Below are 72,089 nucleotides of genomic sequence, written 5' to 3'. Positions count from 1 at the left end.
TTTCTAAATGAATGCTTAAATAGTGCATATTTTTTATCTTGTTGTTTATGAATGTTAAAATTGTTGGCTCTTGAAAGAATGATGAACAAGAGAAATGTTATTGATGATCTAAAAAATCATAAAATTGATTCTTGAAGCAAGACAAAGCAGTGAAGAACAAAAGCTTGCGGAAAAAAAAGTGGCAAAAAAAATTATAAAAGAAAAAAAGAAAAAGCAAGAAGAAAAAGCCAGTAGCCCTTAAAACCAAAAGGCAAGGGTAAAAAGGATCCAAGGCTTTGAGCATCAATGGATAGGAGGGCCCAAGAAAATAAAATCCAGGCCTAAGCAGCTAAATCAAGCTGTCCCTAACCATGTGCTTGTGGCATGCAGGTCCAAGTGAAAAGCCTGAGACTGAGTGGTTAAAGTCGTGATCCAAAGCAAAAAGAGTGTGCTTAAGAGCTTTGGACACCTCTAACTGGGGACTTTAGCAAAGCTGAGTCACAATCTGAAAAGGTTCACCCAGTCATGTGTCTGTGACATTTATGTATCCAGTGGTAATACTGGAAAACAAAGTGCTTAGGGCCACGGGCAAGACTCATAAGAGTAGCTGTGTTCACGAATCAACATACTTAACTAGGAGAATTAATAACACTATCTGAATTCTGAGTTCCTATAGATGCCAATCATTCTAAACTTCAAAGGATAAAGTGAGATGCCAAAACTGTTCAGAAGCAAAAAGCTACAAGTCCCGCTCATCTAATTAGAACTAATATTCATTGATATTTTGAGATTTATAGTATATTCTCTTCTTTTTATCCTAATTGATTTTCAGTTGCTTGGGGACAAGCAACAAATTAAGTTTGGTGTTGTGATGAGCGGATAATTTATACGCTTTTTGGCACTGTTTTTAGGTAGTTTCTAGTAGGATCTAGCTACTTTTAGGGATGTTTTCATTAGTTTTTATGCAAAATTTACATTTCTGGTCTTTACTATGAGTTTGTGTGTTTTTTTGTGATTTCAGATATTTTCTGGCTAAAATTGAGGGACCTGAGCAAAATCTGATTCAGGCTGACAAAGGACTGCTAATGCTGTTGGATTGTGACTTTCCTGCACTCGAAATGGATTTTCTGGAGCTACAGAACTCCAAATGGCACGCTCTCAACTGCGTTGGAAAGTAGACATCCATGGATTTCCAGCAATATATAATGGTCCATACTTTGTTCGAGCTTAGACGACGCAAACTGGCGCTCAACGCCAGTTCCATGTTGCATTCTGGAGTAAAACGCCAGAAACACGTCACAAACCAGAGTTAAACGCCAAAAACACGTTACAACTTGGCGTTGAACTCCAAAAGAAGCCTCTGCACATGTAAAGCTCAAGCTCAGCCTAAGCACAGACCAAAGTGGGCCTTAGAAGTGGATTTATGCATTTAGGCTTATTTTTGTAAACCCTAGTAACTAGTCTAGTATAAATAGGACATTTTACTATTGTATTAGACATCTTGGTATCTATCTTTGAACATTTAGTTCTTAGACTTTGGAGGGCTGGCCATTCGGCCATGCCTGAACCTTGATCACTTATGTATTTTCAACAGTGGAGTTTCTACACACCATAGATTAAGGTGTGGAGCTCTGCTGTACCTCGAGAATTAATGCAATTACTGTTCTTCTATTCGATTCAAGCTTAGTCTTATTCTAAGATATTCACTGCACTTAAACCTGATGGATGTGATGATCCGTGACACTCATCATCGTCCATCCTTATGAACACGTGCTTGACAACTACTTCCGTTTTACCTTAGACCGAGCGTGTATCTCTTGGATTCCTTAATCAGAATCTTCGTGGTATAAGCTAGAACCCCTTTGGCAGCCATTCTTGAGGATTCGGAAAGTTTAAACCTTGTCTGTGACATTTTGAGTAGGATTCAGGGATTGAATGACTGTGATGAGCTTCAAACTCGCGATTGTTGGGTGTAGTGACAGACGCAAAAGAATCAATAGATTCTATTCCGACATGTTCGAGAACCGACAGATGATTAGCCGTGTTGTGACAAAGCATTTGGAAAATTTTCACTGAGAGGATGGGAAGTAGCCATTGACAACGGTGATGCCCTACATACAGCTTGCCATAGAAAGGAGTAAGAATGATTGGAGGAAGGCAGTAGGAAAGCAGAGATTCAAAAGGAACACAGCATCTTCATGCTCTTATCTGAAATTTCCACCAATGAATTACATAAGTATCTCTATCTTTATTTTATGCTTTATTTGTCTTTATATTCGAAAACCATTATAACCATTAGAATCCGCCTAACTGAGATTACAAGATGACCATAGCTTGCTTCATACCAACAATCTCCGTGGGATCGACCCTTACTCACGTAAGGTATTACTTGGACGACCTAGTGCACTTGTTGGTTAGTTGTGCGAAGTTGTGACAAAGCGTGATTCACGTTTGAGAGCTCCAGGTTTATTGGTGCCATTGTTGATGATCACAATTTACGCGCACCACACTGCATGTTAAGGCTCATGTTGATGGAAGGATAGTCAATAAGATTTTGGTTGACGGGGGAGCTACTGTCAATCTCATGCATGAAAGAATGATGGGAAGGCTTGGAAAGACTGAAAAAGATCTGATTAAAAGTAGTATTGGGGTAACAGATTTTAATGGAAGGACTTCTTCTGTTAAAGGTGTGGTTCTGCTGTCAATTGAGATTGGTTTTGCTGTCAATTGAGGTTGGTTCTGTCAATAGGCCAACTCTATTTGTTGTTGTTCCTTCTAAGGCTGGTTTTAACTTGCTTTTGGGACGTGATTGGATTCATGGAATGAGTGCTATTCCATCCACTTTACATCAAAAGTTGATTTTTTGGAATGAAGATGAAGGAGTGGAAGAAGTTCTTGCTGATAATAGTACATGTTACTATGATGAGATGCATGTGGAGTTCAGAATGTATAATCCTGGAGTCAAGCCACTGACGGTTGACACCAAGGCATTTAATCCTGAAAGTATTGAGATGTGCAAAATAGATATGAATGGTTTTATTTTGGTCCCTAAGGTCGGGGCAGATACGGCCTTAAGAGAAACTTAGATGATGAGTTTGACGAGCCAACTGACTCGGCTGTTAGCCTATATGGCAAGCAGAGAAGGATGCATTGAGAGTGTACCTTATGATTATATATATGATAATGGTCCTTTAGGTTTTGAAAAAAATAACACTGACACTGTAAAAAAGGTTGAGGTGCAGGATCCTTTGGAGGAAGTAGATATTGATAATGGTGACTATCCTAGACCAACATATGTGAGCAAGATACTGTATGATGATTTCAAACAAGAAATGGTGGAGATTTTGAAGGAATATTGTGACTGTTTTGCATGGGATTATGCAGAGATGCCAGGCTTGAATCGTGAATTAGTAGAACATAAATTTCCATTGAAAGCCAATGTCAAACCTGTCAAGCAGCCACCAAGGAGATTTTCTCATGAAGTCGTAAAGAAGATACAAGGAAAAGATACTAATAATCAGGCTAAATGATATGTCATACCTTATTGGCATTGGCTTTAGGTGTAGGCTTATCAGATGTGGCAGCCATCATATTTTTAGTACTAGGCACAATCAAAGAAATGGTAGGAGTCATAGTGACCTAAAACAAGAAGTGAAATGAGGACAAAGGAAATTAACGAAAAAAAATCAGCAAGAGAGATATCATCATCATGTAAGTTCTTTAAGATAATGCTATTTTAATATGGAGGATGTGAAAATATATAAAAATACCTAAGAAGCAAGTTGACCACTGGGGCTAAGAGCATCGATATCATCTTCCGAAGAGAACTTACTTACTGATTTAATACTAGACGAGGTGTTCTCGTTTTCTCCTTCATTGTGCTGAGAGATTACCAGTCCATCAAGATTGTCATTGGATGTATTTGATGTGTCATCTTTATCATCACTATTTGAAGATGTTGACACTTCAATTGGCTCAAGTCTTCTTTTTACCCGGTGATTTGAGTAATTAAAATTGAATTTCTTTTTTCCTACAAGCCTACTAGAAGACTTTCTCAAAGGAGGATTGGCAGCAGGTGAGGTAGTTATTTTCTCTGTAACAAAAATAATAATAATAAAATAATTAAAATAGGTGCCATTGTGATATTCTTAGAAAGCATTATGCATGAAGAAAATAACATTAATAACGACAACACAGAGAGGACCATAATTTTTTAAACCAAAATGAGCAAATGATTTAATTGTAATTACCCTTTTTGATGATTGGTGCTCTTCTCACTTGTTGCATTACAAAAATAGTGGTCATCCTTTGATAACAAGTACCGAAAGCAACTTTAATGAAGGAGTAATAATTTTTCCACCAAGAAAAGAATGAATATGTGGTCAACAGACAAAGTTTAAAATGGATAGGTGGAATTTATTTCTCTGCGAAGCATTATCTTTTTGAATGTGCAACAGATCTTCTAGTGAAGTAGCTTTGACATGCAAAGATTGTGGCTCTTGAAGATGGTAAGGAGATGGAATGGCCTGAGCTAACCCTAATTGTCTAGAAACGACGTTTGGCATATAGACCACTGTTCTTAGGTCATCTTCACCTGGAAATCCAGCAAAAAAATAATTGGGGAGTCAAGAACTGTGACCAAATAGTGATGCTTTCCTTTTGTGTAATGGTGCAGAATTTATAACCACAAACTAACCGGCAAGTGCACCGGGTCGTACCAAGTAATACCTCAGGTGGGTGAGGGTCGATCCCACGAGAATTGATGGACTAAGCAATAATGGTTAAGTGATTTACTTTGTTAGACAAACAGAAAATGGTATTTGAGATTTCAAAAAGCATTAAACAATAAACTCAGAATATCAGAAGACAGGCAAATAAATAAGTTGGGAATAAAATATGGAGAAATAATTAAGGCTTCAAAGTTATCTATTTTCCGGATTGACTTTTCTTACTATTTTAATCATGCAAGATTTAATTCATGGAAAGCTATATGTGACTAGACCTTAATTCCTTAGACCTTTCTAGTCTCCTCTAAAATTCATCAACCGCCAATTCCTTGGTCAATTAATTCCAATTAGGGGGTGACGTTCAATTCTAGCTATATGCCACAGAAATCCTAATTACCTAAATATAAGAGGATTATATGTCACGTATCCCGTTAAATCCAGACAATTATAAATTTAGGAAAATATGTTTTCAAACTGTTATTCAAGTAAAGAGCTTTTCCAAGTTATACAGGAACTTAATTAGAAAGAGGGTCATACTTCCATTTCACCCAAATTCATAAGATAAAGAACGAAAACAATTCTTGAATTATAAATCAGTACATGAATTAAAATAGAAAAACAATAAAATCAATCCATACAATAGACAGAGCTCCTAACCTTAACAGTGGAGGTTTAGTTGCTCATGGTTCAGAGTGAAAACTAGGATTCAGGTAAACTGTAAATTGGGCTGAGGTGGATAATCCCCAGAAGAGAAGTTTCTTTTCTCTTTTATATCTAGTCCTAATTAATTTAAATTATATTTTTTTTAAAACTAAATAATATATTTTTATATTTTTAAAATAAAAATTAAAGTTTAAATCAGAATTAATTATAGCAATCAGCACATCTTCAATTGATGAATGGGGACCACTTGCTTCGTAAGAAGGCACACCTAACTTGGCACGAAGCTGCGCCTTACTTGAGGGATGTAGTGAGGAAGGGCGTGTTGGGCTTGAGCGTTGCGCCTAACTTGGCCATGGGCTGCGCCTAACTTGATGGAGGCCTAATCCTTATGCGTGCTTATTAATGTCTAGCGCCTAACTTGAGAAATCTCAAGTTAGGCGTAGCCTTGGCCTTGTGGTTGGAGAAGAAGTATAGACTATTATATATCGTTGGAAAGCTCTGGAAGTTAGCTTTCTAACGTCACTAGAATTACGTCTATTTGACCTCTGTATCTTGAGTTATTTGGGTTTGAGTGCAGAGAGGTCAAGATTGACAACATCATTCGCCTTCTTCTTTTTTCTGCGTAAACTCCATCAAATTCATCCGAATGCTACATGAAATAAATAGAATTACATACAACTCAAAGTAGCATTCATAGTGGCTAAAAGATACTTAATTCTTGATTAAACTCAACAAATTAAATGCAAATTCACTAGGAAAAGATAGGAAAGATGCTCACGCATCATGTAACCCTAGCTGGGGTAAGAGATCGCGTCAACCATTTCGGACCAGTTTGACAATTAGCAAAGGGAGTCAGATTGATGTTGTGGTCTTTCTCTGGCAAGTGATAGAAAGCAAGAAAGAAGTGTTTCATCTTATCATGTGAGGCCATTAACTTGTCAGGAAAGACTAAGTTGAGCAGATGGTGTCCGACAATCACAGAATCTGTAGGACCTTTTTGGGTCAAATGTGGCTGTAGCTCAGATTAAAAAATAGTGGACAGCCACAATTGAAAAAATCAAAGGGGACCGTCAACATTAGTGATTCTTTTCTTCTCCCTCATAAGGGCTATGATCCAATCTAGAGTGAGATATAGTCAAACCAGGAATAATTTGGCTAAACACAGCCTCTTACCTTCAGCTGACATAATGGCCAATGGGAGATAAGTGACTTCAACTTGAATACTCCGGGTACAGAAAACAATGCCGCTCAACCAAAGGAGAAGGAAGGCTATGTGCTCATTATCGGAAATAGGTTCTCCATCTTGACCTTTGTTATTAAGAATGAAGCTCTGGTAAGTGGTGGAAGAGATATCAATGGCATACTCAACCCCTGTGGTTGACCGGGTAGTAGTTAAAATTTCCTCTCTCAAGGAAGGTAGGCCAATTATTGCAGCTACATCCAGAAGAGTATGAGTAATCATACCGTATGAGGTGTGAAAAGTATGAGAAGTCTCATCCCAGAAATACAATGCACCTCCCATTAGTCCTGAATTAACAGCGTAAAAGTTTTTACTAAGCTGAATTAGGTCATATATCCCAATCTCTTTCCACAAGGTCATCTTCTTAGTTTCAACCCTACCTAACCAAGCATGGTAACCTTCAATGTTGGTCTTTGAGGGTGACCAGGAAAAACATTTTTTATCTTGTTTGCTACTTTAAGAGAGACAATATGGCCAATGAAAGCTGAATCTACACCGTCAATGGTTAAAGGGACTAGCACATGAGATTCCCATATCTTTGATTTTGAGGCATCTGGTTCAGGAGCAAAATCCTTGTCATCTTTTACAATAGGCTTATCACAAATGGCCACTTTAGGAGGACTTGTTGACAGATGGTGGCTTGAGGTAGTCATAATAATGCAGATTGAAAAAATTCAAGTATTGGGTGCTGAGGGTGTCATTTGTCAATGATCGACAAACAAGCTGTAAATGTAAAAAAATAAAAATAAAAATAATAAAAAAGGATGAACTTTTTGACATGTTTGTGCCAAGAAAATGAACTATCCCTTTTATCCTGTTTTTGGGAGCAAAATGAACAAAAATATATTTTTTTCTTTTTTCCTACCTCTTCTTTCATATTTGAAAATAGAGAAAAGACGGTTACATATGAAGAATATGATTCAATAGTCAAATCATAATTTAAATCAAATTAAAGAATATAAAAGAAAAAAGGAGAATGCTCTTCAAAGTAAGATTTTAGTACTCATAGTCATGAATAACACAAGGGATATTTTGCATGTCATTTAGTACTCCCAGTTTTTATTAATAAAATTCCTCTACTTTTACTTGTTATTCTCTTTTACGTTCATGTTTCTTTCCTTTATCTTTTTAATTTCCTATTTATTTCAATTTCTGCAATTTACTACGCGAGTGGCACGTTGCATTTATATATTTATTTGTTACTTTTATTCCTTTTTAATTTTATTTGACGTTACAATTGCGACATTAAAACATCCACATTTTCTTTTAAACATTAACAAAAATTTGAGTAAAACAACAGTGTAAATGAATTAAGATTGCTTATATCTCGATTACACAGTAAATAGATAAGACCCAATTTTATTTGGTTTTATCTATTTACAAACGAGATATATGGAATTTGAAAAAATACACATACTTCGTTTACATTGTAAACCAAGGTTCTGAAAATTAGTTCGAATTAGTCGGTCGAATCAGTCGAACCGCGAATCGATGGCAATTACGATTCGGTCATACTCCAAAACTGCATAAATGAAAAACCGAAATAGAACCGATAAATTGGCCGGTAACTGGTCGGTCGAACCAAACCGAAACCTGGCCGATTTTCTAAATCTGGCAAAAAACGCTTCGTTTTGTGAGCTGATCCATTAGCCATTATCAAGTGCAATCTAGCAACCCTAAGTCCCTAACTCACTTCGCCGTCACACATTGCTCATCTTGTCGGCTCACCTCTACGGTAAGCACTCCTTGTCTCCTCTTCTCCTCCTCTCCTCGTTGACGCAACCAGCGTTGATCACCCCACCCACGTCCCTCTGCCTCTGGTTCGTTTACTTCGTCTCTATCGCCGGCTCGCCGCCCAAATTGCCTCTCTGTTCTCCGCTGCGAGTAGGGGTGGCAAACAGGCCTAAACCCGCTGAGCCAGCCCGCGTAACTCGCCAAAAAAGGCAGGCTGGGCTAGAAAATTAGGACCGCCAAATAGCAGATGCCTACTTAACTCGTACCGCTTAAACCGCAGGCTTTGGCGGGGTGGGGCGGGCTTTCCTGCCGGGCTTAGTATTATTTTGGCAAGGGGTATTTTTACAATTTTTTTTGCCAAAATCCAACTTCCCCCAACCCAACTTACAAGAGAATGAAGATGAAAATTGAGTGTTTTGGTTTATGTTTATTTTGTTTTAGAGGCAATATTTATAATTATGTTTTGGATTATGTTTATTTTGCTTTGGGAATAATATTTATAATTATGTTTTGGATGAAAACTTGGTTTATAATTATATTTATTAGATATTTATAATTACAAAGACTTTAATGTTTGTGAATATAAAAATTATAATTTGTTTATACTTTTAGAAATTATAATAGTTAAAAGTAAAAAATATAAAAGATTTTTTATGCCTTTATATATATATATATATATATATATATATTACTTAATAAGTAAAAGTAAAAAAAGGATATTTGGCGGGCTTAGCCTGCCGGCCCGCCAACCCGCCGTTAGGCGGGGCGGGTTAGAATTATGGGACCGCCTCATTAGGCGGGGTGGGCCAGCCCGCCAAAGGACGGGCTTCTGGCGTGGTGGGGCGGGGCGGGCTTCCCCGCTTGCCACCCCTAGCTGCGAGTGTCGCTGCATGCTTCTTCGATGTTGTCGATGGTAAACTCCTCGACTCTAACCTGGTTGTTCTTCCATGTATCGTTCTTCCTTGTATCCCTGACTCCCTAAATTAATTTTGGGTTCATCTTTGAGTTTAGAATTCAATTATTTATTTAATTTATTGAATATTGATGTAATTCTGAATTCAATTTAATTTAGATTCTGATTTTGAAATTGGATTTAATTTAGTTTTTGTTGCTACTGTGTTTTTAGTTTAATTTAAATTTAGAAGTTAGAATCAGTTGTTGATTAATGAATTAGAATTCAAACTAAATATAACTATATGCTTTGACTCTCTTATATTCAATTATATGCTTTGGCTCTCTTAATTTGGATTCTGAGTTTGAAATTAGATTCAATTTAATTATTTGATTTGAACTTAGAAATTTATTATTTTTTTAAGAGTAAAGTATCGTTTTTGTCTCTGACATTTGGAGTAAGTCCCAAAGTTGTACCTAACATTTCAATCATCCTATTTAAGTCCTTAACGTTTCAAAATTGACTCAATGTTGTCCTGCTGTTAGGATCCGTTAACAGAATTGATGGCGGGATAAAATTGAGACGATTTTGAAACATTAGGGACTTAAATAGGACGAAAATGTTGGGGACTAAAACGATACATAGAAATAGATTTTAGTTTTATTCTTCAATAATATCAATTTTTTATTGTACACAGTATTCAATTATTTTTTAATCACATCTAAGTAAATTACACTTAATCACATTACTTTTATTTTAAATATTTTTTTTTATAATCTTACACTTAAAGTTATAAGTTAATATAAAAATATAAAAAATTTATTTAGAATGAAAGTAGTGTGATTAAGTATAATTTACTTAGATATGATTAAAAAATAATTGAATACTATCTATAGTAAAAAATTGATATTATTGAAGGATAAAACTAAAATTTATTTCTATGTATCGTTTTTGTCCCCAATGTTTTTGTCCTATTTAAGTCCCTAACGTTTCAAAATCGTCTCAATTTTGTCCCGCCGTCAATTCTGTTAACAGATCCCTAACGGCAGGACAATATTGAGTCAATTTTGAAATGTTAGGGACAACTTTGAGACTTAATCCAAACGTTGGGAACAAAAATGATACTTTACTCTTTACAAAATAATAAATTTCTAAGTTCAAATCAAATATCTTTATTTTTTATAATTTTACACTTAAAGTTATAAGTTAATATAAAAAAATTTATTTAGAATGAAAGTAGTGTAATTTACTTAGATATAATTAAAAAATAATTGAATATTATATACAGTAAAATTGATATTATTGAAGGATAAAATTAAAATTTATTTTTATGTATCATTTTTGCCCCCAACGTTTTCGTTCTATTTAAGTCTCTAACGTTTTAAAATTGTCTCAATTTTGTCCTGCGGTCAATTCTGTTAATGGATCCCTAACGGTAAGATAATATTGAGCCAATTTTGAAACGTTAGAATTTAAATAGGATGATTGAAACATTAGAGATAATTTTAGGACTTACCCAAATATTAGGGACAAAAACGATACTTTATTCTTTTGTAAATTATGGATGTTATGAAACTTTGAAATAGTTTAAAAATTATTGAGTTTGAATATATGAAATTATACATTATTTTTTAATAATTTTATCGTATATTTAATTAAACTGATGAACTACCGATTTATGATACTCGCAACCTTGAAAAAAAAAGAAGGAAACCCTATAACCTACCACTAGGGGTGTTCAAAACCGATCCGGACCGAACAAAACCGACCAACCGAACCAAAAAAAATCGAAAATCGAACAAACCGAAAACTGAAAAAATCAAAAAATTATGTTTTGCTATTTTTTGCGGTTCGGTTCGGTTTTGTCACTTAAAACCTGAACTGAACCAAACCAAACCGGTCAAATAAAAAACCCCAAATAACTATTAGACCATTATCCCTAGGGGTGTTCAAAACCGATCCGAATCGAACAAAACTGACCAACCGAACCGAAAAACCGAAAACCGAACAAATTAAAAACCAAAAAAATTATGTTTTGCTATTTTTTTGCGGTTCGGTTCGGTTTTCGATTTTGTCACTTAAAACCTGAACTGAACCAAACCGAACCGGTCAAATAAAAAACCATAAATAACTATTAGACCATTACCCCCACCCCACCCCCATCAGATAACCTAATCACCTACGTTCCTAACTCCTAACCTAGCGCAGCCACACTCTCAAAGAACCCCATTACCGCAACCCCTCGCAGCCCCTCCTAACCCCGCCTCCTAACACCTTGCAGCCCCTCCCAGTCTCACCAAACTACCGCCTCCCAGCTCCTCCCAACAGCACCTCCCAGCAGCGCCGGACCAGCCACCCAACAGCGACATTCAGCCCCTCCCAGCAGCGCAAACCAGCGAACCCAACACCTCTCACTCCCAGCAGCGCCTCCCAGCAACGCCGGACCAGCCACCTAGAAGCGACGTTCAGCCCCTCCCAGTAGCACGAACTGGAGAACCCAGCGCCTCCCAGCACCTCCCAACGCCGAACACCAGCCTCCAAGTCAGGTATTCATTTGAATGATTTCTGTTCTATAATCATTGTATTTTTGTTCAAATTTCTGGTAATTGTTAATAATTTTATTTTGTTTGAATTTCTACTTTTGTTTGAATAATTTCTGTTCTAACTTCTATGTTCTGTGTATTTTTGTTTGAATTTCTGGTAATGGTTAATAATTTTTTTTTGTTTGAATTTATGCTGTTATTTGAATAATTTCTTGTCTAACTTCAAAGTATTTGTAATTGCTATTAATTTTGTTTTGTTGTTCAATGTATAATTTCAGTGAATATTTGTTGCTGATTGTTCTTCATTGCTTAATTTATTTCTTGTTGATTTACTGAAATTGCTTTTGATTATTGTTCATTGTTTAATTTATTTGTTGTTGATTTACTGAAATTGCTTCTAATTGTTGTTCTGTTGCTAACTATTCATTATTCAATTACTAGAACTTGTCATTGTTGTTAACTATTCATTATTCAATTACCAGAACTTGTCATTGTTCATTGTTGTTCTGAAATTTTGTTTTGTTGGGTGTGAGTGTGTGACATTGTTTCTTAACTAATCCATTATATTTGTCATTCAGCTCCCTTCTGCCCTCTACTAGAGTTGAGAAAGAATGTGAATTTTAGGAATTGAGCCTCAGATGATTTCCTTAACATAGAAAGCTCTTCCCTAAGCCTCAGATTTTGTTTTTTTTGTTCTAATTCTTCTTCTTTTTTTAATTCTGGTTCAGTCTTCTTATTGATTCTAACTTGTAGTGAAAACTTGGTTGGCTTGTTCTTGATTCTATGATTGAGTTGTTGATTCTGATCTTGTTTTTTAATTCAAAACTTTTTGTTCTGTTTTGATTTAGGGTAATTTTGACTTAGGGTTGATTCTGAACTTTTTTTACTCAATGATAATATAGGAAAGGACGAGGTGAAAGAGGAAGAATTTGTGGAATTGGTGCACCACATGAAAATTTTTTAAATTAGTTTGGTTGTATTTTTTATTTATATTGGTTCTATTTCTGATTCAGTCCCTTTTTGCTTCTTGATTTTTCTGAGTCAGGTTAATTATCTAATTTGAATTTGTGGTTTGTAATTCTAATTTATGTTGTTTTAATTTTTGGAAGATAAAGTTTTAAATCACCTGATATATATACATCGTATAGAAGTAGTGATTGATTGATAATAGTTGTTGCTTTCCAGTCTACCACCCTCTTTCTCTTCGAGCCCCCATCCCCCCTGACTATCTCTCAATCTCATCAAGAAGGAGAAGGCCCTCTGATGCTCTGTCTCTCACACTCCCAAAAAAGCACCAGCCACCGCCACCGCCGGGCTACTCTACTTCGTCTCGTGAGTTGTGACTCTCGTGTCGGCCCCTCTACGTCTCCTTCACAGCTTCACTGGCTCCTCGCCTCCTCTGACTGACTGCGTCTCTCGTCGTCATTGTCGTCGCATCCTCGTTCGACGTAGCTCACCATCGCTTCTTCCTTCCCGCTGTGCTTGGTCTCCCACTTCTCATGTATGTTTTTAAATTTTTTTATTTATTCAGTTAACTTATTGTCTTATTGGGTTATAATTTGATTAACTGAACCACTGAAGAACTGATTAATGATGTTGATTAACTGATTTTGTTGAATCTTGATTGTTGTTTATTATATTTGGTTGTTTATAATTTGTTGATTAACGTTGTAATGCTGAAAATTTTTGCTTAACATGTAAGTTATCCTCTCTGATGTGTCATGTTTTAATTAGGTGTTTATTTTAATCTGACTTACTTTAATCTCATCAGAGTTAATATTTTTAGAGGACGGTGACGACTCAAGAGAGGGAGAAAATGGGACACCCAATGAGATGGTGATGTTTAGGAAGGAGTAAGCGCAAGTAGAGAGAGTTGGGGTACCTTTTTTGAAAGAATGATTTGGGAAAAAAGGAAAAGATTCAATTTTTAATATTTTAAAATATTATACAATTACTCCTTTAATAATTTTTTAATTGTGTTTACTTCTCCCTACTCCTTCGTCGTTGTCGTGGTTGCGCCTCCCAAACATCACTATCTCATTGGGTGTCCTGTTTTGTTTTCTCCTTTTGTCGGGTTATCACTATCTTCCAAATATATTAACTCTCTTGAGATTAAGTAACACATGTTAAAATAAACACGTAATTAGAATGTTACACATCAGAGAGGATAAATTACATGTTATTATAATAAACACCTAATTAGCAAATCTGTGATGGATTTGAATGCTGCCGTGGCCATTGTATACAGTGTTTTGGAGAGGCTAGAATTCAGTGTTTGAAAAATTTGAATTTGAAAATTAGAAATAGATGAAGATGAGTAGTTAAATTTATTGCATGGAAGGAAGATTCAGTAATCTTGTGTGATGGAAATATAATGGGATTTAGAGTTGAATTTATATTATTATTGAGTTGAATTTATATTATAGTTGAGTTGAATTCTAAACTTGTTATTGATTATATTTGGTTGATTATAACTTGTTAATTCTGGCAGATTATTCAGTTTTTTATTTTATAATGTAATATATTGTTCATTGTTGTTCTATGTTGTTATTGTTGTATATATGTTGACTATTTTATATTTTATTTACGTGGGACCTGGTTAACCGATTCAACTTGGGACTCATCGGTTGAACCAATAACCCAGTGATCCAGTAGTTTAACCGGTTTGATTGCTCGAATTGAAATTGGAATTTAGCAATTCCACTCTTTGTTTTAGCGGATTCATAACTATCTTCGTTTCAATTTGATTGCTTCATTTTCCCCAGAAAATCGTGAGCGTGTTCTGTTATTATTCTCGCTCAGTTCGAAATCCCAATTTCTTTTCTTTTGCCATGGATCCCGGAAGATTTGATCCAACTTACTTTGCAGAATTATTGAAGTACTTTGCCTTCAACTTGCGTCGTGCTTCTTTTTTTCTTTAATTTATTTTATTTTTTTGGGAAACTAGTTTGATTCTGATTTTTATGTTGAACAGGCATATGGATAAGCAGAATGAGATCCTTATGGAAGCCTATAGATCAATGCTCCATGAATCGCAAAAACTTCAGGTTCTTTGCCTAGTACTAACCCTGAATTTTCCTGCCTCTAAATGTAATTTGTGCTTTTTTACTATTTTAGCTATTCTCTTTGAAATAGAAACATTCTTCATTTAGATAGTCCTAGTTTGATGCATTTTTTAGTAACAAAAAACAAATGTGATGTTTGTAAGAGAGAAAGTACTTTTTAGTTTCTATTAGGATTGTGATATTGATTTATGGTGGCATGTATCAATGAATTTCCGAATAACGATTTATTTTTCTGTGTGACATGTTTGTATTAATTCATCAACATTAATTCAAGTTCTAATTAATAGGTCGAACAAGAAATGCTTATGCACAAGCTCTAGGGTTAGGGTTTGATTATTTGAATCCCATAAGGACTTAACTTCGATTCTCCCACTGCCATAAAAACCATTTTGATAGATTATTTATAAGTACATAAAACACTTGTAATATGCTCTAATTCTGGTAGAATGATTGGTGTATATATATCCAAATCTTATCAGGAAATTAATCTTGCATAGTTTTTTTGTTCGATTACTGAGTTCGTCCAAAAGATTTAATTAGTAATTGTACATTCTTCAATGTGGATAATCGCAGTAAAAGATACATTTTTCTGTTCTATTTGTGGCCCATAAAATGAATGAGCATAAATTAACATACAAATTATAGTAGTTGTAATCTAGAATTTTACTCCTATTTCATTGGAGGTGCATTCCATATGTATTATATATTTAGCTTTAAATATGTCTATTTATTTATTTATGTATACTTGTGTGCAGAGTGATGGTAATTCCAATGCTGTTGATAATGTTGGAGCTTTAACTGATAATAACAATAACAAAGCTGTTGCACACCCCAGCAGTATAGAAACTTGAGGGCAACAAAAGGAAATCACTCTTTTTCGATACACTTATAGGAGGAGATAAGAGAAAATAACAGAATGGGTGAGAGGAATTGGTAGAATTGTGGAGAGAATTGGCTTTATTCATTCTCTTACTTCAATATTTCACTCGTTTGGAAAATTTCATACTAAAATCTCCTGCACTAGTGACTTCCTTCTTTCTACTTCTAATTCTAATCCATCTTAGTTCAATTCTTCTATCTTCTGTACTATTATTTTGTACCGGAGATCTTATAGAAGCCTATGACAAACAGTGAGAACATAGTTTAGATTCATTAACTCGTAAATTTGGAACAAATTAGGGGGAATGAAATAGATCTTTCTTTACTCTATATATCCTTTGCTTTGTTTTATTTATTTATTTATTTTTATCATAGCTTACTCATTGTAAATGAATGCATTTTTTTGGCAGTACAAAAGTTATAAGAATATTTTCACTGCAATGTGCATGACAACATGATCTTTGCCTTTTGTAAGACCCGGTTAATTAATGGCTAATTAATCCATAAATGAGAATTTTTTCTAGAAAGCCAAAAATATGATTTTTATGGCTTAATATGATAGAGGATATTGAGACGAGAATTTTGGTACCAATTTTGTAGAAATCAGACCAAGATTGGACCGAACGGGCCAAACTAGGCCAACCGGACCCAAAGTGGGCCCTTGGCCCAACATAACTAAACCCTAAAACACTCATTTCAGCACTCTCTCTCCTCACAACACACTCAAACACGCTGAAATAGAGTAAGGGAGGGTAAGAACACTCTCTCAAACTTCTATCTCCACTTGATCTTCAAACCACCATAACTTTTGATCTAGAGCTCCGATTGCCGCACCATTTGTGGCTACGCGTTCATCGCGGAGAGCTCTACAAAACTCATACAACCAAACTTGAGGTAAGCCACATTTTTTTCTTCGAATTTCCAGCCTTATTTTTGAGTTTCATGAGCAAAAATGTTGAGATTTTGGGCTCTTTGATGTTATATGAGCCAACTCTCTTGAAGGAGAAGATTAATCTTGTCTCCTTGGACCTTAGGTGTGGTAAGATTCTCAATTCTAGTGTAATTTGTTGTTCTATGATGTTTGGGTATTGAGATGTTATGTATGGGTATAATGATTGTGGCCTAGGTTGTGTATATATGAATATTGGGGCTTGATTGAGACTTTGGAAAGCTTGAAAAGGGATTTTTGGTGGTAAAAATATGTTTTTGAAGGTGTTGAGACCTAGAGAACTTGTGGACAAGTGGTTTGGAAGTGCTCCGGTTGAGCTTGGGAAATTGGCTAAGGTATGGTCTCAGTTTCTCGTATCTAATATGTAATGTGGTGGGAAATACTTAGGCTAGAGGCCCTAAGATAGGCATTGAATTGTTGATGTTGTTGAATGGTTGAGATATATGATGTGGTCATATATGTGATGATGATTATTGATGCCTTGATGGTATGTTGTATGAGAAATATGCATGTTGTGATATATGCTTGATGATTGATTAAGGTTGAATTGTGGGTGAAACCATGTTAATGGTGAGTATGATATTGATTATGTACAATGATGGTTGATTGGAAATGGTATTATTGGAAATTGGGATGAGAAAGCATGTATGACATGTCTATGTGTTTGTCTCTTAGCCATTTGATTGAGAAGTGTTAAATGGTGGAATGATGTTTTGTGAGTTATGGTAAAGTGTTAAAGTGTGAGTTGAGGAGGCTTGATATTGATTTTGGTACATTTTAATTGATTTCAAAAAGGGTTGAAATTGGCATGTTTTGGTTGATTTTGAAAGGAGTTGAAAATGGCTTGTTTTGAAAATGGCATCTTGTGATTTTGTATGAAAATATGGTTTTTGGGCATACTTTGACGAGACATAACTTGGACTACAGATCCTCGTTTTGTACCAAACTTGTTTAGAAATGAAATTAGATCCGGGATGTTCATGCCGTTGGAAGAACGGGTGAAAAATGATTTAAAATGAGAAAGTTATGTCCGTCGGAAGATTGGGGGTTGAATCTGTGAATTCTGCAGCTTTTAACATAGAAAATTTTTAGCAGAATGACCCCCGCGCGTAGGCGCACTTGGCACGTACGCGTCGTTCTTCAAGAAGGCACCATCCACACGTGCGTATGGTGTGCGCGGGCGCGTCGATGCGCTGCACCAATTGCCCAGCAATTTTCCCGAGAGTTGTGCCGGAGTTGTGTCGGTTTTGTGCTTGGGGCACAAATGTACCCGCGCGTACGCATGGATGACGCGCACGCGTTGTTTGGCTGTTTTTCAATCCACGCGTTTGCGTGAATGACGTATACGCGTCGATGAACTATACGCGTGGCCTTGTTTTCATCCCAAAGTTGATCTTTGAGTTTTAAAAGCCAAAATTCATACTTCTAAGCCTTCAATCACACCACTTGTGTCTTAAATCATTATGATATGCCTAGCAATGAGAAAAGGAGCTAGTGGATGTGGTAACTTGCAAGTGAAGCAAGGGAAAAGCGAATGATCAATGAGGATCAAAGATGATTATGTGAGATGCGGAGAACGGCGGTGGAAGTGCTTGTTATGACATGGGCCGAAGGGCCATAATTGTTAACGAATTGGCTGGTTATGGATTTAACCGTGAGTCGGATGGCTAGATTATTGCCGTGTTACGGCGGAGCCATGATTATGACTAAGTATAAATGCATATATGCTGTTAAATGGATTGCAAATTTTTGCACTTCCACTATCGGAGATGAGAGTTTCCCTGGGAGGAAGTAGTGGCTAGCCACCACGTACTCTAGGTTGAGACTCGAAGCTCTTTTGACCCTATGTCGTTATGGTGGCCGGGCACTGTAAAAGCCCCGGATGAGCTCACCCCCACAAATATTCACCAATGAGGGTGATGGTTATGGATCATGATTATGATCAAGTTTATATTGAGTATAACTCGAGTTGGGGAGACACGACAGAAGGACATTCCAATGGTTAGCTACCAAGACTTGTCGGGTTGGCTCTATAACCGACAGATGATATCATCAGCCATTAGGGACATGCATTCATCATATGCATACTATGTGGATTGTTTGAGATTGCCTATTTGACTGCATATTACTTGCTATCTGTCTAAATGCCTTATTTGTTCCTATTTGTATATCTCTTGTCTGATATATCTGTGTTTGCTATATTATACTCCTGCTGATGGTTGGGAGGTCTGAAGGAATTGGAAAGGGAAGTATTAGTTAGACTGAAGGATCTTTAGTCAGATGCCCTTTATGGTTTAGCTTGTTTATAAGCTTTGATTTTATATGGAGGAAGTTCTAGGATTGCTTTCGGCTTTCCTCTATTATTATATGTTATATATGTGGAAGCTGTTACCATGTTGGGAACCTCTGGTTCTCACCCATGCAGATTTTGTGGTTTTCAGATGCAGGACGTGAGGCTCCTCGTTGAAGCATGTTGGAGACTTCTGGATTAGCGAAGATTCTTTGTTCTCGGGACTCTGTTTTGATTTTATGATTTCTCTTAGATACTTTTATCTCCATTGAATAATACAAACTGTGATGACTCCTCTTATAGGAGATTTTGGAGAATATGTTCTCAGTTATTGTGTCCCTTTGGGTTTCCTTAGAGTTTTCCTTATTTTATCCACTTGTATATATATGTTGCTATGCTCGGACCGGTCATCTTCACAACCGGATTTTGAGTTTTGATATTCCCAATTTTTGACACTCTTTGTATATATAAAATCCCACATTAGTTTATTCTTGTTCGCTACGTTATCGATTGGAGTAATTCGCTTTTCGAGTTACGATTTTTGTTGTACCCCTTTTTCTTCAAAGGCTCCTTGTTATAATTATTATTCACATTACTATGTACTAAATTTTTATTTTAGAGGTCGTAATACCTTGCCATCTTTGAATTATGACTTATGTATAAGACTCTGTATGGTAGGGTGTTACATTATGGTATCAGAGCAGTTCGTTCTTGTAAAGCCTGAGGGACGGACTGACTATATTTCTGTGCATTCTCTGTATGTGTGTGATGTACTATTAGTATATCTGCTTGATATAATTGGAATAAACGTTCATGAGCATGCATTTGGGACTTTGAAGCACTAGACTTTCGATATTGAGACTGATCAACTTAATATCAATTGTTTGGTGTGTATAGGAACTAGATGGCACCTCATGGATGCGGTAGAAGTTGTGGGAGGGGTCATACGAATGCTTGTGCACCGGAGATTAACCCTAATGACCCGGTGAACTTTATGACTGCGTTGGAGAATATGACTGCTGCTATGCAAGCCACTGCTGAGGCTCTTGGTCAACAGATGAACAACCATGGTAATGACGGAGGTGGAGTTTAGGGCCTGATGACACTGGCAAACTTCTTGAAGGTTAATCCACCTAAGTTCAAGGGAACTACTAGCCCGGCTGAAGTCGATACATAGTTTCAGGCTATGGAACGAGCACTACAAGTGCAGGTGGTGCCTGAAGGACATCGTGTTGAGTTTGCTACCTATTTGCTCACTGGTGAAGTGTCACATTGGTGGCAAGGTATTCGATGTCTTTTGCAGCAGGGTGATGACTATATCACCTGGGATGTCTTCCGAGAGGAGTTCTATAAGAAGTACTTTCCAACTTCTGCTAAGACGGCTAATGAACTTGAGTTACTACAGCTGAAGTAGGGTACTATGTCCGTATCTGAGTATACTGACAAGTTTGAGGAGTTGTTCAGGTTCTCCCGTATGTGCCAGGAGACTCCAGAGGACTATGAGGAGTGGAAGTGCGTTAAGTATGAAGGAGGACTCTGGAGTGATATTTTCAGCTCAGTGGGACCAATGGAGATTAGAACTTTCTTCGAGTTGGTGAACAAGTGTAGATTTGCTGAAGAGTGCGTGAAGAAGGCACCTGCTGAGAGAGGGAGTCACAAAGGATCATTCCCACAGAACCGAGGGAAGAGTTTTGCACCTAGAAGTCCACCTTTCAAGAAGGGAGGTTCTTTTAGGAGGCCCAACAACAACAACTCCCAAGGAAAAAGGTTTGGAAAGCAGCCTCAGAATGATCAAGCTTGTACTAGGTGTGGAAGTCACCATCCGGGAGCACCATGCAAGGCCGGATGGGGATTGTGCTACAATTGTGGAAAGGCGGGACATAAGGCCACAAACTGTCCGGAGAAGCAGAAATAGGGTGATGGTAAAGCACAATAGACTGGTCGGGTGTTCACCACCTCAGCTATAGGTGCCGAGGGATCCGAGACACTCATTCGAGGTAACTGTGTAATGGCTGGTCAAACTTTAAATGCTTTATTTGATTCGGGAGCATCGCATTCATTCATTGCATTTGAGAAAGCCCATGAGTTAGGATTGAAGATTGTAACCTTAGGTTATGACCTAAAAGTGTATAATGCTACCCATGAAGCCAAGGTAACTAGGCTAGGATGCTCGAAAGTTTCGTTTAGGTTCAAACAGCGTGATTTTGTCCATAATTTAATCTGCTTGCCGATGATCGGTCTTGATCTTATCTTGGGATTGGACTAGTTATCTGAGAACCATGTCCTGCTTGATTGTTCTACAAAGTCGGTGTACTTTATGCCGGAAGATACAGAAGGGCCGGTCGTGGTGAATAATTATTACTTGAATTCGATGATGGTGAACTGTTCCGGAATCAAATGTCAGGGTATCCTGTTGATAACCGCGGGTGTTTCAGGTGATGATCAAAGGTTGGAACAAATTTCGGTAGTGTGTGAGTTTCCAGAGGTGTTTCCCGATGACATTGATGAATTTTCACCTAACCAAGAGGTCGAGTTTGCTATTGAATTGGTGCCTGGGGCGGGACCAATCTCAAGTGCTCCTTATAGAATGTCACCGTTAGAGATGGCCAAGCTAAAGTCTCAGTTAGAGGATTTGTTGGTTAAGAACTTTATCCGACCAAGTGTTTCCCCGTGGGGTGCTCCAGTGTTACTGGTAAAGAAGAAAGATGGGAGCATGCGGCTTTGTGTGGATTACAGGCAGGTGAACAAGGTCACAATAAAGAATAAGTACCCGTTGCCGAGGATTGATGATCTCATGGATCAGTTACAAGGAGCTGTTGACAAAGTTAACCCGCAAAGACACTCCGTTTGTTTGGACTCCCGAGTGCGAGGAGAGCTTTCAGGCATTGAAGGAAAAGTTGACCACTGCACCTGTGTTGGTGTTACCTGAACCAAACGAACCATTTGAGGTATACTGTGATGCCTCATTAAAGGGTCTAGGGTGTGTGCTGATGCAGCATCATAATGTGGTGGCGTATGCCTCACGATAGTTGAGACCTCATGAAGTTAGTTACCCTATGCATGATTTGAAACTCGCTGCGGTTGTGTTTGTCTTGAAGGTGTGGAGGCATTATCTCTATGGGGTTAAGTTCCAAGTCTTCTCCGATCACAAGAGCTTGAAATATCTCTTTGATCAGAAAGAGATTAATATGAGGCAGAGGAGGTGGATGGAATTATTGAAGGACTACGACTTTGAGTTGAATTACCATCCGGGAAAGGCGAATGTAGTGGTGGATGCGTTAAGTCGGAAGTCGTTATATGCGGCTTGGATGATGCTTCAAGAGGAGAAGTTGCTCAAGGGATTCGAGAGTCTGAAAATTGGTGCTCGAGAAGTATCTGGAACTTTGTGTTTGAGCCGATTAGAAATCTCAAATGACTTTAAATCCGAACTCCTAAAGGCTCATGAAAAGGATGAAGCGTTATGGAAGGTGTTACCGGCTATTGAGCAAGAGAAACAGTGGAGAGTGTCGGAAGAAAAAGATGGGTTATGGAGATTCAAGGGTAGTATCATTGTGCCGGATGTTGGCACTTTGAGGCAAGATATTTTAAAGGAGGCACACAAAAGCGGATTCTCCATTCACCCGGGAAGTACTAAGATGTACCATGATTTAAAGGCGATGTTTTGGTGGCCGGGTATGAAGAATGATGTAGCGGAATATGTTTCAAAGTGCTTAACTTGTCAAAAGGTAAAGATTGAACATCAAAGACCTTCCGGGATGTTGCAACCTTTAGAGGTTCCGCAATGAAAGTGGGAAGTATTGCAATGGACTTTGTGTCGGGATTGCCAAGGACTAAGGCTGGTTTTGATGCTATCTGGATGATTATGGACCGACTGGCAAAGTCAGCTCACATTTTACCCATTCGGATAACTTACACCCTTGAGGAGCTAGCACGGTTATAAATAAAGGAGATTGTGAGACTTCATGGTGTACCTGCTACTATAATCTCTGATAGAGATCCTCGTTTCACTTTGAAGTTTTGGGGTGCACTTCAGAAAGCTTTTGGAACCCGATTAAGCTTGAGTACAGCTTACTATCCTCAAACAGATGGTCAATCCGAGAGGACGATCCAAACACTAGAGGATATGTTGAGAGCTTGTGTTTTGGACCAACCGGTGAGTTGGGATCGGTATATGCCATTAGTGGAGTTTGCATACAATAATAGGAAATGTCAATCTCCGCTGTGTTGGTATGAAGCTAGAGAGAAAGGCTTGTTGGGGCCGGAAATGATAGCTGAGACCACTGAACAAGTCAAGAAAATCCGAGATAGGATGCTTACGGCGCAGAGTCGCCAAAAGAGTTACGCCGATCAGAGGTGGAAGCCCTTGGAATTTGAGGAAGGAGACCATGTTTTCCTTAAGGTTACTCCAACCACAGGAGTAGGTAGGGCTATTAAAGCGAAGAAGTTGAATCCTCGATACATTAGTCCATTTTAGAACCTTGAGAGGGTCGGACCGGTGGCGTATCGGATGGCTCTACCACCTCATCTTTCGAACATGCACGACGTATTTCACGTGTCGCAGCTTCGGAAGTATACTCCTGATGCTAGCCATGTATTAGAACCTGAATCGGTTCAGTTAAGAGAAGATTTGATGCTTCCAGTGGCTCCAGTCAGAATTGATGATACTAGTATCAAACAGTTGCGTGAAAAAGAGGTTTTATTAGTCAAAGTGGCATGGAGTCGAGGCGGTGTTGAGGAACACACTTGGGAACTTGAGTCGGAGATGCGAATGGATTATCCACACTTATTCTCAGGTAATTGAATTTGAATTTTGTGGGCAAAATTTCCAATTATGTGGGTAGAATATAAGACCCGGTTAATTAACGGCTAATTAACCTATAAATGAGAATTTATTCTAGAAAGCCAAAAATGTGATTTTTATGGCGTAATATGATAGAGAAGATTGAGACGAGAATTTCGGTACCAATTTTATAGAAATCGGACAAATATTGGACCGAACGGGCCAAACCGGGCCAACCGGACTCAAAGTGGGCCCTTGGCCCAACATAACTAAACCCTAAAGCACTCATTTCAGCACTCTCTCTCCTCACAACACACTCAAACACGCTGAAATGGAGTAAGGAAGGGAAGAACACTCTCTCAAACTTCTATCTCTCACTTGATCTTCAAACCACCATAACTTTTGATATAGAGCTCCGATTGCCGCACTGTTTGTGGCCACGCGTTCACTGTGGAGAGATCTACAAAACCCATACAACCAATCTTGAGGTAAGTCACATTTTTCTCTTCGAATTTCCAGCCTTGTTTTCGAGTTTTATGAGCAAAAATGTTGAGATTTTGGGCTCTTTGATGTTATAGGACCCAACTCTCTTGAAGGAGAAGATTAATCTTGTCTCCTTAGACCTTGGGTATGGTAAGATTCTCAACCCTAGTGTAATTTGTTGTTCTATGATGTTTGGGTATTGAGATGTTGTGTATGGGTATGATGATTGTGGCGTAGGTTGTGTATATGTGAATATTGGGGCTTGATTGAGACCTTGAAAAGCTTGAAAAGGGATTTTTGGTGGTAAAAATCTGTTCTTGGAGGTGTTGAGACCTAGAGGACTTGTGGACAAGTGGTTTGGAAGTGCTCTGGTTGAGCTTGGGAAATTGGCTAAGGTATGGTCTCAGTTTCTCGTATCTAATATGTAATGTGGTGGGAAATACTAAGGCTAGAGGCCCTAAAATAGGTATTGAATTGTTGATATTGTTGAATGGTTGAGATATATGATGTGGTCATATATGTGATGATGATTATTGATGCCTTGATGGTATGTTGTATGAGAAATATGCATGTTGTGATATATGCTTGATGATTGATTAAGGTTGAATTGTGGGTGAAACCATGTTGATGGTGAGTATGATATTGATTGTGTACAATGATGGTTGATTGGAAATGATATTATTGGAAATTGGGATGAGAAAGTATGTATGACATGTCTATGTGTTTGTCTCTTAGCCATTTGATTGAGAAGTGTTAAATGGTGGGATGATGTTTTGTGAGTTATGGTAAAGTGTTAAAGTGTGAGTTGAGGAGGCTTGATGTTGATTTTGGTACATTTTGATTGATTTCAAAAAGGGTTGAAATTGGCATGTGTTGGTTGATTTTTAAAGGAGTTGAAAATGACTTGTTTTGAAAATGGCATCTTGTGGTTTTGTATGAAAACATGGTTTTTGGGCATACTTTGATGGTACATAACTTGGACTACGGATCCCCGTTTTGTACCAAACTTGTTTAGAAATAAAATTGGATCCGGGATGTTCATTCCGTTGGAAGAACAGGCAAAAAACGATTCAAAATGAGAAAGTTATGTCCGTCGGAAGATTGGGGGTTGAATCTGTGAATTCTGCAGCTTTTTACTTAGAAAATTTTTAGCAGAATGACCCCCCGCGCATAGGCGCACTTGGCGCGTACGTGTCGTTCTTCAAGAAGGCACTATCCATGCGTGCGTGTGGTGTGCGCGGGCGCATCGATGCGCTGCAATAATTGCCCGGCCATTTTCCCGAGAGTTGTGCCAGAGTTGTGCCGGTTTTGTGCCTGGGGCACAAATGTACCCGCGCGTATGCGTGGATGATGCGCACGCATCGTTTGGCTATTTTCAATCCATGCATCTGCGTGAATGACGCATACGCGTCGATGAACTGTAAGGCCATCCACGCGTGCGCGTGGAGTACGCGTACGCGTGGCCCTGTTTTCATCCCAAAGTTGATCTTTGAGTTTTAAAAGCCAAATTTTATACTTCTAAGCCTCCTATCTCATCACTTGTGTCTTAAATTTTTATGATATGCCTAGCAATGAGAAAAGGAGCTAGTGGATGTGGTAACTTGCGAGTGAAGCAAGGGAAAAGCGAATGATCAATGAGCATCAAAGATGATTATGTGAGATGCGGAGGATGGCGGTGGAAGTGCTTGTTATGCCATGGGCCGAAGGGTTGTAATTGTTAATGAATTAGCTGGTTATGGATTTAACCGTGAGCTGGATGGCTAGATTATTGCCGTGTTACGGCGGAGCCATGATTATGGCTAAGTATAAATGCATATATGTTGTTGAATGAATTGTGAATGTTTGCACTTCCACTATCGGAGATGAGAGTTTCCATGGGAGGAAGCAGTGGCTATCCACCACGTGCTCTAGGTTGAGACTCGAAGCTCTTTTGACCCTATGTCGTCAGGGTGGCCGGGCATTGTGAAAGCCCCGAATGAGCTCACCCCCATAAATATTCACCAGTGAGGGTGATGGATATGGATCATGATTATGATCAAGTTTATATTGAGTATAACTCGAGTTGGGGAGACACGACAGAGGGACAGTCCAATAGTTAGCTACCAGGACTTGTCGGGTTGGCTCTATAACCGACAGATGATATCATCAGCCATTAGGGACAGGCATTCATCATATGCATACTATGTGAATTGTTTGAGATTGCCTATTTGACTGCATATTACTTGCTATCTTTCTAAATGCCTTATTTGTTCCTATTTGTATATCTCTTGTCTGATATATCTGTGTTTGCTATATTATACTCCTGCTGATGGTTGGGAGGTCTGAAGGAATTGGAAAGGGAAGTATTAGTTAGACTGAAGGATCTTTAGTCAGATGCCCTTTATGGTTTAGCTTGTTTATAAGCTTTGATTTTATATGGAGGAAGTTCTAGGATTGCTTTCGGCTTTCCTCTATTATTATATGTTATATATGTGGAAGCTGTTACCATGTTGGGAACCTCTAGTTCTCACCCATGCGGATTTTGTGGTTTTCAGATGCAGGACGTGAGGCTTCTCGTTGAAGCATGCTGGAGACTTCTGGATTAGCGAAGATTCTTTGTTCTCGGGACTCTGTTTTGATTTTATGATTTCTCTTAGATATTTTTTTCTCCATTGAATAATACAAACTGTGATGACTCCTCTTATAGGAGATTTTGGAGAATATGTTCTCAGTTTTTGTGTCCCTTTGGGTTTCCTTGGAGTTTTTCTTATTTTATCCACTTGTATATATATGTTGCTATGCTCGGACCGGTCATCTTCACAACCGGATTTTGAGTTTTGATATTCCCAATTTTTGACACTCTTTGTATATATAAAATCCCACATTAGTTTATTCTTGTTCGCTACGTTATCGATTGGAGTATTGCGCTTTTCGAGTTACGATTTTTGTTGTACCCCTTTTTCTTCAAAGGCTCCTAGTTATAATTATTATTCACATTACTATATCTCTGAATTATGACTTAAGTATAAGACTCTGTATGGTAGGGTGTTACACCTTTTTAGCTGGATCAATGTGCATGACGCCATGATCTTTGCCTTTTTAGCTGGATCAATGAAGCTATGATACTACTCTTAGTTTGATCATGTTGAAATTGTACTCAGTTTAGAGTTTGTTAATTTAGTATATTGTAGGTGAAGTTTAAGTGAGAGTTGTGAAGTGGTTACGAATATGTATTTGATAATAACAAAAAAATGTAAGCGTTTGAAATTTTTATTCTGTTGTGATGTATTTTGTTGGTTGCTTGATGACTTAATTTATTTTTTTAACCTATAGAAATTTTTCTTGGACTTGAATTACTATGACCAGTTGATCACAAGACAACATATTAGTATGATCTAACTTTTGCTAATTTGGAGTCTGGTATTCACCCAATTCATGGAGATAAAGAGATTAAAATTCTGCAAAAGAACAGGATGCTAAATAAGGATATTGATGAATTCTAATTGTTTGATTGTAATTGTACTTGAGATTTGTCATTTCATGTGCTTGGAATTGCATAATTTGACGTACTTTGGTTAATTTCATCATGATTTCATTCTAATTTTGGTTCTAGTTGTTTAATTTGAGGGGACCAATTTGACATATATACTATAAATTCAGAGGCTTTTTTGACTTGTAACAAAAAATTTAGGAAACCTATTTAACTGAATTTGTTGAATCTTGATTGTTGTTCATTATATTTGGTTGATTATAATTTGTTGATTAACGAGTAACAACCTAACAAAATAATCTATTTATTTATAAATATAATTTTAAAAATTTTTAGTGACAACATCTAAGCATATAAATTTCCAGACTTAACGTATGAGTGTCACATCAGCAAAAAATCTTTCCATTTGTATTAGGATAAAGATAAAGATAAAGATAAAAATAAAAATAAAGATTGTTGTATATATGTTAACTATTTCATATTTTATTTACGTGAGACCAAATTAATCGGTTTAACTTGTAATTCACCGATTGTACCAATAACCTAATAATTCAGTAGTTTAAACTTTGATCGGTTCGATTATCGGTTTGGTTCTGAATTGCTCAAATTAAAATTGGAATTTAGCAATTCCAGACTTTGTTTTAGCGGATTCATGCCTATCTTCATTTCAATTTGATTGCTTCTTTTTTCCCAGAAAACCGTGAGCGTGTTCCGTTATTATTCTCGCTAAGTTCAAAACCCCAATTTCTTTTCTTTTGCCATGGATCCCGGAAGATTTGATCCAACTTACTCTGCAGAGTTATTAAAGTACTTTGCCTTCAACCTTTGTCGTGCTTCTTTTTTTTCTTCAATTTATTTTATTTTTTTGGGAAACTAGTTTGATTCTGATTTTTATGTTGAACATGCTTATGGATAAGCAGAATGAGATCCTTATGGAAGCCTATAGATCAATGCTCCATGAATCGCAAAAACTTCAGGTTCTTTGCCTAGCACAAACCCTAAATTTTCCTACCGCTAAATGTAATTTGTGGTTTTTTACAATTTTAGCTATTCTCTTTGAAATAGAAACATTCTTCATTTAGATAGTCCTAGTTTGATGCATTTTTCAGCAACAAATAACAAATGTGATATTTGTAAGAGAGAAAGTACTTTTTAGTTTCTACTAGGGTTGTGATACTGATTTCTGGTGGCATGAATCAATGAATTTTCGAATAATGATTTATTTTTCTATGTGACATGTTTGTATTAATTCATCAACATTAATTCAAGTTCTAATTAATAGGTCGAAGAAGAAATGCTTATGCACAAGCTCTATGAAGTTATGTCAGTTCATGGTCTAACTAAAAAGGTATCTTGATCAACTCATCTCATCTTGTTTACAGTTTAGGGTTAGGGTTTGATCATTTGAGTCCCATAAGGACCTAACTTCGATTCTGTCGCTGCCATAAAAACCATTTTGATAGTTTATCTATAAGTACATAAAACACTTGTAATATGCTTTAATTCTGGTAGGATGATTGGTGTTATATCTATCCAAATCTTTTAATATCAGAAAATTAATCCTGCATAGTTTTTATTGTTCGATTACTGAGTTCATCCAAAAGATTTAATTAGTAATTGTACATTCTTCAAAATGGATAATCGCACTAAAAGATACATTTTTTGTTCGATTTGTGGCCCATAAAATGAATGAACATGAATTAACATACAGATTATAGTAGTTGTAGTCAAGAATTTCCCTCCTGTTTCATTAGAGGTGCATTCCATATGTATTATATATTTAGTTTTAAATATGTTTAGTTATTTATTTATGTATACTTGTGTGCAGAGTGATGGCAATTCCAATACTGTTGATAATGTTGGAGCTTTAACTGAAAATAACAATAACGAAGCTGTTGCACACCCCAGCAGTATAGAAACTCGTGTGCAACAAAGGGAAATCACTCCTTTTCGATACACTTATAGGAGGAGATAAGAGAAAATAACAGAATGGGTGAGAGGAATTGGTAGAATTGTGGAGAGAATTGGTTTTATTCATTCTCTTACTTCAATATTTCACTGGTTTGGAGAATTTCATACTAAAATCTCCGGCACTAGTGACTTCTTTTTTTCTACTTCTAATTCTAATCCATCTTAGTTCAATTCTTGTATCTTCTGTACTATTATTTTGTACGAAAGATCTTATAGAAGCCCATGACAAATAGTGAGGACATAGTTTAGATTCATTCACTCGTAAATTTGGAACAAATTAGGGGGAATGAAATAGATCTTTCTTTACTCTATATATCCTTTGCTTTGTTTTATTTATTTATTTTTAACATAGCTTACTCTTTATAAATGAATGTATTTTCTTGGCAGTACAAAAGTTATGAAAAAATTTTCACTGCAATGTGCATGACAACATGATCTTTGCCTATTTAGCTGGATCGATGAAGCTATGATACTACTCTTAGTTTGATGATGTTGAAATTGCACTCAGTTTAGAGTTTGTTAATTTAGTATATTGTAGGTGTAGTTTAAGTGAGAGTTGTGAAGTGGTTACGAATATGTATTTGATAATAACAAAAATAATGTAAGTGTTTGAAATTTTTATTCTGTTGTGATGTTGTTGTATTTTGATGGTTGCTTGGTGACTTGATTTATTTTTTTAACCTATAGAAATTTTTCTTGGACTTGAGTTACTATGACCAGTTGATCACAAGACAACATATTAGTATGATCTAACTTTTGCTAACTTGGAATCTGGTATTCACCCAATTCATGGAGATAAAGAGATTAAAGTTCTGCAAAAGTACAAGACGCTAAATGAGGATATTGATGAATTCTAATTGTTTGATTGTAATTGTACTTGAGATTTGTCATTTCAAGTGCTTGGAATTGCATACTTTGACGTACTTTGGGTAATTTCATCATGATTTCATTCTAATTTTGGTTCTAGTTGTTTAATTCGAGGGAACTAATTTGACATATATACTATAAATTCAGAGACCTTTTTGACTTGTAACAAAAATTTTAGGAAACATATTTAACTGAATTTGTTGAATCTTGATTGTTGTTGATTATATTTGGTTGATTATAATTTGTTGATTAACGAGTAACAATCTAACAAAATAATCTATTAATTTATAAATATAATTTTAAAAATTTTTAGTGACGACATCTAAGCATATAAATTTCCAGGCTTAATGTATGAGTGTCACATCAGCAAAAAATCTTTTCATTTGTATTAGGATAAAGATAAAGATAAGGATAAAAATAAAAATAAAGATAAAAATAAAGATTTTTGTATATATGTTGACTATTTTATATGTTATTTACGTGAGACCGAATTAATCGGTTTAACTTGTAATTCACCGATTGAACCAATAACCTAATAATTCAGTAGTTTAAACTTTGATCGGTTCGATTATCGGTTTGGTTCTGAATTGCTCAATTTGAAATTGAAATTTAGCAATTCCACACTTTGTTTAAGCGGATTCATACCTATCTTCGTTTCAATTTGATTGCTTCTTTTTCCGCAGAAAACCGTGAGCGTGTTTCGTTATTATTCTCGCTTAGTTCGAAATCCCAATTTCATTTCTTTTGCCATGGATCCCGGAATATTTGATCCAGCTTACTCTGCAGAGTTATTGAAGTACTTTGCCTTCAACTTGCGTCGTGCTTCTTTTTTTTCTTCAATTTATTTTATTTTTTTGGAAACTAGTTTGATTTTGATTTTTATGTTGAACATGCATATGGATAAGTAGAATGAGATCCTTATGGAAGCATATAGATCAATGCTCCATAAATCGCAAAAACTTCAGGTTCTTTGCCTAGCACTAACCCTGGATTTTCTGCCTCTAAATGTAATTTGTGCTTTTTTTCTATTTTAGCTATTCTCTTTGAAATAGAAACATTCTTCATTTAGATAGTCCTAGTTTGATGCATTTTTCAGTAACAAATAACAAATGTGATGTTTGTAAGAGAGAAAGTACTTCTAGTTTCTATTGGGATTGTGATACTGATTTCTGGTGGCATGTATCAATGAATTTCCGAATAACGATTTATTTTTCTTTGTGACATGTTTGTATTAATTCATCAACATTAATTCAAGTTATAATTAATAGGTCGAAGAAGAAATGCTTATGCACAAGTTCTATGAAGTTATGTCACCTCATGGTCTAACTAAAAAAGTATCTTGATCAACTCATTCATCTCGTTTACAGTTTTGGGTTCGGGTTTGATCATTTGAATCCCATAAGGACCTAACTTCAATTCACCTGCTGCCATAAAAACCATTTTGATAGATTATCTATAAGTACATAAAACACTTGTAATATGCTTTAATTCTGGAATGATGATTGGTGTTATATCTATTCAAATCTTTTAATATCAGGAAATTAATCCTGCATAGTTTTTTTTGTTCGATTACTGAGTTTGTCCAAAAGATTTAATTAGTAATTGTACATTCTTTAATGTGGATAATCGCACTAAAAGATACATTTTTCTGTTCGATTTGTGGCCCATAAAATGAATGAGCATGAATTAACATACATGATTATAGTAGTTGTAATCTAGAATTTCCCTCCTATTCATTGGAGGTACATTCCATATGTATTATATATTTAGCTTCAAATATGTTTATTTATTTATTTATGTATACTTGTGTGTAAAGTGATGGCAATTCCAATGCTGTTGATAATGTTGGAGCTTTAACTGAAAATAACAATAATGAAGCTGTTGCACACCCCAGTAGTATAGAAACTCGTAGGCAACAAAGGAAAATCACTCCTTTTCAATATACTTATAGGAAGAGATTAGGGAAAATAACAGAATGGATGAGAGGAATTGGTAGAATTGTAGAGAGAATTGGTTTTATTCATTCTCTTACTTCAATATTTCATTGGTTTGGAGAGTTTCATACTAAAATTTCCTGCACTAGTGACTTTCTTTTTTCTGCTTCTAATTCTAATCCATCTTAGTTCAATTCTTCTATCTTCTGTACTATTATTTTGTACGGAAGATCTTATAGAAGCCCATGACAAACAGTGAGGACATAGTTTAGATTCATTCACTCGTAAATTTGGAACAAATTAGGGGGAATGAAATAGGTCTTTCTTTATTCTATATATCCTTTGCTTTGTTTTATTTTTTTTTATCATAGCTTACTCTTTGTAAATGAATGCATTTTCTTGGCAGTACAAAAGTTATGAAAAAAATTTCACTAAAATGTGCATGACAACATGATCTTTGCCTTTTTAGCTGGATCAATGAAGCTATGATACTACTCTTAGTTTGATGATATTGAAATTGCACTCAGTTTAGAGTTTGTTAATTTAGTATATTGAAGGTGTAGTTTAAGTGAGAGTTGTGAAGTGGTTACGAATATGTATTTGATAATAACAAAAACAATGTAAGTGTTTGAAATTTTTATTCTGTTGTGATGTTGTTGTATTTTGATGGTTGCTTGGTGACTTGATTTATTTTTTTAACCTATAGAAATTTTTCTTGGACTTGAGTTACTATGACCAGTTGATCACAAGACAACATATTAGTATGATCTCACTTTCGCTAACTTGGAATCTGGTATTCACCCAATTCATGGAGATAAAGAGATTAAAGTTCTGCGAAAGAACAAGATGCTAAATGAGGATATTGATGAATTCTAATTGTTTGATTGTAATAGTACTTGAGATTTGTCATTTCATGTGCTTGGAATTGCATACTGTGACGTACTTTGGATAATTTCATCATGATTTCATTCTAGTTTTGGTTCTAGTTGTTTAATTTGAGGGGACCAATTTGACATATATACTATAAATGCAGAGTCCTTTTTGACTTGTAACAAAAATTTTAGGAAACCTATTTAACAGAATTTGTTGAATCTTGATTGTTGTTGATTATATTTGGTTGATTATAATTTGTTGATTAACGAGTAACAACCTAACAAAATAATCTATTAATTTATAAATATAATTTTAAAAATTTTTAGTGACGACATCTAAGAATAAAAATTTCCAGACTTAACGTATGAGTGTCACATCAGTAAAAAATCTTTCCATTTGTATTAGGATAAAGATAAAGATTGAGATAAAAATAAAAATAAAGATAAAAATAAAGATTGTTGTATATATGTTGACTATTTTATATTTTATTTACGTGAGACCGAATTAATCGGTTTAACTTGTAATTCATCGATTGAACTAATAACCTAATAATTTAGTAGTTTAAACTTTGATCGGTTCGATTATCGGTTTAGTTCTGAATTGCTCAAATTGAAATTGGAATTTAGCAATTCCACACTTTGTTTTAGCAGATTCATACCTATCTTCGTTTCAATTTGATTGCTTCTTTTTCCCCAGAAAACCGTGAGCGTGTTCTGTTATTATTCTCGCTCAGTTCGAAACCCCAATTTCTTTTCTTTTGCTATGGATCCCAGAAGATTTGATCCAACTAACTCTGCAGAGTTATTGAAGTACTTTGCCTTCAACCTGCGTCGTGCTTCTTCTTTTTTCTTCAATTTATTTTATTTTTTTGGGAAACTAGTTTGATTCTGATTTTTATGTTGAATAGGCATATGGATAAGCAGAATTAGATCCTTATGGAAGCCTATAGATCAATGCTCCATGAATCGCAAAAACTTAAGGTTCTTTGCCTAGCACTAACTCTGAATTTTCCTGCCTCTAAATGTAATTTGTGCTTTTTTACTATTTTAGCTATTCTCTTTGAAATAGAAACATTCTTCATTTAGAAAGTCCTAGTTTGATGTATTTTTCAGTAACAAATAACAAATGTGATGTTTGTAAGAGAGAAAGTACTTTTTAGTTTCTATTGGGATTGTGATACTGATTTCTGGTGGCATGTATCAATAAATTTCTGAATAACGATTTATTTTCTCTGTGACATGTTTGTATTAATTCATCAACATTAATTCAAGTTCTAATTAATAGGTCGAAGAAAAAATGTTTATGCACAAGCTCTATGAAGTTATGTCAGCTCATGGTCTAACTAAAAAGGTATCTTGATCAACTCATCTCATCTCGTTTACATTTTAGTGTTAGGGTTTGATCATTTGAATCCCATAAGGACCTAACTTCGATTCTCCCATTGCCTTAAAAACCAGTTTGATAGATTATCTATAAGTACATAAAACACTTGTAATATGCTCTAATTCTGATAGGATGACTGGTGTTATATCTATCCAAATCTTTTAATATCAAAAAATTAATCCTGCATAGTATTTTTTTTATTCGATTACTGAGTTCGTCCAAAAGATTTAATTAGTAATTGTACATTTTTCAATGTGGATAATCGCACTTAAAGATACATTTTTCTGTTCGATTTGTGGCCCATAAAATGAATGAGCATGAATTAACATACAGATTATAGTAGTTATAATCTAGAATTTTCCTTCTCTTTCATTGGAGGTGCATTCCATATGTATTATATATTTAGCTTCAAATATGTTTATTTATTTATTTATGTATACTTGTGTGCAGAGTGATGGCAATTCCAATACTATTGATAATGTTGGAACTTTAACTGAAAATAACAATAACGAAGCTGTTGCACACCCCAGCGGTATAGCAACTCGAGGGCAACAAAGGAAAATCACTCCTTTTCGATACACTTATAGGAGTAGATAAGAGAAAATAACGAAATGGGTGAGAGGAATTGGTAGAATTGTGGAGAGAATTGGCTTTATTCATTCTCTTACTTCAATATTTCACTGGTCTGGAGAATTTCATACTAAAATCTCCTGCACTAGTGACTTCCTTCTTTCTACTTCTAATTCTAATCCATCTTAGTTCAATTCTTCTATCTTCTGTACTATTATTTTGTACGGAAGATCTTATAGAAGTCCATGACAAACAGTGAGGACATAGTTTGGATTCATTTACTCGTAAATTTGGAACAAATTAGGGGGAATGAAATAAATCTTTCTTTACTCTATATATCATTTGTTTTGTTTTATTTATTTATTTTTTATCATAACTTACTTTTTGTAAATGAATGCATTTTTTTGGCAATACAAAAGTTATGAAGAATTTTTTACTGCAATGTGCATGACAACATGATCTTTGCCTTTTTAGCTGAAATGATGAAGCTATGATACTACTCTTAGTTTGATGATGTTGAAATTGCACTCAGTTTAGAGTTTGTTAATTTAGTATATTGTAGGTGTAGTTTAAGTGAGAGTTGTGAAGTGGTTACGAATATGTATTTGATAATAACAAAAATAATGTAAGTGTTTGAAATTTTTATTATGTTGTGATGTTGTATTTTCTTGGTTGCTTGGTGACTTGATTTATTTTTTCAACCTATAGAAATTTTTTTTGGACTTGAGTTACTATGACTAGTTGATCACAAGACAACATATTAGTATAATCTCACTTTTGCTAACTTGGAATCTGGTATTCACCCAATTCATGGAGATAAAGAGATTAAAGTTCTGCAAAAGAACAAGATGCTAAATGAGGATATTGATGAATTCTAATTGTTTGATTGTAATTGTACTTGAGATTTGTTATTTCATGTGCTTGGAATTGCATACTTTGACGTACTTTAGGTAATTTGGAACAAATTAGGAGAATTGAAATAGATCTTTCTTTACTCTATGTATCCTTTGCTTTGTTTTATTTATTTATTTATCATAACTTACTCTTTGTAAATGCATTTTTTTGACAATACAAAAGATATGAAAAATTTTTCGCTGCAATGTGCATGACAACATAATTTTTGCCTTTTTAGTTAGATCGATAAAGTTATGATACTACTCTTAGTTTGATAATATTAAAATTGCATTCAGTTTCGAATTTGTTAATTAAGTAGATTATTTGTTTCCATTTGTGCGAGAATAAAAATGTCCTTATATGTTAATAAAACTATAAAAGATATTACATCATTTTACATCATAAGATGTAAAGGAGATTAAACACAAGTTTCTTGTGCACAGGCAAATAAAATTCTGTCAATACCAGTCAGTGTTATGTTGATCAAATCAAATTTTTACACTCTTTTTTACTAATAGAATTTCCAAACGAAGTAAAGGCCTTTAGAGATGCAAGACTCATCAATTATCATCCCAAGATGCAAATTAAAAGCCTTGAGTTGAGTTAGAGCATGTAATAATCAATATATATGAGATATTAGAGTAGGCAAATAATAATGTGTGAAATTCTATATCAGTACAAAGCATTCAAATATTTCTTTCCCTGGCCCCCAAAACAATAAATAATGTAAGAAAGGTAGCAAATCACCATGCTGGATGACGAGCCTAAAAGACTTGCGTTATGAAATTTATTGCTAACAATATTCGGCCAACTACTATAAAATTTATAATACACATTTTTTTATATATGTGATTGGTTCAACTAGATTAAGTACTTATTTGAACACTATTAAATTGATAAAAAAAAATTCAATGAAAAAATGTTTTTTTATTTTTTAGACGTTTGACAAATTTTTAATAGTAAGTAAAAGTATTAAAAAAATAAAAAAATATTTTTTTGAGAAGGGACAATTTACATTTTTTTTAAAAAAGGTACTTTTTATATAATAAATAAACAAAAGAGTACTTTTATTTTATTTTATCAAAATATAAATGATAGATAAAAAAATCTTTTTACATTAAATATCCAAACATAAAATTATTTTTACTTTTATAAATAATCTTTTAAAAAATATTATTTTAAAAAATTTTTTTGAAAATGGCGTTCAAACAAGTTCTAAATCATATAGATTTTAATGTCATATTAACAATTAAATTAATTTTTCTAAAAATTAATAATACACCAAATGAAAATTATCTTTCACTCATAAATTTTCTAAAAATAATACTTTTAAAAGAGGTGTCACTTATAATACACCACAGAGTCAGAGATTATTTTAAAAAATCAAGTACAGTTAAATTTTTTACATGACTTCGTATTGTTTAAAGTAGAAGACCAATTTTATAGTGTCTAAATTTTGTCTAACTTATTTTTTATAATAAATTTTAATTTTTTAAAAATTATTTATTGTTATATTTTTTAAATTAAATATTATTTTTTTAATTTTTTTAATAAATAGGTACCACTTTTTAGACATGATAGCATTCACCAAAGTGGAAATAGCAGTTTATAACAATAGTAGCAATATGAACCGACCTCGTGCAGAAATTAAAGAGCTTTTCGTTTTCATAGTGCAAGCTTGTCAATTCAATGAAAATGTGGAATCAAAATTGTTTCAAACGTGTTGAGTGGCTGCATGCATCTGGCACTATCCTATACATAAATGGACTTATTTATTTATTTATTAAAAAAAAAAAGAATAAAAAAGATTACAGCACTTCAATTAATATACTCTGGTATGCTTGTTGCACTTATAAATTTTATTGTGGTCCCTTCCTTTTCCAATATCCTACTATTTTTACAGCATTTTCGGTATTGTTTTATCCCCTGGCTTGTATAAATTAAAATGGGAATGGAATTGGATTCTGCTATCACTTTTGTTTTTTCTCCTGCTCTTGTTTGGTAGCTTAGGATCCGGGAATTGGGAATTATTTCCTTAAGTATAAACTTCAAAGTGGGCATTAATAGGCTCTGACTTGTGAAAAAGCAAGGGTATGTGTTTCATAAGATTGTTAATGTCCTTATTATTAAGAGAAAATGCCATTTCTCTCTCCTAAGAGATGTTAAAATGACACTCCCCTCCCCTCTATTTATAAAATATACATTCCCCTCCCTTATAACTTTTAAAAAAATTCCTCTTTAATCCATTTTAAATTTTGTGTTAACTAATGTTAATTTTATTCATTTTTTTTGAAAAACAAAATTATTTTTACAAAAATATCCTTTAATAAAAAATTTTATTTTTTTGTCATTAAATTTTGCTTACTAAAATACCCTTTAATAAATTATTTTTTTTATTGATTAAATTATATTTTTACTAAAATATTTTTAAAAAATTAATAATTAAATTATTTTTTCTAATATACCCTTCAATAATTTTTTGGAGAGATTACATAATTCAAGAGAATTTTAATATAATAAGAGTGAAAAATGAGAAAGGAAAAGTGACTGCTATTTGTGCTTCTAAAGGTTGTCCTTGGAGGATTCATGCTTCTCCTTCTCCAGATGGTATTGCTTTTATGATCAAGAGTTATGAGTCAAGGCATACTTGTATTAGAAAATCCGAGAAGAGAAATGCTAATTCTACATGGATAGCAAAAAAGTTAAAACAATCTTTAAATGCTGATCCAAATATGAGCTTAGTTAGTAATTTGGAACCGACTGTGAGGGAATTGGAATCCTAACTCAAAAATTGAGTTTAGTTAGTAAATAAATATAAAGGGATAGTATGGTAAATTAGAATATTAATTTTATTGAATAAAATATTTAATTTTTTTTAAATGAAATATTCTGTTAGCATTTTTAACTAAATGAATTAAACTGTACATTTTACAAATAGAGGGGAAGGAAGTGTCATTTTAGTATCTCTCAGAAGATGGGAGTGTCATTTTCCCTATTATTAATAATTTTTTTCAACTTCAGTTACACGTATTCCTTTCCTATAGTCAAATCATTTTTTTAATCATTAATATACATTATTGCACAGAAAAAAAAAACTAACAAAATAGTATTTCGTAGGGTTGTCTTTGAAAAAGATAAATGAGACTGAGAGACAAAAATTATAGAGACTAAAATATAAAGATTAAATTAAATTTTTATATTGTGTTAGATTAAATTATGTCTAAATATCATATTTAATTTAAGATAAATATGAGGATTGAGAGATAAATTTAAATTTTAAAAAATTAAATAAAAACATTTTTAAAAAAAATATTATTAAATTTTTAATTTTTAGTTCTAAAAATTTCAGTCTCATCTATTCTTATTTTTTGGAGGTAATAAAGAGACGGAAATTTTAGTTTCAATTTTTGACTACCAAACATAATAATTCTACAATATCAGTTTTAATTTCTAAAAACAAACACTACCTAACAGAACAACTCCGAATTTATTAAAAATAACATTTTTTAAAAGGACCCGTATCTTATTATTATTATTATTTAAATAATATTTTTTATGCTACTCATGCAATTTGAGCCATTAATACAGGTAATCGTGTATGATGAGATTGTAGATAGGAGTTATTACCGTTTTAATATGTAAAGACAAATTATAACTAGCTCCACTAAAGGGCCTTAACATAGAATGATAAACTAAAAGTCTAAAACATTTGTATAACATACATATTCTTTATGAATCTTAATTTAGAAACATATTAAATTTTTTTCCCAATTAACCATTACTTTAATGTGTCTACCAAACAAAACTAGATATCACAGGGTTTACAATATCTAGTAAGATTAAATCCCTAAGAATCTGTAACTGGCATGTACCAAATAAATTTATAGTAGATAGAAATAAACATCCCTATATGTAAATTTTTTTTTGCAAGACCCTGTGGGATATAGATTGGTAGTAGATATAGGGGTAAAGGGTAATGTGTGGTTTGTTCTCAAATTATTAATGGGGTTTGTTCATAGGAATAGGATACACCAAAAATATAACACAGGAGTTGTTAGCATTAATCAAATATGTATGTGTTAGACTGTTAGTTATTTTTATATATAAAAGTAAGATGTTTATAAATACTCATTTTTTTCTAAAGGTTAAAAAAAGTAAGAGTTTGGAATTATAGTATGAACAATTTCTAAGTTCAACCAAAAAGTCTTTAGGTAATCTCAACAATTTTTTTAAAATTTTAAATTCTAAAATCTCCACAAAAAAAGTTAACAAAATAATTTTATAATAAAAATGAGTTAATTTTAATTATTTAAATGTTAAGTGTCTATATTTCTTCTTTTAAAGACTTACAAATAATTGTTACGGCCCAGTCCAAGAAATATGTTGGCTGACCCGATCCACAGGCTACCTGATCCGAACGGGCGGGTGAGATGCTCAAGGACCGACCCGGACACGCGTCCTATACAGCTCACTACCACCGCTGTATTGGAAAACTTCGGAGAAGGTGGGACTGTCCTTGCGGGACCCACTCCTGACAGGGTATATATGGGGAGGGACCTACCCCTCCCCAAGGTACGCCACACTCCACTCGACCACTTTTTCGCCTGCACACTTGACTAACTTGAGCGTCGGAGTGTCTTTGCAGGTGACACCTCCCACTTGGCGAGGAGCTCGGGAAATCGGTTACATTCGCCTACCACCACCAAATCCGAAAGACGTCCTCGATCCGTCCGGTACCCGACATACCGAACATTTGGCGCCGTCTGTGGGATGGAACGGATGGACTTCGTACTTGTCCCCGAAGGACAAGCGAACGCGGCCGATCCTAGGGGGGTAGCCTCCAAGGCTGCTTCCTCCCGCGAGCGTACGAGGTCCTCTCTACAACAAACCGAGCAATCCTCACGCTCCCAAGAGAGACACCCCTTTGGTGAAACAGGCAGTGATAACGCCAGAATAACGCAGGAATTGAGACACCGGGTGCAAAATCTAGAACGTGAGCTCACAAATCTCGGGTATCATCGGCAAAACGCCGAGCCCGACCATTCACAGTCCCCTCAGAGACAGGGGAGAAGTCGAAGAAGTCGTTCCAAGGGCACGCCGAGCCCCCGGTCCGAGTCGGATAGCCCTCGGGAGGGAAACAGGGGGACGCTAAGAAGACGGCGAGATCCCTTGTTATACGCGAGATCTTCAAGGAGATGGACCACCGGGCACAATTGGCAAGAGCGCGTCGAAGAAAGAGCTAAAATAGCCCGGCGCCCCGTCATCATGGGAGCAACCCCTTTCCACCACTCGATCCTCGAAGTCCGGCTACCAAAACACTTTGACAAGCCAATGGACATGAGATATGATGGAACCCAAGATCTGCAAGAGCACCTGATGGCTTTCGAGGCCAGGATGAACCTGGAAGGAGTTGGCGACGAGGTGCGATGTCGCGCCTTCCCGGTCACTTTGGCAGGACCGGAAATCACGTGGTTCAATAGCCTCCCGCAAGGTTTTGTAGCCAAGTTCTCCGATATCAGCTGTGCCTTCTTGGCCCAGTTCACTACCCGCATCGCAAAGGCGAAGCACCCGATCAACCTGCTCGGGGTGACCCAAAGATCGGGCGAACCGACCAAAAAGTATTTGGACAGGTTCAACGATGAGTGTTTGGAGATTGATAGCCTAACCGACGCGGTGGCCAGTCTATGCCTGACAAACGGACTTCTGAACGAGGATTTCAGGAAGCACCTGACCACCAAGCCAGTATGGACGATGCAAGCAATCCAACGCGTGGCCAGGGAATACATCAACGATGAAGAAGTTAGTCAAGTGGTGGCTGCCAACAAGCGGCAGACTGCCTACAACCAGCCTCGGCAGCACGGGGGCGGCGAAAGACCTAAGGACCATCCCAAAAAATGGGATGCCGACCAAGAATTACAAGACGTTTCCCCGAGTCGGGAAATTTACCAACTATACTCCCCTGATGGTCCCCATTGTAGAAGTCTATCAGCAAATAATGGAAAAGGGAATTCTCGCGAAGCCTCGACCTCTGAAGGACAGAACATGGGGAAACAAAAACCTGTACTGTGACTATCACAAGGGCTATGGACACAAAACCCAGGACTATTTTGACCTAAAGGACGCACTAGAGCAGGCGATCCGAGATGGGAAATTAAACGAATTCTCCCACTTCATCAGGGAGCAGAGAAGACGGGATCGTGACAGAGATACAAAGGATAATGGTCGCCCGACAAAGCGACGCCAAGAGCCCGAGGACAACGAACACGGCCTCATGATAGTAAACGTAGTAATCGGAAGAGACGTAGCTCCAAGGTCGAAGTCGGCCCACAAGAAGGATGTGAAAGTTTTGGCGGTCTCGTAATCCCACTCTACGCCAAGCTCTAAGAAAACTCCACCCATATCATTCGGTCCAGGCGACCAGTGGTTTGACGAGGCATTGGATAACCCTCCTATGGTTATCACGGCCAGGGTAGGAACCGGTCTGATTAAGCGGATTCTCGTGGACACCGACGCTGACTCGAATATCATGTTCCACAACGTGTTCGATGCGTTAGGACTCCGGGACGCCAACCTAAGAACTCACCAGCACGGTATAGTAGGGTTAGGCGACCACTTCATTAAGCCTGATGGAGTAAGCTCTCTTCCACTAGCCATAGGACTCGGGCAGGATAAAGGTCGGTAATGGCGGAGTTCGTGGTCCTGCGGGACTCCACAGCTTACAACATCATCCTAGGGAGAAAGACCATCAACGATCTTGAAGCAATAATCAGTACAAAGATGCTAATAATGAAGTTCATCACTGATAATGGATCGGTAGGATCCATCAAGGGAGACCTGGAAACGGCAATCGCATGCGACAATGCCAGTCTATCCTTGAGAAAGAAATCCAAAGAGGCATCAAGAGTATTCCTCGCCGACCTGGACGCCAGGGTCGATGAGAAGCCCAGACCCGAGCCAGAAGGGAACTTAGAAAAGTTCAAGGTTGGCGACTCAGAGGAGAAGTTCACCTTCGTGAACAAGAACCTTCCCTACGACCTGAAGGAACCTCTGATGGAAATGATTAGGGCTAACGGTGACCTATTTGCCTGGACTCAAGTCGGCATGCCGGGGATAGATCCCCAGCTCATGTCACACCGCTTGGCCGTGAAGAAAGAAGCCAAGCCGGTGGCTCAGAGGAGACGGAAAATGTCACAAGAGAGGGCAAAGGAGGTGGCCAGGCAGACGACCAGCCTTCTCGAAGCAGGATTCATACGGGAACTAGACTACTCGACTTGGCTGTCGAACGTAGTCCTAGTTAGAAAGCACAACGGAAAATGGAGGATGTGCGTGGATTACTCTGATCTTAACAAGGCGTGTCCCAAAGACTTCTACCCCCTCCCCAACATAGATGCGCTCATCGACGCGACAGCGGGGTACCGGTATCTGAACTTTATGGATGCTTATTCTTGCTACAATCAGATACCGATGTACCAGCCAAACGAGGAGAAAACGGCGTTTATAACGCCATGGAGAACATATTGCTACAAAGTATATTGCCTGCTATATCGATCCTTGAGACCTTGACTAAGGAAAGATTAAGGCCATCATCTTTATATGAAATTACGGAGAGTTGTATCCTAGCCCTTCCCTTTTTCTCCCCCGATGTTATTATTTGCTTGTTTCCCTCACTTGAATAATTACCTTTAAGCCCACTGAGTGTGATTTAAGATGATCAATAGCAATCTCATCTCATAACTCAAAAATTCAGGTGTTATTTTGTTTCTTTTTTATTTTTTTAATAAACGAATTCTGATTTTTCTAACCCAAAATTTAGGGTTTTATTTTGTAATATTTTTCCCTCAATAAGATGGTAGCGCGCAGCCGATAACTTCTTTTAGGTTTTTGTTTTCTTTTTCGTTTTGTGCTAATTGTTGTGTTTTTGCTCTTTTTTTGTTCTCTGTTGTGTGGGTCGAGGATAGTTTCAGATCTGTTGAAAGAAAGGCTTCAAAATATAGTTTGGACTTTAGACCCAAGGAAAAGAATTTTGTGGTTTTGGTCTAGAGTAAAACTATTAGAATCTGATGAACCAAAAATAGAAAAATTATGAGTGTGTTTTTTGGTCCTTGGAAAAAAAACAAAATTTTCATAGTCAAACAATATTTACAGATAACAAAAAAGAATAGACTTTTTTATTTAAATAAATTATATGGAGATGAAAATTACCTTAATTTCTTAAATGGATTTCGAAAACGCGATTCTTCTAAACCATATAACATATAAATTGTCCTAGGCTTTTGTGTTTTATATAATATATGAATCATGTTATCCTGGGACGATTTATGCATGAAATGCATTGTTTAAAAATTCATAAATCGTCCCAGGCCTTTGTGTGTTACAAAATGTATATAAATCGTCCCACCCTATGTTGAGTAATGCTTTTTAACCCTAATACTAGGGGTGTTCATGGCCTGCCTGATTTGAAGACCCGACCTAGTCCCGAACATCTTAGGGGCTAATTTAGTGTGATTTCACCGGGTCTAGGATCAGGTAAGGGTCTCAAAAATAGACCTAGTCATTATTTCGGGCCGAATCCGCGTCAAGGTGAACCCAACTTCACCTGGTCCATATGCACCCTAAGAGAACAAAAAAGATATATATGTTTTAAATTAATTTTAATATTATGTTATAATAATTATAAACTTATTGTTTTATTTTTAATCACACTTGTTGAATTAGAAAATAGATCAAAGAAGCATCAAATTAAAATTTATGGACAAATTCAAGTTCAAATATGGATATCAACTTTTTGGTAACAAGTTTCTTCTTTATAAATAAGTGCATCATAAATAAGTTTCTTTATAAATAAGTTTTTTTATAAATTATTGTTAAAGTTTTGAAGACCCAGTTTTTACCCGGTTTAGACCTGGTATAATTGTGGACCGAAAATGTTTAGGTTTCATTGAGTCTAGGACCAGGTTAGGGTCTAAAAAATAGACTCGGTGTATAATTAGGGCCTGGTCTAGGTCAAGAAAAGCCCGGTTTCACTCGACCCATGAACACCCCTACCTAAAACCCACTACCCTAGCACGATTTACGTGCAAACCAATATCTCCCAACACCCTAGCACGATTTACGTGCTTTCCTAACCCCCAACAACCCAACACGATTTACGTGCATAAATATAATACTCAATAGTCTAAGACGATTAGACAAATCATGTTTAAAACCCAACCCTACTTACCTTCCCACGAGTAATGCCTCATTTGTGAGCCCCCATTAACAACGAAGAGCTTGCTGGAGAGGAGGAGACCCATGGCAAAAAAGTGACCAACAGGTTGGGTGGAGGAAAGTTGGTATTGGTGGATGGTGGGTACTGGTGCACGAAAAAGTGGGTGGCCGACGGCGAAGGAGGCCGCTGATAAAGGCGGCAGTTGAAGGTTGGGTAGGCGGCGGAAGGGGTGGTGCAAGATGGCGAGGAACAAAGGCGAAATGTACTGATTGAATGGTATTGCACACGTTGCGGGTTTTATCGACGAAGAGGTTAGTGGTTAAATTTCTTTACACTTGATATAGTTGATGACGGTGATATGTTGAGTTATGTTAATGTGATTTTGTTAATCTATATAACTTGTAGTTTTAGAAATTTGTAATGTTTTAGGTTTAGGATTGATGTGGTTGTGGTGTGGTTTAGGGGTGAATTTGATATCTGATATATATTTTTGGTTATTATCCGTTGTTGAGTTGCGACTGTGTTTATTATTCTTTTATTAGCCAACCCAGTGTGTAAGGAACATCCGTAGGCAACAAAAGATGATATTGCATGACCGTATTGTGTCGTACCTAGATAGTGCCGAATTACTACATGTTGCTAGGCTAAATGATTATTGGTTTAAACTGGAAAAGCCACTGATTAGTGCCTTTGTTGAGTGATGGCGTCCAGAGACACACATGTTCCACATGCCATTTGGGGAACTATTACTTTACAAGATGTGGCATATCAGTTCGGCCTCCATATTAATGGATTTTCAGTTAGTGGTTGTCTCAGTGACTTTGAGTAGTTAATGGTGGGTGGAAAGCCTGCGTGTGAGTGGTTTGAAGAGCTGTTCGGTGAACTTCCTCCTGAGGACTGTATTGAGGAGTTCATCGTGTCATATGGATGGTTTCAAAATAAGTTCATAGTGACGCTGACTGATACAACAGAGGCCATGGTACAGGTCTATGCATGTGGTTACATTATGATGTTGTTGTCCACGATGCTTTTTGGGGACAACTCTGGTGCCAGAGTTCACTTACAGTGGCTCCCATATGTTGCGGGTCTTAATGGACTCGGCAAGTATAGCTGGAGTTCGGCCACTTTGTCGTTGTATAGGTGTCTCTGCAGAGTTTCCAATCGGATGTTAAGAACTTAGCTGTGCCACTAGCATTGCTGCAGTCTTGGATATTTTGGAGGTTGCCCACATTCAGGACGAGAGGGTTTGATGTCATTCTTTGGCTGCTTACATCGAGGTGAGTATAATGCTTATTATTATTCTTGATCCATTTTCATTGTGAGATGATGAATCTTGTAGGTGGGGTAGGTACATGTCATCATCAGACGAGAAGGGTCTTCGGGTCATTGCTACACGACACAGACTAGACATATTGAGAGTAGATGATGTAAGTATAAGCTCACATTACTTATGTTCAATTATAGTGCCTCATTGTTTGTGTTTATTGATCACATACGACTTGATTCTGATGATCTGATATGTCGCAGTTTATTTGGATGCCATACAACGCACTAGAGATTATTCAGGTAGTCCATCTTGATATCCTCAGGCCTGAGCACACACATTTATGGAAGTTGACTACTGCGTTGATTTACTTTTCATCAATCGAGTGGCAATAGGTTGACCGAGTGCTATCGCAGCTTGGGGGAGTTCAGCACGTCCCTAAACCAACCACAACATTGATTTTTTGTTATCGAAGGATGGTCGAGGACCTACCCGCTGGTTCCCTGAGGTATTCGCCACATGGCATAAGTATTGGGAGGAGACATAATGTTTGATTACAAAGATGTGTTATAACTTGATTGAATATTTTTGTATATTTTGTCTTTTCTTTAAAGTAGATCTAAACATACTTTTTGGTCCGTAAATATTTCTATGGATAAAAAATTTTCTTCTAACTTTTTTTCTCATATTAAGGGAAAGGCCCAGAGAAGAAGGCTATTGCTACTAAGGTAATGGTGGCAGCGATAATCCTCCACCACCGGTTGTCTAAGAGCATAGTTCTACAATTTCAGTTTCTGTACCCAAAATTTTAGTATTTCAATACTTTTAAAAAGTGAAGACATAGGGGACTGAAATTTTAGGGAACAGGGACTGAAACTTTAATAATATTTTATTCTTAAAATACCCTTATCCCACCTCTCACACTTTCTTCTTCTCTCACTCCCTCTTTCAACACACCGTCAATCATCATCATCATCGCCAGCCTCCGTCTGTCACCTTCCCTTCATCACCAACCACCCTGCCGCTGAGAACCAACTCCAGAACTAGAACCAGCGATGCACAGAACTAGCGTGGTGCAGCTCAGGAGTCTGTACCACCATCGAAGAGCCCTAGTGGAAGCCGCTGTCTTGTCGTTGCCGCCAGGACCACCACAACCTTGGGGTTCGTTTGTCACCGATTTTGTTGCCTCATTGTCGCCAGCTCAGTCAAGTAGAAGTAGCCAGCAACTTGCCCAGGTTTGTGCATCATCGTTTCTCTTCTTGCCCTTGCTATTGCTGTTGTTTGCTCGTCGACGTCACCATCTCGCTTCCAGTGGCTGCTCGCCACTATGGTTAGTGATTGTGAGTCCATGTTCCCTCTTTTCCAATATTTTTATTCACAATTGTGATGCGTGAGCATCTTTCCTAACTTTTCCTAGTGAATTTGCATCTAAATTGTTGAGTTTAATAAAGAATTAATTATCTTTTAGCCAATATGGATGCTACTTTGAGTCTTTTGCAATTTTGTTTATTTTAGGTAGAATTCGACTGGATTTGATGGAGTTTCTGCAGCTCAAGAATCAAAAGAGATTTCAGCGAGGATCGACGCGTACGCGTGACTGACGCGTACGCCTGATTTGGAGCTTTCCATGGCAACGCGTGTGCGTGACTGACGCGTACGCGTGATTTGAAGATTTGCTCAGCGACGCGTCCGCGTGACCGACGCGTCCATGTGACTCGCGAAGAAGACCAGCGACGCATCCGTGTGACTGACGCATACGCGTGACATGCGCCACGTGCAGAAAAACGCAGAAACCACTGGGGGTGATTTCTGGGTCCCATTTTAGCACCCAAGTTAGGCGCGGATCCAGTGAAGCCAAGTGGTTCCCACATTACAAGACGCAGAGTAGTTAGTTAATTCTGATTTAAATTCAAATTTGATTTTTAAAATAGGAAATATATTATCTTAATTTTAAATATTAGATTTTAAATTAATTAGGATTAGTTATAAAAAGGGGAGGCTTCTCTTCTATTAGATAGATACCATTAGGGGGATTCCATTAGGAAATTCTATTCCAATTCTATACAAATTTACATTCCATGGGCAACTAAACCTCCACTGTTAAGGTTAGGAGCTCTGTCTATTTGTATGGATTGATTTTATTACTTTTTCTATTTTAATTTATGTTTTGGATTTATATTTAAGAATTGTTTTCGCTCTTTATTTTATGAATTTGGGTGGAACGGAAGTATGACCTTCTTTCTATTTTAGTTTTTGTAAAACTTGGAAAAGCTCTTTACTTGAACAACAGCTTGAAAACAATTTCTCCTAAATTTTAATTATTTGGATTTAATGGGATACGTGACATATAATCCCCTTATTTTTGGGTAATTAGAATTTTTGTGGTATATAAACTGGAATTTGAACTTCACCTTCTAATTGGAATTAATTGACCAAGGAATTGACAGTTAATGAATTTTAGAGGAGACTAGAAAGGTCTAAGAAATTAGGGTCTAGTCACATAGTTTGCCATAAATTAAATACTACATGATTAAAATAGTTAGTAAGAAAAATAAATCCCGAAAAATAGATAACTCTGAGACCTTAACTGTTTCTCTAAAATTTATTCCCAACTTATTTACTGTGTGTCTGTCTTATTTTCAACTTAAACCTTTTGAACATCTCAATATCAAAATCAATTTTTGTTCGTTCAACTAAGCCAATCACTCAACTATAATTGCTTGATCCATCAATCCTCGTGGGATCGACCATTACTCACGTAAGGTATTACTTGGTACGACCCGGTGCACTTGCCGGTTAGTAGTGTGGGTTATAAAATACCGCACCAAGTTTTTGGCGCCGTTGCCGGGGATTGACTGTGATTAACAACTATTAGTTGTTTGATTGCTTAGATTAGGCATTTTATTTTTAATTTTATTAAAATATATTTTTATAAAAAAAATTATTTTACGTGAACCCCCTCCCCCTCCCCTGTTTCGTTTTAAAATTTTTTTCTTTTATTACTTGATTTTCGAAAAAAATTAATTAAATTTTAAATTTTCAAAAAAAAATTAAATAAATAACACCAATATTATTTATTTATTTATTTTTTAATTGCTGAAATTAAGTTTGGTGTCCCCTTGGCTATTGAGTTTAGATCTTTTTTATGCTTTTTCTTCTTTGCTTGCTTGTCAACCACATGGTGCGTTTAATCCTTTTTGGTGTTTTGTGTTGAGGAAAAATAATGGAGAGAGATCACGTGGGTTACTCCTCACACCCAAGTAGTAATTCATATTATGGGGGATGGAGGAATTATCCAAGTTTTGGTTGGCAAAGTCAAAACCAAAGAAACTTCAATGCTCCATGTTCCAACTATCAAGAGCCGCCACCTCCATATTCATACTACGAACCACCATCTCCATATTCGTACCAAGAAGCACCATCTTTATATCCATATCAAGAACCACCACCTCTCTATCCATATCAAGAACCATCCTCTTTTTACACTTATCAAGAACCAGCATCTCCCTCTTATGCATATCAAGAGCCACCATCTCCTTATTCATCTCAAATACCATCAGATCTTGAGCTCTTCTTGAAAGAATGCCTACATGATATAAAGACAAGTGTCAAAAATATAGAGAAACATGTGCAGTCAATTATCAAGTCACAGGAAGAGGAGCAAGCAACTTCCTTCCCAAGAAATATAATGCAAGATCATATGGAAGAAAGTGAGGAAATCAATCAAAGGAGTTTATACTCCAGTGAACTAGAGAACTTTCCATACTCACACATGGAAGAAAAGGAAGATGCAAAAGCAAAAGAGGAAGATGCACCCACAAAGGAGGAAGATGCACAACCTCCCATGCCCTTGGTAAGTAATGAAGAAGAGATTGAATTAGAAGAAAGCTACCAAGAGGAAGAGGTTGAAATTAAGGAAGCTTACAAGGAAGTGGAAGAATTCAAAGAAGAACACAAGAGAGTGGAGCTTGCAAGACCTCTTCCAAAGCCATCACCATCCAATACAACATTCAAGTGGGTAAAATTCCTATCCTTAACCTGTACTTTCCCACTGGAATATGGGCTACTAGAGACGGATGGTCAACTTAGAGCTCTTTGTGGCATTAAGAGCAAGAGAAAGATGGTTAGTGGCAAGAGATGTCAAGCAAGGTTCAATATGGTTGCCTGCACCAAATTAAAGTGCAAGGATTGGTGTAGAGCTCACTTGAATGGGTCTAGAAGGTTATTTGGATGTCTCTGTAAGGATTCAGATTGCTTGCCACCCGGTGGGAACAATGGTGATCCACAAGAAGACGGGTGTAAAAGCAAGGTTTGGGACCCTGGAATTCATTCCCACAATCAACACTCTTGGGACTTTGTCACTTGCTTCAGCTTGTTCAAAGGCGTTATGCGCCTGGTTTGGGATCCCGGTAGCCATTGGAATTATAAACATTGGTGGAGATTCCTGGATCAGTACAAGCACAAGCCACCATGACAAGGAGCTCACCACATGTCCAACTTAAGGACTTTAACTAAAAGTGCTTGGTGGGAGACAACCCACCGTGGTATGATCATTTCTTTTCATTCTTAGTTATTTTTCGTAGTAGAAGTTTTCTTAGTTATTTTATTTTTATTGAGTTCTTACTAATTTTCTGATCATGCAGCTATGTTCTTCCAGGAACCAAACACCTTAAGCTAAAAAAAAAGAGAGAGAGGAGGCACACGACGCACAAGCGTCGTTGACGCGAACACGTCAATCATGTGTGCGTGAAAAATGAAATTTGACAGAAAGTTACGTGGGAGTGGCGTTGGACTCATGCCTTTCGCATAAACGATCCCACACAAATGCGTACCCCACGCGTTCGCGTCGTTTGTGATTTTTTCCATTCACGCGGGCGCATCAACGACGTGAATGCGTGACCTGCCAATTCGACGTAAAAGAGTGTTTGGGCAGAGAGTTGTGCTGCCTTGGGGCAAGAAGTGTGCTTAAAGCACAAATTTGGACACACAGACGCATGATTGACGCGTTCGCGTCAGTTGCACATATGGCCATCCACGCGAGCGCGTGCATGACGCGAACGCGTCGTATGAAAATTGGCTCCCAAGCCATACAAACAGAAAGTCGTGCGGGCACGCGGCTGGCTTTGTGCGAATCACGCAAAACCCAGGTCACGCGATCGCGTGCCTGACGCTGACGCGTCATTATGAAAAATTCGCAACCCACGCGAACGCGTCGCTTGCGCCGCCCAGTTTTCTTTCTCTCTCTCTCTCCCAATCCTAATTCCCTCTTATTCTTTTATCCTTTTTCTTCCCTCATAATATTTGTCTCTTCTATTTTCAGTTCTTATTTGCTTGAGGACAAGCAAACCTTTAAGTTTGGTGTTGACGCTGCGCTTATGGGTTTTCTGGCACAAAAGGGAGGCGAATCATCTTCACAAAGGAGCATAACCTGAAGAATAAAGCGACTGCTAGGATAACTAAGGTGGTTGAGTTCCTTTCATATTTTTATTCCTCCCCTCTTTTTCTATGATATGTTCTGGCTTTTCTGCTATTTTACGCATGATCCTTTATTAGTGAGAATCCTAGGTCTAGTTTAGTCTTCCCTTAAGTGCTTTAATTCTGAAAGATGTCTCATGTATTGGCCACTGAGCTTGAAATCAAAAAAAAATTTAAAAGTGATATATTGCATGAGAAATTGAGTTAATTCTAAGAATAGTCTTATTTACTTAAATGTGGTGGTATTAATAGTAATTTTGAATGCATGATATGAATAGTGCATATTTGAATTTGAATCAAGGGATGTTGATGTATAAGGAACAGGAATTTAGAGAATTATTATGACTTCTATGAAATAAACAAAAATTTAATCCTTGGAGCAAGAAACAACAAAAGAAAATATATATATATATATATATATATTAAATAAATAATAATAATAAAAGCAAGGTCCAAGGCTTTGAGCATCAATGACTAGGGAGGTCAGACATGATTAAAAGCTCAGAGAGTTGTTTCCCTAGTCATATGCTTGTGGTGTGATTGTGTCAAGTAATCCTTGAGACAGAATACTTAGAGTCGAGACCAAGTGCATTTAACAGAGTATGCCAAAGGCTTTGAGCACCACTGTCTGGGAGTAACTGAAAGAAAAATAAGAACTCAAATAGAGTTCCCCAGTTAAGTGTTTGTGGTGTTTTTGTGTCAAGTAACTCTTCAGACAAAACATTTAAAGTCACGACTAGGCTCAAGGTGCAAAGCACAAAAAAATGAATAAATAAATAAATAAATAAATAAATAAATAAATTTTTAAAGTAAATTTTGCTGTGTTCAAGGATTAAACTGAAATATAAAATATCAGAGAATATATAATATTATCCGAATTCTAATTCTGAATGACATTGACATCCTTCTAATTCAAAGGAGAGTGAGATGCCAAACATATTCAGGATTACAGTTATAAACCCCACTATAAAAAGAGACATGAGCTTAATCGAACTCTCATTCTCATGCAAATTCACATCCTAAGCTTATATTAGTTTTGGTTGCTTGAGGACAAGCAACAGTTTAAGTTTGGTGTTGTGATGCGTGAGCATCTTTCCTATCTTTTCCTAGTGAATTTGCATCTAAATTGTTGAGTTTAATAAAGAATTAATTATCTTTTAGCCAATATGGATGCTACTTTGAGTCTTTTGCAATTTTTTTTTTATTTTAGGTAGAATTCGATTGGATTTGATAGAGTTTCTGCAGCTCAAGAATCAAAAGAGATTTCAGCGAGGATCGACGCGTATGCGTGACTGACGCATACGCGTGATTTGAAAGTTTGCTCAGCGACGCATCCGCGTGACCGACGCGTCCGCGTGACTCGCGAAGAAGACCAGCCACGCATCCGCGTGACTAACGCGTACGCGTGACATGCGCCACGTGCAGAAAAACGCAGAAACCGTTGGGGGTGATTTCTGGGCCCCATTTTAGCACCCAAGTTAGGCGCGGATCCAGTGAAGCCAAGTGGTCCCCACATTACAAGACGCAGAGTAGTTAGTTAATTCTGATTTAAATTCAAATTTGATTTTTATAATAGGAAAAGATATTATCTTAATTTTAAATATTAGATTTTAAATTAATTAGGATTAGTTATAAAAATGGGAGGCTTCTCTTCTATTAGGTAGATTCCATTAGGGGGATTCTATTAGGGAATTCTATTCCAATTCTATACAAATTTACATTCCATGGGCAACTAAACCTCCACTATTAAGGTTAGAAGCTCTGTCTATTTGTATGGATTGATTTTATTTCTTTTTCTATTTTAATTTATGTTTTGGATTTATATTTAAGAATTGTTTTCGCTCTTTATTTTATGAATTTGGGTGGAACGGAAGTATGACTCTCTTTCTATTTGAGTTTTTGTAAAACTTGGAAAAGTTCTTTACTTGAACAACAGCTTGAAAATAATTTCTCCTAAATTTTAATTATTTGGATTTAATGGGATACGTGACATATAATCCCCTTATTTTTGGATAATTATAATTTTTGTGGTATATAAACTGGAATTTCAACTTTACCTTCTAATTGGAATTAATTGACTAAGGAATTGGCAGTTAATGAATTTTAGAGGAGTCTAGAAAGGTCTAAGGAATTAGGGTCTAGCCACATATAGTTTGCCATAAATTAAATCCTACATGATTAAAATAGTTAGTAAGAAAAATAAATCCGAAAAAATAGATAACTCTGAAACCTTAACTGTTTCTCTAAAATTTTATTCCCAACTTATTTACTATGTGTCTGTCTTCTTTTCAACTTAAACCTTTTGAACATCTCAATATCAAAATCAATTTTTGTTCGTTTAACTAAGCCAATCACTCAAATATTGTTGCTTGATCCATCAATCCTCGTGGGATCGACCCTTACTCACGTAAGGTATTACTTGGTACGACCCGGTGCACTTGCCGGTTAGTAGTGTGGGTTATAAAATACCGCACCAAATTGCTTGCCTTCTTCTTCACCCAATTAATTAATTTTTTAGTTTGCTATAATTTTAAGGTTTTTGAATTTTTGATAAGCTAATTAATTTTCTATTTTGTTGTTGTTGTAATTGTAATTATAAAGTTGATTTAGGTGTAGTAGTTGTTGTGATTGTTGCTATTGCTATTGCCAGTTTGTTGTGATTATTATTGTTGCTGTTGCTGTTGATTTTTAATGGGCTTCCTCATCGGAGGTGAAGTCGACGCCGAGGTGGGGAGTGGCGCCGGTGAGATGGGGTGATCTGACGAAGAACCACTGGAATTCAAAAATGAGAAAGAGAAAAAGGATAGGAAAGGGGAAAGGGAAAGGGAAAGGGGAACTGGGATTTTATTCTTTGTTTTTATTTTATTTTTCATTTAAAACAATAAGGGTAATTTAGTCATTTTATGAATTTCAGTTTCTACTTTTATCTCAAATCAAACAGGATATTAAAACATAACTTAGTCTTGTACACTTACATCAAACACAATATTGGAATTTATTTCAGTTTCAATCTCCCGGTCTCTTTCTCTCAGTCTCAATCTCTCTTCCAAACGCTACCTAAATTAATAGTTGATTGTATTTAAAAATTAAATTTTACTAAAGTGAGACTCGCGTGATGCACGAAGAGGTAAATTAATTATATTAGATAGAATATTCTAATAAGGCATAGCTATATATAATTCCATATAAATTGTTCAACTAAAATGTAATATAAATTAAAATATAGTTTATTATTTTAAAAATTTGAATTCATTTATTTTTTAAAAAGGCATAGGTATTTTATATTAGAGTTGTATAAAATTACATCTTCATTTGTTGTTTCTATTGTATTTGCTTTAATTGTCATACGCTCATACTTTGTCTTCTCATATGGTATTTTTTAGGCTACAAATAATTAAAAAAATTAAAAAAAAGAATGAGAATAAAAAATATCAAAAATATAAATTAGTTTTATAATCATGATATATTTAAATATATCTAGTAAGGAGATGTGTCAAATTTAAACTTACTTGAGTTTAGAAACATGAATAAGAACAAAAAAAATAAAAAATATAAATATAAAATTATGAATTAATTTTATAATCATGATATATTTAAATATATTTAGTAAAAAATGTGACAAATTTAAACTTACTTGAAGGAGTTTTCGCTAATTGGTAGGAGAAATTAAGAAATAAAGAATAGTAAAGTCTTATATGGCATGCATAAATAGACCAAATAATATAGTAGTAAGAGTATAAACATGTATAAGTTGTAGAATTTTAATATTTGTAATTCAAAATTTTTATAATTATTGTTATTATGATATTTTTTATCTATATTTATTGTATTTAATTAGTACTTTATGTTTTAATTGAATAATAATAGATAAGATTTTTTTAATTTTTTAAAAATCTTTTACTAAAAGATGATTGGTTGATTTTTGTTGGCTGATATTTATAGTGGGGCTAATATTGCAACAATAAAAAAGATTTATTTGTGATTTCATTTAACTTGAAAAAATACATATGATATAGAATTAAGGGAGGTCCTATAAAATGTCTTGAATTAAAGTCGAATATAGGTTTAGTGTGACCAGAATGAGGATGTTTATATGGATGATTGGTGTTGAATTTTTAAGTTCCCTTCTTATATGGAGAAAACATCTAAATGTTGATATCCAGGCCTATAATGAGTTGAAGTGACTGAGGTGAATTAGGGTTGAGTGAAAAAGATCTCATTTGCAAGAAGAATACCAAATACTAGAGAGAAGAGAAGAGAGAAAGTTATTTTCGTATATATACGAAGCTGTCTTTATAAATTAGTTGTTGCAAATTTGTTGACCGTTGGATCGAGCTCAAATTTGGATAGTGTGTTTCGGACACATGGTTTTTCATTTTCACCATTCGGATATTTAATTTGATGTCTGCAGTTGGAGATATTGGCCACGTACTGCAGCTCTCTTCTTATTCTTGTTTTGTAAGCTTTGATGCTTGGGTTGTTTGACTTGTCGTATGTACGTTTTGTGCAATAATTTGTGACTCTCTTGTACTCTATTTTTTTTATCATAGTGAAGTCATTTCTTAGTCTTGGTAACTTATAATTTTTACTTCTCACATTGAGGAGATTTTCTACATTAAAAATCTTGGTGTGTTAGTTTGTCTCTAATTTATGGTTATGTGATTTTTTTGCTGCTATTGGGTATTATTATGTTGCTGTTATTACTTGTTGTGAGTAGATATTGTTGTTCTTCTTATTCTTGCAAGTAGAAAAATGTGTGTTTTATTCCTATCATTTGGTATCAAAGCTTAGTTTTGGGCATTTAGTTATAACTTGCTGGAAAGATGGAGGCAAATAATTCTACTAGGATGATATGTTTGAATGATACTAATTACCATCTATGAAAGAGCAAAATGAATGATTTGTTATTTGTCAAAAATCTACATTTACCTATATTTTCTAAACAGAAACCAAAATCTAAAATAGATGAAGAATGAGAGTTTGAAGATCTATAAGAAGATCTTATTTGTTATTTCAGAAGATCTTCTATTAGGACTATTTTGAGTTTGGCTACAGGTCTTAATTTAGAGATAGAGCAGATGGATGTAAAAACTGCTTTGCTTCATGGTGATCTTAAAAATGAAATTTATATAGAACAACTTGAAGGTTTCATGGTAAAAGGCAAAGAGGATCATGTTCGCAAACTGAAGAAGAGCTTGTATGGCTTGAAGCAAGCTCCGAGATAATGGTACAAAAAGTTCAAGTCTGTTATGACAGAACAAGGATACAAGAAGACTATTTCTAATCATTGTGTATTTTGTTAAACAGTTTGCTAGTAATGATTTTATTATCCATTTGCTATATGTTGATGATGTGCTTATTGTTGGTTAAAATTCTTCTAGGATTAATATGTTAAATAAACAACTAGTAATGTTATTTGCAATGAATGACCTTAAGCCACAAAGGAGATTCTTAGTATAAGAATCGAGCGTGATAGAAAAAAGAAGAAATTTTGGTTGTCACAAGAAAAATACATAGAGACAATATTGCATAGGTTCCAAATGAAAAAAAAACAAAGGCTGTTAGTACTCCTCTTTCTTCACACTTTAAATTGAGTTGCAAGCATAGTTCATCAAGTGATGAAGAGAAGAAAGACATAGAAAAAGTTTCATATGCATCAGCCGTGGGTAGTTTAATGCATGTTATGGTGTGCACAAGACCGGATATAGCTTGTGTTGTTGGTTGTGTTGGTCATTTTGTTTCAAACCCAAGAAGAGAGCATTAAAATACTATAAAATGGATAATGAGATATCTTCGTGGTACTTCTAGCATGAGGTTGTATTATGGAAGTGAGAAGCCGTTTCTAATTGGTTATACTAACTCAGAGATGACAAGAGATATTTGATTCTAGAAGGTCTATTTCAGACTTCTTGATCAACTTTGTAGGTGGAGTTGTGTCTTGGCAATCTAGATTGAAAAAATGTGTTGCTTTGTCTACTACTGAGGTCGAGTTTACTATCAATACTGAAGCGTGCAAGGAGATGCTTTGGATGAAGAAATTCTTGAAAGAACTCAGGTTTACTCAAAAGAGCTATGAGTTATTTTGTGATAGTCAAAGTGCTATACATCTTGGTAAAAATTTTACTTTTCATTCTCGATCGAAACATATTGATGTAAGTGATGAGCGGATAATTTATACGCTTTTTGGCATTGTTTTTAGGTAGTTTTTAGTAAGTTCAAGCTACTTTTAGGGATGTTTTCATTAGTTTTTATGTTAAATTCACATTTCTGGACTTTACTATGAGTTTTTGTGTTTTTCTGTAATTTCAGGTAATTTCTGGCTGAAATTGAGGGACTTGAGCAAAACTCTGAAAAAGGCTGACAAAAGGACCGCTGATGCTGTTGGAATCTGACCTCCCTGCACTCGAAATAGATTTTCTGGAGCTACAGAACTTCAAATGGCGCGCTCTCAACGGCGTTGGAAAGTAGACATCTAGAGCTTTCCAGCAATATATAATAGTCCATACTTTATTCGGGAATTGACGATGTAACTTGGCGTTGAACGCCAAGTACACGCTGCTGTCTGGAGTTAAACGCCAGAAACACGTCACGACCCGGAGTTGAACGCCCAAAACACGTTATAACTCAGCGTTCAACTCCAATAAAAGCCTCAGCTCGTGGATAGATAAAGCTCAGCCCAAGCATACACCAAGTGGGCCCCGGAAGTGGATTTATGCATCAATTACTTACTCATGTAAACCCTAGTAGCTAGTTTAGTATAAATATGGTTTACATGAGTAAGTAATTGATGCATAAATCCACTTCCGGGGCCCACTTGGTGTATGCTTGGGCTGAGCTTGATTTATCCACAAGCTGAGGCTTTTATTGGAGTTGAACGTCGAGTTATAACGTGTTTTGGGCGTTCAACTCCGGGTCGTGACGTGTTTCTGGCGTTTAACTCCAGATAGCAGCGTGTACTTGGTGTTCAACGCCAAGTTACGTCGTCAATTCCCGAATAAAGTATAAACTATTATATATTGCTGGAAAGCTCTGGATGTCTACTTTCCAAAGCCGTTAAGAGAGCGCCATTTGGAGTTCTGTAGCTCCAGAAAATCCATTTCGAGTGCAGGGAGGTCAGATTCCAACAACATCAGCAGTCCTTTTGTCAGCCTTTTTCAGAGTTTTGCTCAAGTCCCTCAATTTCAGTCAGAAATTACCTGAAATTACAGAAAAACACACAAACTCATAGTAAAGTCCAGAAATGTGAATTTAACATAAAAACTAATGAAAACATCCCTAAAAGTAGCTTGAACTTACTAAAAACTACCTAAAAATAATGCCAAAAAGCGTATAAATTATCCGCTCATCAGGCAATCAAGGTGGATTAACTTCAAAGGATCCAAATTAATTTGGATACCTAAGGTTGATTGAAATCTTATGAAGATTTGCCTAGCATCCAAGAAAAAAGAAAGATATGTGGTACTTGGATAGTGGGTGTTCTAGGCACATGATTGGAAGGTCAACATTCTTCATCAAATTAAACAAGTATGATGGAGGTTGTGACCTTTGGAGATGATGAAAAAGGTAAAATTGTGCATATTGAAAAAGTAGGTAACAATCACTCTACTTTCATTGATGATGTCTTTTTGGTTAATGGTTTAAGGCATAATCTTTTGAGCATAAGTCAATTGTGTGATTTGAGTTATTTGGTGACTTTTAAAAGATTGGAATGTTGTGTTGTAAATGAAAAAGACCAATGATGTATTGTTTATAGCTAAGCGTTGTGATAATGTGTATGGACTTACACTTGATGAACTAAAGGATCAAAATGTAGCTTATTTTCACTCAAAAAAATCTAAAAAATGGCTATAGCACAAGAGATTGGGTCATGCTAGTATGTTTCAAATAAACAAGCTTGTCAAGAAAGGATTAGTAAGAGGTCTTCCTTTGATAAAATTTGACAAAGACACCACTTGTGATGCTTGTCAAATGGAAAAACAAACAAAGAGTTCATTTAAATCAAAGGAAGGCATCTCAACTAAAAGACCGCTTGAATTGCTATATATTGATTTATTTGGTCTAACAAGAACAAAGTTTAGATGGTAAATGTTATGGTTTGGTAATTGTGGATGACTACAATAGGTTTTATTTCTTGCACACAAAAATGAAGCCTTTTCAGCTTTTGAGATTTTTAGCAAGAAAATTCAAAATGAAAAGGATTTAAAGATTGCATCAATAAGAAGTGATCATGGAATTGAATTTGAAAACTATTTATTTGAATTCTTTTGTGTGAAATTTGGAATATCACACAATTTCTCTTGTTCAAGAACACCACAACAAAATGGTGTTGTTGAAAGAAGAAACAGAAGCATTCAAGAAATGACAAGAGCCATGCTTTGTGAAAGTAATGTTCCAAAATTTCTTTGGCTGGAAGCTGTTAACATAGCTTGCCATATTTTAAACAGAACAATCATAAGAAAATTTTTGAAGAAAACTACTTATGAAGTTTTGAAAGGTCAACCACCAAACTTGAACTATTTACATATCTTTGGATGCAAATATTTTGTCTTAAATAATAAAGAAAACTTGGGTAAATTTGATCCAAAGACAGATGAATGTATATTTGTAGGATATTTCACAACTAGCAAAGCCTATAGAGTTTATCATCAAGATGCTAGAATAATAGAGGAGTCTATACATGTTACTTTTTGTGACACTAACTTGATTCAAAGTATTTTAGAAGATTGTGATGTAGGAAATCAAGTTCAGGACAAATATGGAGAATCTCAAAATCAAGAGAAAGAAAATTCTGAACAAAATAAATCAGAAACTGGAACTGCAGAAAATTCTGCAGGAGACAATTCTATTTTGTCTCATGAATCTGGTGAAGATTCTGAAACCACCAGATCGTTGAATCTTTTAGTGACCAAATCTACTTCTAAGTCTACAAGACCTCGTGAATGGAGATTCTAAAAGAACTATCCACAGGAGTTTGTCATTGGAGATGTCTCACAAGGTGTCAAAACTCGTTCTTCTACTAGAAAAGTAAATGAAGAAACAAACATTGCTTTTTTCTCTCAAATGGAGCCTTAAAACATCAAGGAAGATTTTGATGACCCATCTTGGGTAAAGACCATGGAGGAAGAGCTTCATGAGTTTGAAAAGAACCAAGTTTGGACATTAGTTCCAAAGCCAAGTGACAAGAAAGTAACAGGCACCAAGTGGATATTTCGGAACAAGCTAGGAGAGAATGATAGCGTTGCTAGAAACAAAGCAAGACTCGTGGCACAAGCATATAACCAAGAGGAAGGGATAGACTTTGATGAATCATTTGCACCAGTTGCCCGAACGGAAGCCATAAGACTTCTTCCAGCCTATGCTGCTCATTGTGATTTTAAATTATATCAAATGGATGTGAAATGTGCTTTTCTAAATGGTGTAATAGATAGAGAAGTGTATGTGACACAGCCACCTGGTTTTGAAAATGAGAAATTTCCTAATCATGTTTTCAAACTCTCAAAAGCTCTCTATGGGGTTGAGACAAGCACCTAGGGCTTGGTATGAAAGACTTATCTCTTTTCTTTTGAAAAATAGTTTTCAAAAAGGCACCACAGACACTACTCTATTTATTAAGAATTCTAATGATTTTTTCATTCTAGTCCAAATTTATGTTGATGACATTATTTTTGGATTAGCTAATGAGACCCTTTGTACTAAATTTGGAAAGCTCATGACAAGCGAATTTGACATGAGTATGATGGGTGAACTTAACTTTTTCCTTGGGCTATAAATTAAGCAAACTGAAAATGGTATTTTTATTCATCAAGAAAAGTATACCAAGGAACTAGTTAAGAAATTTGGTATGGAAAATGCCAAACCCATGGGAACTCCCATGCACCCTAACTCTAAATTAGAAAAGGGAGAAACTGAGAAAGATGTTGATGAGACTAGGTACAGAGGAATGATTGAATCTCTTATGTACCTAACTTCTTCTAGACCTGACACTGTGCAAAATATTAAAATGTGTTCAAGATTCCAATCAAAACTAAAAGAATCACATCTTTCAGCAGTTAAAAGAATCATTAGATATGTTCATGGTACATCCAATTTTGGTTTATGGTGCCCTAAAATTGATGAGTTTTCTGCACTTGGTTATTGTGATGTAGATTTTACTGGAGATAGAGTGGATAGAAGGGGCACATCAGGCATATGTTGTTTCCTTGGAAAGTCTCTAAATGTATGGTCAAGTTAGAAGCAGTCCATAGTGGCGTTGTCCACTACATAGGCTGAGTATATTTCTACTTCTTCATGTTGTTCTCAGCTTATTTGGTTGAAAACATAACTTGCTGATTATAATTTAAATGCTGAAAATATTTTCTTGTTATGTGATAACATGAGCGCCATCAATATTTCCAAAAATCCAGTTTTGTACTCTAGAACTAAACATATTGAGGTGAGATTTCACCCAATAAGAGAACATGTTCAAAAAGAGAATATTAGCATTCAATTTGTTAAATCACAAGATCAATTTGTAGATAACCTCTAGCTGAAGACAGATTTTGCAAGCTTAGAACTAATCTAGGGATTTTAAGTCATGATTCACTGTTTGCGCATTGCTGATGTGTTTGTTGAAGTTTTTGTCTCTCGGGTTGGGATGAGACAATTCTGGGTGAAATGAAGAACCATCTTTCTAAACTTCATCTTCTGGGATCTAATGCATGTGCTAAATCATCTGGGATAACCCTTAAATTCAGAATTTGAGTAATCCAATATATTTTTTTAAACTCAACAACCCCTGGGTCCAAATGAGTGTTACATTGTCCACATGTTAATTTTATTTTGTCTTTTAGTAAAAAGGTTTAAATTTTAAATTAATTTATTTTTTAATGAAAGAAAATCATATTTTTGTGATGTCAAGTCTTTTCAAAGTCTAGTCATAGGTGATGCAGTTGTATGGTTTCAAAAAATCTTCTTTTGTGTGGCAGTTACCAAACCTCTCTCCTCATAAAGCCTTCCACTAACCCCACGTTTCTTCCTCACTACCATTAGTGCTCCTCTTCTTTCGAAACCAGGGTTCAACCAAATGTGAAAGAAAACTATTCTTCAAAAGCCTCCTTGTGAAAAGGTTCTCAAGCTCCCAGCAAAAATGAAACCCTCTACACGCTCTCAAGACCACACCTTTACACCTTCTCCTTCTCCACCTACATCTCCTCCTCGAACAGATTGCATGACTCAAACAAAGAATCCTTCGAGGTCTCCTTCCTCCTTCAAGCCAACCGCTCCATCCAGCGCTCCTTCCAACCCTAGCACTTCAAAAGGGAAGCGTCCCGCTGCTGAGGAACCAGTGCCTGAACCTACCAGACCTAAACCTAGGTCTGCTCCTTCTCGTCCTCAAAGAGGTAAATCTGGCATTTCTCTCAAAACTGTTAAAGAGCCTTCCATTGACCCTTTTGCACACAAATCACACTTCATGACCTCCCACTCAAATTACAATCCTCATCGTTTTTGATCTGCCATGAATAATGATTTCTATGAGGGTGTTATTGCTCACCGTACCTTATGCCCCACCATTCTGGTTGATTTACCAAATCTGAAAAAGAAAGGTTTTGCATTTGCTGAAAATCTTGAATTTCTTAACTGGAACCATATTTTTAAAATAAAAAAACCACTTTATCCAGTTTTAGTCAAGGAATTTTATGCAAATATGACTTATCAAGAGAGCAGTGTTCATTCCTATGTAAAAGGTCGTGACATAGTACTGAACAATGAAACTGTTCCAAGAGTTACCTGAAACGCTGAGGTCGGTCTTGAACGGGATGTCCAAGTCCAGTCTGGTTGACAGCGTCCAACTTGTTTATGTCGAGGTACCGCCTGCTTTGGTTCCTCGTGAGGAGGTTGGTGGTGGTACCTAGGGACTCCAGTGTATTTATAGTAGAATAGATGACCTCCCTTAGGGAGAGGATCTTTATTTTATCTGATATCTTCTGGTAGAATCTTATCTTTGCGCAATTGCCTTTTGGGAGGCGGTGACTTCGTCGTATTGGGCCTTTATCAGGCCTGTTTGTGGATATCCGACCTCTTTAGAGAGGTCGGATAGTGGGAGCGTGGCCTACCTTTATAGGTCGGCCCTTTGTTCTCATTAACCCTAAACCGGGTTCTTGGGTCAGGATATGAATAGAAACCATCAGTGATTAATTGAAAAACACTGATGTTGGTGCTTGCACATACACCTCGGGTAAATGGGATGAAAGGGTAGGTCTCTCTTACAATGATGCTCTGGCCTATGTATGTGAACACATTTCTTTGATTGATGGAATCATTCCAACTCACAAAGCCCTGGGTTACACAAATGCTTAGTTGCACCGCATAGTGAACTATATCATCTTTCTTCAGAGTGCCTCACATCAAAGGGTGTCTAACACTGATACTTTAGTTTTGTATGCTATTCTCACAAAAACAGAAATCTCTTTTGCATATTTAATGGTAAGGTATATGTTTGATAGCGTTAGAAGATAGAAGGATAAAGCTCTTCCTTATGGCATGTTCTTAACCTATATTTTTGAATATTTTGGTGTTGACTTGTCAAATGAGACATATGAAAATAGACACTCATATCTAAAAGGAGATGGTTCAGTGAAACAGCAGAAAAAGGGGACCAACTCGAACTGAAAGGGTGGTTCTTGATGATGATGACTATGAACCAGAAGAATCCCCTCCTCCATCTGCCTCGAGTACTTCAGCCTCCATTGGACACAAAACTATTCTGTATGAAGTTGTTAAAGATGTGGTACAAAAGTTTGTTTCTCAGTCAAACCATATGATTGCTATGAGTAAAGAGCAAAGGAAACTAGCCACCAAGCATGAAAACTTCCTCAGGAAACCCAGAGATAGAGTGGCAGTATTCTTGAAATTCATTGATAATCTCCAAGAGGATGACAATGCTGCCACCGATCCTGAAGAAGATGCTGGTTCTGAAGAGGATGGTTTGGATGCCTGAAATTGTCTCATAATGCTGCCGCCCTGTGTTTACTTTTGTCTCATAAAAACTGTTGTTGTTTACTTTGGGACTTCTCTGTGTTTTGTTTCAAATGACTGTAAATTGTTAAACCATTGTTACCTTTCATTTCAGCTGTTCAGATGTTTGAACTTTACTCTAACATTTTGTTGTAGGTTTGACATTTGGTTTAATTTCCTTCCTTAGCTTGATGACAAAAGGAGGAGGAGTAGTAATAGTAGCAGATGTAGCAGATTGCATGTGTTATGTTGTGTGCTATGTGTAAGGTGTATATGTTGCATGTATCTCTGTTTTGGATGTTTGTTGCTCTATTTTGTTCAGATTTTGCCCTATTTTATTTGGTATTGGGCAGGATTTTTAGTTGATGGTTGTATATAATTCATTAGTTAAGTTGAATTGAGTGTAGTATATCATTGTGTTCTCTATAAGAATATGTAAACAGGAAAGAAGAGAAGAGCACAAATCTAGGGGGAACAACTCTTAAAAAGAAAAGGGAGAGCAACACAAAAGCAAGTGACATCACTTAAAGGGAGTTCCTTAACCTTATTCAAAATCAATCCCTTTAATCAATGTTATAATTATGTTTGTCATCAAGGGGGATATTGTTGAGTTATGTATATAACTAATTTTAATTTGACGATGACAAACATTATTTTATTGGGATAAACACCCAATTAGTTTTGATGGTCTTATTTAGTGTTGTAGGCAAAAAATAAACATAGCAGCAGCCCAAAATAGAACAAAGAAACAGAATCTGCTATTGTGGGTAATATTTACAAACGAAGCCCAAATGAGAAGTAACAAAGAAATCACATGGACTGAGAGGTAAGTGAAGAGAATCCAAGCCATAGGTACATCACTCAAGCTGAAGCCTTCCAAAGCACTTCACAAGTGTGCTTTGTGTAAGAACCGCAAATTAATTAACCGATTAATTAACGTTAAATAATAATAATTTAATTTCCCGAATTAGGTTCAAAATTTTAGAATATTAATTAAAAAATTTAATTATGATTTTTAGACTCAGTAGATTTTTCTGAGTTGGAAAATGTACTTTTTGCGAAAAACCGCGTAAGACTGTGAACTGGCGAATAAACCAATTGAACTGGTTAAAGTATGTCCAATACTGTGTAAGAGCAGTAAAAACAGAAGAAAAACTTAGGAAAATAATTAAATTTAAAAACTGGATACTAATTTTAAAGGTTTTGCCCGAAATTGGGACAAACGGGCCAAAAACGCTAACAGGTTGGACCGGACCCAAGTTGGGCCCAAGCCCAACATATATATATATAAGTGAAGGCCATTTCAGCCACTTTACCCTTCATAAGTCACAACAGCAGCTGCATGAGAGGTGAGAGAAGAGAGCTAAAACAGAGTGTTACTATTCATCCTCTACTTCCGGTGGCCATAACTTGAGCTACAGTTTTCCGATTTACGTGCTATCAGCAGCTACGTGAAGCTCTTGTTGCGCCCGTCACTTCTAGCTAAGTCTTGTAGTAAGCTTCTCGAAGTTCTTTGCCCATTTTACTGCCTTAAGAATTCCGAGTTTTAGATTTTGTATTGAGTGAAATTTTGTGATTTTAGGTGTTTAGGTGCACTCTAGCACCTGATTACTATTGGGTTTTGACCCAATTCACATTTGGTGAGGTGAGCATACTTGATCTATTGTGGTTTTGTGTATATATGAAACCCTAGGTTTGATTTATGGTATTTTTTGTAATGTCTAGCTTGAATTGCTATTGTGTGGAGTGTATTGGTGACTTAAATTGCTTGAAAGTGGACTTGGTGGCTGGACTTGTTGACCTTGGTTGAGGATTTGGTGTTTTGTGCATATTGGGAATCGGTCAAGGTATAGTTTCGGTTTTCTCTATGTAATATATAATATTTCTGGACACTTAGGCTAGTGACCCATAGGATAGGATTGAATTAAATTGGTTGTTAGAATTATTGTATGATGATGTATGATGATTTGATGAATTGGGTTGTTGATGAATTGTAATGTTGATGTTGATAATAAAGTATTGAAGATTGATGTTGAGATTGATTATGATGATTGTTGGTAATGGTGGAATGATAATTGATTAATGTGTTAGTTGAGAAATGAATGTAGTGTTATGTAATTGATAATTGGAATTGATGATTGCATAAGGTGAAGTGGTGAATTGAGGTATGAAAAGTGTGAGATATGAGGTGTTTTGGAGTTTGATGAGATTGTGGTTTGGTTTTGGTTGGAAAACTGGAAGGTTGAGAACTTGTAAATTTTTTGTAAAAATGAGTTTTGGGCTAATTTTGACGGATCATAACTTGATCCTCAAAGCTTAAAATTGAATGAAATTTATTTTAAATTAAAGATGGCTTTGAGAGCTTTAAGTTGATATAAAGTTTGTAGGAAATTGATTTTTGGTAGAGAAAGTTATGATCATTCAAAGTTTGTGATCAAAATCTGAATTCTGCAATGTTGCAAAATTTTATGATTTCTGGTTTGTGTGCACATGCACAACCCTATACACACGCACAACCCGTGGATTTTTTAACCTATGCACACACACAGACGGGGATATGGCTACTGATGGGAGCGCTAGCACGCTCTATGCATGCACACAACCAACGAAGTTTTCGCACAACCTTGTGTGCACGCACACATTGAAAGGTGTATTCTGTTGAGGGCGTTCGCGCGCTTTGTGCGAGCAAACAGAATTGAAAAATTTTACTCCTGTGCATACGCACACCTCTATGCATATGCACACGTCTTGAAAATCCTCTTGGGCGTGCGCATGCACACCCCTGTGCGTATGCACACTGCCCTGTGCATACGCACACTCCCCTATTTTTCAATAAAAATCTTGTTTTCAACTGTTTCACCTTCCAGACAAGCTTGTAAACTTCCGTGACACTTATATAAGACTCTTTGGCTTATTTTTTGGTATCAAAACGTAGAAAAGGTCCTAGGAGATTTAATTTGGTATTACCTTGAAAAGTTAGATAACGGAGGCTTATGTTTCTGGTGTACTGAGGATGGGTTTGGTTGAATGAGAAGCTGGCATATGGTATTGATGATTATTGATAAGGAATTGTGAAAGCGGTGAACTAATGAGTTCAGAATGGAAATTATGAATTGGCAGTGGTTGAGATGAGTCTGGGACTCAGAATAGAGTGATGGATCCATAATATATTGAAAAATGATTTCTGAAAACCACTGAATCACTGTTTTATACTGGGATTGTTGAGACGGTATGCGCCTAGCGGGAACAGTTTGGTTGGATCCTGCCTGTCGAGGTAGCGGCGGCAACGTAAGGGCGGTGGTTCGTCCCGCTTACGTTGAGATGTGAAGTCTGTGGCAATAGTATCCCGCTCGCATCCCTTCGGATCACTAGAGTGTGCAAGCACAAAATCCTGGACGGTGTTCCGAGCACCATATCTCGGGGGTTCCCATTATGATTCCGAAGGGTGACATCTCCATGGAGATGTGTCGGGTTGGCAGTTGAACCGACAATGTGATATCACAGCCTATAGGACAGGCATTTATCATGTGTATCTTTTATCTGCTTGCTTGTTTTGCCGACTTGAATTGTATGCCTAATTGTATAACATGCCTAATTGCCTATTTAAATTACTTGACATATATGCCTATACTTGTGTTTTACTTGTATTGTAATTAATTGTGCTTTCTACTGGGATTGAGGAAGCTCAGTAGGCGGTGGCGATGGGATCGCATGGCGGTTAGGCTGGTGAAGGCTGTGGGACAACGGTGATCTGATAGTTAGAAATCCCTTAGGATAGTTTACCCTATTTTATAAATGTTAAGTTTTAAATTATGGTTTTAATTTTAGTTATGCTTTAAGCTTGAATCTTGTGTTGATATGAAGCTCTAGAATTGTCTCTGGCATCTCGGAGTCTTATATCTTACATTACTGGGTACTGTTATCATACTGAAAACCTCCGGTTCTCATTCCATACTTTGTTGTTATTTTTCAGATGCAGCTCGCAACCCACCTCGGTGAGTTGCTTGACGGTGACAGAGCGGAGGACCTTTATTATGTAATTTGGTGTCTTTGGATTTATTTTTATTAGTACTCTCACTTTTGTATTTTATTTTTCCTTAGAGGCTTACTTTATGAGAAATATTTAGTATAAGCTGTTTTATTTTCAAAACTCTTTATGTCAGTGGTTAACTAGTCGACCCAAACTCCACAGGCCGGGTGGTGGACGAAATTGTGATTCATACTTAAATTGTTGTTCGAAATTGATTGCCCCAGTAATGGCTCCAAAAGCTTGGTGCTCAATACCATGGTCTAAACATAATTTCACAACTTCGCTCAACTAACCAGCAAGTGTACTAGGTCGTCCAAGTAATACCTTACGTGAGTAAGGGTCGATCCCACAGAGATTTTTGGTATGAAGCAAGCTATGGTCACCTTGTAAATCTCAGTCAGGCGGATAATAGATGGTTATGGATTTTTGAATAATAATAAATAATAAACATGAAATAAAGATAGAGTTACTCATGTAATTCAATGGTGGAAATTTCAGATAAGTGCATGGAGATGCTGTGTTCCTTCTGAATCTCTGCTTTCCTACTGCTTTTATCCAATCTTTGTTACTCTTTTCTATGGCAAGCTATATGTAGGGCATCACCGTTGTCAATGGCTACATCCCATCCTCTTAGTGAAAATGGTCCAAATGCTCTGTCACAGCACGGCTAATCATCTGTCAGTTCTCGATCATGTTGGAATAGAATCCCTTGATTCTTTTGCGTTTGTCATCACGCCCAACAATCGCGAGTTTGAAGCTCGTCACAGTCATTCAATCCCGAAATCCTACTCGGAATACCATAGACAAGGTTAGACTTTCCGGATTCCCATGAATGCCGCCATCAATTCTAACTTATACCACGAAGATTCTGATTAAGGAATCCAAGAGATATGCGCCCAGTCTAAGGTAGAACGGAAGTGGTTGTCAGTAACGCGTTCATAGGTGAGAATGATGATGAGTGTCACGGATCATCACATTCATCATGTTGAAGTGTAACGAATATCTTAGAAAAAGAACAAGCGGAATTGAATAGAAAATAGTAGTAATTGCATTAAAACTTGAGGTACAGCAGAGCTCCACATCCTTAATTTATGGTGTGTAGAAACTCCACCGTTGAAAATACATAAGTGATGAAGGTTCAGGCATGGCCAAATAGCCAGCCCCCAAACATGATCAATAGTCTCCTAGGATGGATAATAAAATAAAACTGAGACCAAAGATGAAAATACAATAGTAAAAAGTTCTATTTATACTACACTAGTTACTAGGGTTTACAGAAATAAGTCTAAGTGCAGAAATCCACTTCCGGGGCCCACTTTGGTGTATGCTTGGGCTGAGCTTGAACTTTACACGAGCTGAGGCTTCTTTTGGAGTTGAACGCCAAGTTGTAACGTGTTTTTGGCATTCAACTCTGGTTCATGACGTGTTTCTGGCCTTTGACTCCAGAATGCAGCATGGAACTGGCGTTGAGCACCAGTTTACGTCGTCTAATCACGAATAAAGTATGAACTATTATATATTTCTGGAAAGCTCTGGATGACTACTTTCCAAAGCCATTGAGAGCGCACCATTTGGAGTTCTATAGCTCTAGAAAATCCATTTCGAATGCAGGGAGGTCAGAATCCAACAACATCAGCAGTCCTTTGTCAGCCTTCTTTCAGAGTTTTGCTCAGGTCCCTCAATTTCAGCCAGAAATTACCTGAAATCACAGAAAAACACACAAACTCATAGTAAAGTCCAGAACTGTGAATTTAGCATAAAAACTAATGAAAACATCCCTAAAAGTAGCTAGATCCTACTAAAAACTACCTAAAAATAATGCCAAAAAGCGTATAAATTATCCGCTCATCACAACACCAAACTTAAATTGTTGCTTGTCCCCAAGCAACTGAAAATCAATTAGGATAAAAAGAAGAGAATATACTATAAATTCCAAAATATCAATGGATATTAATTCTAATTAGATGAGCGGGACTTGTAGCTTTTTGCTTCTGAACAGTTTTGGCATCTCACTTTCTCTTTTGAAGTTTAGAATGATTGGCATCTATAGGAACTTAGAATTTCAGATAGTGTTATTGATTCTCCTAGTTAAATTTGTTGATTCTTGAACACAGCTACTTTTATGAGTCTTGGCTAAGCACTTTGTTTTTCAGTATTACCACCGGATACATAAATGCCACAAACACATGACTGGGTGAACCTTTTCAGATTGTGACTTAGCTTTGCTAAAGTCCCCAGTTAGAGGTGTCCAGAGCTCTTAAGCACACTCTTTTTTCTTTGGATCATGACTTTAACCACTCAATCTCAAGCTTTTCACTTGGACCTGCATGCCACAAGCACATGGTTAGGGACAGCTTGATTTAACTACTTAGGCCTGGATTTATTTCCTTGGGCCCTCCTATCCATTGATGCTCAAAGCCTTGGATCCTTTTTACCCTTGCCTTTTGGTTTTAAGGGCTATTGGCTTTTTTGCTTGCTTTTTCTTTTTCTTTCTAATTTTTTTCGCCCTTTTTTTTCGCAAGCTTTTGCTTTTTCACTGCTTTTTCTTGCTTCAAGAATCAATTTTCATGATTTTTCAGATTGTCAATAGCATTTCTCTTTGTTCATCATTCTTTTAAGGGCCAACAATTTTAACATTTATAAACAACAAGATAAAAAATTATGCATTGTTCAAGCATTCATTCAGAAAACAGAAAGTATTGTCACCACATCAATATAATTAAACTAAATTCAAGGATAAATTCGAAATTCATGTACTTCTTATTCTTTTGAATTAGAAACATTTTTCATTTAAGAGAGGTAAAGGATTTATGGAATTATTCATAGCCTTAAGACATAGTTACTAAATACTAATGATCATGAAGTAGAGACACAAAACATAAACAAACATAAAGCATAAAAACAGAAAAAAATTAAGAACAAGGAATGAGTCCA

At 36.2% G+C, this 72,089-nt stretch overlaps 2 protein-coding genes across 2 annotated transcripts; both read left to right on the top strand.

Moving 5' to 3' along the window:
• Positions 1–42,866: 42,866 nt before the first annotated feature.
• Positions 42,867–46,094, top strand: LOC140175078 (uncharacterized). Its single transcript, XM_072201989.1, has 2 exons — positions 42,867–43,712; positions 45,936–46,094. Exons 1-2 carry the CDS (start codon positions 42,867–42,869, stop codon positions 46,092–46,094), a joined length of 1,005 nt encoding a protein of 334 aa, XP_072058090.1.
• A 15,152-nt stretch (positions 46,095–61,246) lies between these two features.
• On the top strand, positions 61,247–62,872 carry LOC140175077 (uncharacterized mitochondrial protein AtMg00820-like). The gene is made up of 2 exons (XM_072201988.1): positions 61,247–61,566; positions 62,746–62,872. The coding sequence occupies exons 1-2, from the start codon at positions 61,247–61,249 to the stop codon at positions 62,870–62,872; spliced, it is 447 nt and encodes a 148-aa protein (XP_072058089.1).
• The last annotated feature ends 9,217 nt before the right edge of the window (positions 62,873–72,089 follow it).

This window comes from Arachis hypogaea, chromosome 9 (genome assembly GCF_003086295.3).
Source record: "Arachis hypogaea cultivar Tifrunner chromosome 9, arahy.Tifrunner.gnm2.J5K5, whole genome shotgun sequence".
NCBI lineage: Eukaryota > Viridiplantae > Streptophyta > Magnoliopsida > Fabales > Fabaceae > Arachis > Arachis hypogaea.
Note: the sequence above shows the minus strand (reverse complement) of the source record. Positions and strands in the feature narration are given on the sequence as shown.

Bases quoted from the DNA above. Each gene is read 5' to 3' on its own strand.
- LOC140175078 (XM_072201989.1), top strand. From the start codon at position 42,867: ATGGCGGAGTTCGTGGTCCTGCGGGACTCCACAGCTTACAACATCATC. The intron at 43,713-45,935 runs GTATATTGCCTG...TTCTTTTATTAG, and splicing joins GGAGAACATATTGCTACAAA to CCAACCCAGTGTGTAAGGAA.
- LOC140175077 (XM_072201988.1), top strand. From the start codon at position 61,247: ATGGAGGAAGAGCTTCATGAGTTTGAAAAGAACCAAGTTTGGACATTA. The intron at 61,567-62,745 runs GTATGTGACACA...TGTTTGTTGAAG, and splicing joins GGTGTAATAGATAGAGAAGT to TTTTTGTCTCTCGGGTTGGG.